Source organism: Narcine bancroftii, chromosome 6 (genome assembly GCF_036971445.1).
Source record: "Narcine bancroftii isolate sNarBan1 chromosome 6, sNarBan1.hap1, whole genome shotgun sequence".
In the NCBI taxonomy this organism is placed as follows: Eukaryota; Metazoa; Chordata; class Chondrichthyes; order Torpediniformes; family Narcinidae; genus Narcine; species Narcine bancroftii.
Window position 1 is genome coordinate 139,851,687 of NC_091474.1, and position 72,089 is coordinate 139,923,775.

The 72,089-nt window shown below is 43.0% G+C and overlaps 1 long non-coding RNA gene across 4 annotated transcripts; it reads right to left on the bottom strand.

Moving 5' to 3' along the window:
• Window positions 1-12,104: 12,104 nt before the first annotated feature.
• On the bottom strand, window positions 12,105-48,914 carry LOC138736527 (uncharacterized). Of its 4 annotated transcripts, none has more exons than XR_011340348.1 (7): window positions 48,642-48,914; window positions 42,412-42,727; window positions 26,508-26,615; window positions 17,842-17,878; window positions 16,677-16,803; window positions 12,843-13,118; window positions 12,105-12,363 (listed from the first exon to the last, which is right to left on the bottom strand). It is a non-coding gene; the product is annotated as an uncharacterized lncRNA (long non-coding RNA). The 4 variants fall into 4 exon arrangements; XR_011340346.1 differs by lacking the exon at window positions 48,642-48,914 and adding an exon at window positions 48,330-48,551; XR_011340349.1 differs by lacking the exons at window positions 42,412-42,727; window positions 48,642-48,914 and adding an exon at window positions 39,317-39,486.
• Window positions 48,915-72,089: the final 23,175 nt, after the last annotated feature.

The window sequence follows — 72,089 nt, forward strand, 5'->3', positions numbered from 1 at the left end:
CCCAGTGTCTGCAAAGGTTTTTTCTATGGGAACTGTTTTCCCCCTACCATTTGAAATGAACAGGAGGTATAAATTAATAGGATGTAAATTTGGCAGCACAAACTCGTGGGCCAAAATGACCTTTTGCTGTGCTGTATTTCTGAATTTAGAATTTAAATTTAAAATTTAAAGACCTAGGAAGTAACGTGGTCTCATGAACCCTACAAAATGTCAACAATCTCTTCCCTAATCCCACACCCCAATGAATCTCCTTGACCTGCTGAGATGTTTTCTTCGTGCAGGTGCCTGCTTTTAGACAGGAGGGCAAAGGAGGATTGACCTCCTCGGTATCTAAAAGTTGCAAAGTGATCAAGGGTTAGAGTTTCACAAATGAAATAGAAAATTTAAAGATGCACAAGCAAGCAAAACACAGATTTGTTTCTCTGGGAATCAAATCCAAAAGAAGTTGTATTCAACTATTATAAAGCATGAACAGACGACATAAGAAAACATTGTTCCTGTGTGTTAGGTAAAACATCATGAGATGGGAATGTATAGGGCTGTAACAAGATGTGAATGCATCCTTGTACTTACAAGATAAGAGAGACATTGATGGATTGAGAGGCAGGAAGCTAGCAGGGAAAGGATAGCAACAGTTTTAGTCATTGGACAAGTAATGATATGATGATGTTCTAAGCACGTATCCAAGGGTATAAAAAATCACCATTTTGCTGATAACGGCAGAATGCATTCTCCGACTAACATGGTTAGTCGCAAGTGTTACAATCCGGTAATAAAGAACAAAGAACCCTGATTTCGACTCAGTCTGGTGTTTGTCTCACTCATTCATGAACAAAGCAGACCTAACATGTGTCAGGTCTCTATGAAAGCATCATGGGTAGAGAAATATTGAACAAAAGGTAAAAGATATATGCAAACCAAAAGGCTGGAACAGGCTGATACTCTAGGAAAGTGAAGGCATGTTTTCATTCTAGTGATTAAGTTGCTGCTGTAATATCAAAAGCTGTCCACAATCCTCCACCTGTTCACCCTTGTTCTGGCTTTTGTATCCAATGTCCTCAGATTTAGAACCAATGGTTCATTTTAAATGGATATTTCTATTAGTACTGCCTCTTCAATTTTGAAACCTTTGTAGTTGGATCCCAAACTCCCTCTAATCATGTATTAGTCCAGCTTGTCCGTGCTGCACACTATGTCTTATTGCCTTAGACACACATGAGACCCAGTCCTGCTAACCCTCTTCCCATTCATGTAATTACTCACATTTTTCCTAAAGGAAGCTACCTCTATCATTTTGTCTGGCAGCACATTCCATTTGTCCACTGTCCTCTAGTTCGTCTTCCTTCTAAATCCCAGCTCTTACCTCACAGTTATACCCTCCTGCCTTTAATTTCTCTATTCTGGGAAATGGACTGTCACTATTCATCTTATGTATGCCCCTGAAGAGTTTATGGACCTCAGTAAGATCCCCTTTCAATTTCATACAGTCAAAGAAAAACAGAGCTGTTTTTTTCCAGTTTCTCATGATAACTTCTCCAATCCTAGCCACAACTTTGTAAACCTCCTCTGTACTCTTCCCAACTTTATAATATCCTTCCTATTGCTAGGCAACCAAAACTGCATGCAATACTCCCTCCAAGTGTGGCCTCACCAACATCTTGTATGACTTCAACATGACGTCCAAACAATTGTATTTAATGCCCCGACCAGTGAAAGCAAGTGTCCCAAACACTCTCTCATTGTCTGCACTGCCATCTTTAAAGAGCTATGTACCTGCACCCCTATTGTAATTCCATTCTACTTTAAAACCCTCAAAGCAAACATTAGTTTTTTTTAAACCAAGAACTTACTTTCATTGAAAAAATATTATCTATTGGTTTAAAGATTAAATCAGGTTGAAAATGTAAAAAAGTAGCTTTTTAATTTTTGTAAATAGGAATTCTTCAATAACAGCAAGGCCTCAACTGCAGCTTACTGTCTGTACATTGGATTGAAATCTATCCCCTGTTTCAAAAAAAATACATACCCTCCTTAAGGAAATACTAGTACAAAGTTCTACACACAGAAACCTCAAAGAAACTTCCTGAACCGGCGAGGAAAATTTTTTTTTTGAATCATGGGATATTTTCCAAATTTGGAAAGGCAGAAATGACTTCTTCCAGATTATTCTTTCTGCAGTCAGATACAGAAAAATACCCTTTTCTGGATTCTGCCTGCTAACACTGAAAAACAATTAGCATGCCAAGTAGAATGACATATTCCATTTTCTGTGCCAACAGGGTTGTGGCGAGACTGAATGAAGAAGCCATTGTTATAATTTTCTTTCTATGAGTTAATGACTTGGACTTGGCATTGGAGTCCATAATTTTCAAATTTGTAAATTATATAAACTGCAGAAGATGATAATAAACTTCAGGGGGATTTGGAGAGGCTGTTCAAATGAGCAGATAATTAGCTATTGAATTTTAATGGCGAGAAACGCGAGAAGTCATATTTCGGAAGGCTGAACATGTAGAGCAAGATAAAGCAGTGGGAACATTTCTAAAAGTAGTGCAAGAGCATAAATATCTGGGGATTTAGACATGTTCCATGGAAAATGGCAAAGGAAGTCAAGAAAGTGGTTAGAAAAGTGGCGATGTTATGGTGAATATTGATGAAAATAATTCTCTATTATTTCTGATTCTGAGCACTGCACTTCATTTTAAGATGTGAAAGCTTTAGATATGATGCAAAGAAAATTTACAAAATTATTCCATGGAATGGGGTTATTCTCCTTGGGCGATTGCATGGGATCCGACGGAAGTATTTCAAATATTGAAAGGTATAGACAGGGTGGGAAGGGAGGAATTACTGGTACATCCATTGATGGAGGATTCAATAATTATGGGGCTTTGAATCAAAGAAAGGAACTAAAAGAGAAATAAGGAAAAAAAAATGCACAGGTCTTGAATGAACCATGACATATAAATGGAAACTGGAAACTGAAAGGAAGGTAATATTAGTCTACGGAGGGAGCAAGGGAGATGGGGAGCTGCTGGACTGTTCTGTGTGGAAGCCCTTTAACAATTGAACACTGAGGTTAATCCATGAACAGCATAATTTATGATTTTTGTGCTCCAATGTAAATAGGAATACTTCTGTAACAGCAAGGCCTCAGCTGCAGTTTACTATCTGTACACTATCCCTGTATCAAAAAATACATACCCTCCTTGAGGAAATACTCGTACAAAAGTGCCACATTCAGAATCCTCAAAGAAACTTTCTGCACAGGCGAGGAAGGCTTTTGTAAAACATGGGATATTTTCCATTTTGGAAAAGCAGTAATTACTTCTTCTGGATTATTTGAATATATATCTATATACATATATATTCCGAGCTCATCTTAATTGTTGCATTGGAAAGTTCTGTTAGCACAGTGGTTAGCGTGCTGCTATTATAGCATCAACAACCTGGGTTCGAATCCTGCACTGTCTGTAAGGAGTTTGAACATTCTCCCCATGTCTGCACTGGTTTTCCCCGAGTTCTCTGGTTTCTTCCAACCCTCAGAACCTACAGGGCTGTAGGTTAATTTGGGTGTAATTGGGAGGCATGGGTTTAAATGGCTGGAATTGGCTTCTACCATAATAACATTTTTTAAATGTAAATCATGAAAAGAACCTAGAATCCTTTTGGCTTGTTTTGATGAGGTACAAAGTTATTCAACTTTTACCCTGGTCATAAAGTTCCCAGATACAATCATGTTGCAAGCATATGACCCACAAAACTATCTCAGATACAACATATTAGAATGGAAACTCCATGTGATCTTATCAAGTCCTCCATCACGCCCTTGTAACCTCATCAAACAAGTTACCTTATTGTTGCAGCTTAGTTATTTGGCCAGAATAATATTTATCAAAATGATTGCCAAGAGCAACATTGTTGCTGATCAAAGTGCATTTCAGGTTCATCTTCAGATGGACTGAAGCTACAGGAATGATATGATGTTCACCATTCACATTTCTTCAGGACAGGCCCAATGGTGCCCACCCTGGTGACACAAGACTAAGCTCAGCTTGTTTTGACTCCTTCCCCCTCTCTAGCATGCTTCAGTGGGTTGAGAAGTGAAATCCAGGTGCCTTAGTGACATGTGCCCAGTTTGGGCCAGTTGTCATTTTTCCAGGGTATCTGGAGTACTGCATCCACCAAAGCACTACCTTCACCATCCCCAAATGTATCTCTTATGTCTGGTTTTCCAATATCAGACTGAGGAGGTGAGACAGGTTGTCTATTGCCTCCAGATCATTGCTATAACTGAGTGTCCAAATTGCAGTCCAGGACTCCATACGTTTCCAGCCAGATTTGGCCTGACAATCCATCGGTAAGAGTTGACATAGATGGAGGTGATGGCTTTGTCTGATCTCTTAGCTTCATTAGTTAAGCAATTGATCATCAATCATGTTCTGCAAGGGTCTCAGCATTCAGATGGACTCCAACTATACTTGAGTCACTTTCCGCCCTGATCTGCTCAGACCTCCTTAATCCTCGCACCCCTATCATATGACAGTCTGCATTTTCACCTCCAAGCAGTTAATTTAGTAATGTATAAAGTGCTCAGTGTAGCCATACCAGAATTCATAAATAATCCTCATTGGCTCAAATACATTCATCCTTGGGATGTGATATTTAAGCACAGGTCCTTCTTCACCCCCAGACTTGTGGAAAGCCAAGGGAGTTTTTCCTATTTAATCCCAGACAATAAAACAAAGAATCTTGGCATTGCGTATTGCTATCTGTGGAGCCATGCTGCAGAGAGATTGGCTCTTGCATTTCCCTGCATTGCACTTGTTATTATGCTTTGGCCATACTTTGCTGAATGTAAACCATTATGGAATATCCTAAATTATGAAAACTGCCACAGAAATGCAAGTTTTTCTTCTTTAATTACTCTTCCCCTTATACAAAATGTAGTTTTATGAGATGAATCACGAAGGTCTGCAGGCCGCTGTGATTGTAGTAAAAGAGCAAAAAGGCAGCAGGTACCGCAGCATCCATAGAAGATAAATATATATTACTGACTTTTCCAGCCTGAGCCTTTCCTCAAAGAATGAGTTAAAAGAATGGGAGAGAGAGGAGTACAGACCAACAGACAAAAGGTGTTAAAGGGATATGATAAGAGAACAGGAGAGAGAGGAAAGGTGAGAATTGATTAGGGCAGGGGGGTTGTTTTTGGATCTGTGAAAGAAGGCAGAGGGAAAAGGGAAGGAAGTTGGGGGAGAGAGAGAGAGAGAGAGAGCACTAGAGGAAAGGAGATATAGTGGTGGAATGGGGGAGATATCTAATGGAAACTGGAGTCAACATTATTGCCATCCGGTTGGATGGTTCCCAGAATCAGAATTTATTGTCATGAACTAGTCATGAAATTTGATGTTTCCAGACCCATTCCCAGATGGAATATGAGGTGTTGTTCCTCCAATTAGCAGGTGGTCTCAGTCTGGCAATGCATGAGACCATAGTCAGACATGTCAACAAGGGAAATGGGAAAGGGAATTGAAGTGAGTGGCCATGCTACTACAACAGACAGGGTGCTCAATAAAGCAATCTCCCAGTCTGCATCCTATGTAGAGGAGACCACAACAGGAGCACCAGATGCAGTAGAGGAACCCCTGCAGATTCATAGTGAAGCATTACTTCACTTGGAAGTACTGTTTGGGGCCCCAAATGGTGGTGAGGAAGGAGGTGTAGGTGCACATGGAGCATCTCCTGCAGTCATAGGGGAAGTTGCCAATTGGTGAGGAGGAATGGATGAGGGAGTCAGAGAGGGAGCAGTCCCTGCAAAAGGCAGAGAGGGGATTATATGTCTGGTGGTGGGATTGCATAGGTGGTGAAAATGGCGGAGGAGGATGTGTTAGATGCAGAGGCTGGTAGGGTGGGAGGCGAGGACAAGGAAAATCCTATCCTTGTTGCATGTAGGAGAGGAAGGACCAGGGCTGATGTAGGGGTAATGGAGGATATGCGAGTGAAGGCTGAGTTGATGGTAGTAGGGAAACCAACATTGTTTGAAGAAAGAGGAAATTTCTGATGATCTGGCATGTAAGTCCTCATCATGGGGGCAGATATAACAGGGACAGAGGAATTGAGAGAATAGAATGGAATCCTTACAGGGGACAGGGTGTGAAGAGATACATTTGAGGTGGCTGTGAGAGTTGGAGGGTTTGTAGAAGATGTCTGTCAAGAGTTTGTCTCTCAAGGTGGAGACAGAGAGATCAAGAAAAGAGAGAGCATTGCTAGAGATGGACCAAGTGAATTTGAGGTCCAGGGCAAAAATTGGTAGCAAATTGGATTATATCAAGGAGCTCCTCGTGGATACATGAGGCAGCACCAAAGTAGTCGTCGATGTAGCAGAGGAAGAATTGAGGGCTCTTGCCTGTGCAGGCTTGTAGTATGGATTGAATTGTTCGGAGGATGTTTGCTATTGACTGGAATGATTTGTTAGATCCATTGCAAACATTAAAATAATTTGTAAGATGGAAATACTTGCTTTAATTAGTTATGTCTGTGGATTGGTTCAATGCCCTTTTGTGATTTTCCTATGTTCGTGCATGGGTAATAGAAAATAATGGCATGGTTCCAGTCAAATAGATAAAAATGTGCCATTACACTGGCTATGGCAGTTAATAGATTGATTAGTAATATGTGAATGACCATCTATAGAAATAAATGCAAAGAATTGGAAAAGCGAGACAAAGGGACAATGTTGAGGCAAATTAAGTAATTTAAAACATCAGACAGAAAATCATTACTTCAGCCAAAAGTCGGCACTATTGTTAGCTTGTACACATGTGTACAAAAGCTTGTACATATTAATCTCAGGTTTCTTCTCGCAATCTCAAGGCCCAATATGGATTCGCTGGCCACTTACACAGTGCCAATCTGCAAATAGCCCACTAATTCTTATTCTGTTTCTCATAACCTCTCCAGTGTGGTGTATAAACTTTCCTTTGGATGGAACTTCACAGAATGCTTTTCAAATATCCAAATACATTAAAAAAAAACAGAAGTTCACTTTTCTTAATCAGAGAAGGTTAAGAAACAAAACAGTTGTGTTTACATAAGACTTTTCATGACTTCAGCATATCCCAAAGTACTTTGGAAGTGCCTTTGATGTTAACGTAGAAAATACAATGAATCAATTAAACGCAGCATGGTTCAGAATACCATAACTAAATTAGATATAATTTCTTTGTCCCACAGAACAATTCATACACTTGATAGTGTGACAATTATTTAGACTGCCTTCTTTATCAACAGCGGCATAGTATTATTATGGTTAACCAAAAGAACACAGGATGCTCTTGAAAACATCGATAAAAGATCATTGGGAGCTCTCTTCCTACCATAAAGGACATCTATAACACTCGATGCAGGCGAAAGGCAATAAACATTGTGAAGGACTCCACACACCCCTCACGTAAACTGTTCTCCCTTCTGCCATCTGGTAGGAGGTACTGCAGCATCGGGCCCTTACGTCCAGATTGGACAACATTTTATCCCCACCTCCCACCCAGGACATCGGACTCCTGAATTCCCAAAACATATGTGCGTAGAGTACCTTGGTACCAGAGTCTCTTACTGTATATGTCTTAATATTTTATGCATTTAACTTCTAATCTAACTTATATTTATGTAAATTTGCTCCATTGTCCTGCAAAAACACTATCTCATCTTTACTATGGGATCATGGTATGAAAGATAAATAAAGATGAATTGACTTGAAAATTCACCAAAATTGGATTTTCATTTTAGCAAATAAAAATCCATACTCAGTAAACTTAATTATTATGTAATAAATTTTATGGTATGATGCAATACTCAAGAAATATTTCTAGTTCATACAAAAAGAGCATGTAGGGAGTCTCATGGAGTAAAATACATGCACAAGACAAAAGAGATACATTAAAACAAATATTTAATGTTAACCAGAGTCTAACCAGGTTCTGAAATTTAAATTTGCTTGTAAAGTCAGACCAATTTAAAAGATTAAGCAACATGCCATGGCGCTAACAAAATCTGATTCACATCTGCTTGGTATAAACCAGCTTGCTATCATGTTACCAGCATTAAGCTATAGTTTCCAATAAAACAATTCACATCTACTTCCAAGTTAAAGAAGACGAAGGTAAAGCATCCAACCAGGCAGATTGAAAGGCAAACTGCCAAATGTTGAAAGTTCAAATTACACTTTGTGCATCATCAGCTAATTACCAGTGGTGTTCTTTCTCGACCCTGTCTGGATTTGAGTGGATTAGATCCGCTATCATCTCAAATCTCATCTGTTTGATCCTAATACTGGCTTGGAATGTTTTAACTCTTGGGTCTGCTTGTTGTCTCACTAGTGTGCTTTCCGCTGAATTGGCTGATATGTTGAAAAACACACTCACCTCCAAGGAGCAAACTTGGCTCAGTTAAATGCATGAATAAAACGGGAACCAACCTCTGAAAGACTGTTTCCACTCTCCTGCTTTAGATGACCCCTGCAGTCTCTACGTACAAAAGGACGAACCTGCTCTGAAAGGACAATCTGCTGGAAGACTTCAGTGAGTCAAGTAACATCAGTGGGAGAAGTGTCAGGCCAGAACCCTTCATCAAGGCACCCATTCTTTCTCAGCTATTGATTGCTGCTCAACCTGCTGAGTCCCTTTCACACATGGTTCTTGCTCCAGATTCCAGCATCTTCTGTGTGTCTCCAGTGAAATAAGTCACTGGCAAGTTCCCATTTCTTTAGCAGCTGACTTTGCGGTAACATGGATGGAATGACAATAGACGTTGTCAATGTCAATAGGTGTGAGGGCAGGGTGGCATTTTTTTATGACATGACAAAAGTGACAAGGTTCTTCCTTACCCTGCTCTCTCCACTCATGGGTGGTGGTGCAGATTGCGGAACATCCTGTCTTTATCTTCTAATAAGGCCAGGATGGTACCACATCCATTCCTTTCCACTGCACGGCAGGTGATAGGTCTTCTTTCAATCCTGAAGCCTTCAGAGTGCAGACAATTGGCATGTAGGCATAGATATAGACACTGTAACAACAGAAGTATGATCTGGTGCACATTGAGGCACATCCACATCCCTTTGGCTACATCATTCCGAGAGTCCCAAGTCAGTACCATCCTCACTCGAGTTGGCAGCATTACTCATCCACCACTGGCTTTAGTTGAAGATGTTTGCTGCTGCCTCAGCCAGACATCCCAAACTGCAACCATGTGTGGATGTACATGGCAATCAAAAGCCAGTCACTAAAGGTCATGAGGCCAGTGTGAGACCCATCTCAGACTTGTTTTGTCCCTCCTCATGGAAAAGATCTGCCCTCCAATGTTACCATCAGTAGGATAGCTTATCTTTGCACTAAGCCATCAAAGCCTGTTAGTTGGCACTCATTGAGTATTACCTTATGATGACATGACCTCACGTCAACATAGGGAGAAGAATGGTAATGCAAACCATGCTCATGCTGAAACAAGATGGATGCCTGGAGTAGCTTCTTCATAACTGCCTAGTCACTGCATGTATTTACAAACAAGGGCGTAGAGGTAATGAAACTTGGTTTTCATGGCCTCTGGACCTGATTCAATCTTCAGTTTGATCAACAAATCCAGTCACTATCAGATACTTTTCCTAGCCAGAATCATGAGACATTTGCTATCTTAAGGCCAGTTGTAACTTCACAATCACTGAGATCCAAAGTCAGATAACCTACTCAAGGCTACTACTACCTTGTTCACTTCTCTTGCAGAATTGCTCATGTGATATTTAATTTGTTTTAATGTAGAGATACAGCATGGTAACAGGCCCTTCCAGCCCATGTGCCTGACCATTCAAATACACCCATGCGACCAATTAACTGACAAACACCATACGTCTTTGGAATGTGGGAGGAAACTGGAGAACCCAGAGGAAAGTCACACAGATATTGGGAAAATGTACAAACTCCTTACCGACAGCGCCGGTTTTGAACCTGGGTCGCTCGTGCTATAATAGCCTTGTGCGAACTGCTACACCAACCCTGCTGCCGTAAACTACCGTGATAATACTGCGATCCATAATACACAGTAAATACTCTGTATTTGTGATGCCATTAACAGAGATTATTATACATAATATTATGATCTATTACCTTTCTGATCTTGAAACATTCTGATGTGAATGAAGGAAGAAAGGGCAAGGAATTTAGTCTAATTACATAATGTGTATTGGTATAGGTTCAACACATTTACTCATAATATAGAAGTGTATATAACTCAAGGGACCACAGTAGAAATGAATAACAGTTATTTGAAAATGTGCAACTTGTCTCCTAGAGATTAGCAAAGCAAAATTCAGAAATATTTACATAGGTCACCAGATTCTGGGGAAGAGAGAACATTACCACTCAAAGACGTCTGAACTGTTTTGTTGTTTCAAGCGTGGCATGCTTATATTCAGGCTTATTGCTGATGGTCTTTGGTGGGATACTTAAGCTGCATTTAGTTTTCTGAAATTCTCATGGTATCATGCTTTACATGAAGAGCCATCAATTCATCTCCCTGTTTACAAATGTGATTGAATCCATTTTCTTATAGGGATAAATATCTGTGCACTCCTCAAATAGCAAGACTTTAGGTGCAGTTTTGAAACAGCAGATAGATACCATAATAACTCTGCAGATGAGTAAGTTTGGTTTCCAAACGTTCCATTGAAAATAAATATTTCAAGATTTTCTAAAGGAAAAGAGCAATTATGCAGAAAAAAATTTGCTTTCATAACCATCAAGATCATATGGTCAATTATTTTGGGTTCCAAGAGCCAATGACATTCTGCAATAATTATAATTGCATTGATCTGTACATTGGATAATTTAATTATAAAATATTTCTTAAATAGCACAATAAATTTAAAATGTAAATTGTATTGTTTATATCATGTACCAAAATACAAAATCAGGGACTTGACATACACTGCTTGGATTTATCGCTTATTAGCTGTGTTTAACACCAGCTGCAACTCTCTGTGGGCCTGGACAGGTTTAAGTTTCTGACAGGAAGTTTGAACTCAATGGGTGCAGGCTTGAAACAACAGAAATGTGTCAGATTATCATGAAAGGTTTGCAGACACAATTCCCATGTTTTAAAAGACAACAGATGGTCAGCATTGGAGGTCCGACAATGTCCATCACTCGAATGCAAGCGTAGATAGATGGAATTTCAAATTGAAAACAGGTACTTTGGGGAAATAAATAGAGGTGAGAAAAAGAAGCAATGGCTGTCAGTGTTTGTTCACCTGGGGTTCCATTGCTCAATACTTTAGTGTCCTATAAAGGATGAGACTGTCATCTCTACATGTAGAGTTTGCACAGGAACAAAAGGATTGCATGGGGAAAAGGTGGTAATATCCACACATAGTTTACATTAAGTGATGTATGCATCGATATTTTTAATAGAATTTTGCCAATACATGATTGCAAACATGTTTGTGACCACCTAGTGGCAGTGTGGAACAAAGATTTGAAATTCTGTCCAGATTTCTTTTGGAACAAAACAATGCCCTGCGTGCCTGATTAGTCAGGCTTGTCAGTATCGATTTAACTTTTAAAATTTGTTTCCCAAGAAATTGCTAGAAGAAGCATGACAGTGAAGGTAACAGGGCTTCTGGGATTCTGATGAACAATCGGACAATATGTCTTGATGAAGGGTCTTGGCCCAAACTGACCATTTTCGAACCCCGGATGCTGCTGAAGTCCTCCAACACCTCAAAATTCTAGAAGCTGTGGTCTTTGTGTTTCTCTTCTGGACAATATCTCCTTAACCAAGGAGAGTAAATGAGGAGCATTAACAGCAAGACCATGAGGAAGTGTGAAATAGAGTGAGTCAAGTGTGAAGATAGAAATAAAGAAAGGAAAAGGAAATTGCTGGAAGAGAAAAACAATGAAGAAAAATAAAATAAAATCAAAATGCTAAATTTTGTTTTTGAAGTTTTCAACAATGAATCATAATTTGAAGGAACAAAAGTTCCATCATATCAATTGTTCATTAATGAGACCCAAATGGTTCACTAACAATCACCAATTACCAGGTTGACAAAAAGCTACTTTTATTCTACGTGATTGGTTGATGTCCTGTGAAGAGGCACGTTTAGTGTAGCAGTTTGCATTGTGCGATTACAGCACCCGCAACCCAGGTTCGAATCCAGCGCTGTCTGTAAGGAGTTTGTACATCATCCTGGCGTCTATGTGAGTTTCCCCAGATCATCCGGCTTTCTCCCACCCTCCAAAATGTACGGGGCTCTTGGTTAATTTGGATGTAATTTGGCAGAACATGCTTAACAGGCCAAAATTGGCTTCTACCGTGCTGTAAATAAAATGTTAAAAATTTAAATTAAAAAAAACATCAGTGGATCAAAATGAGGAAATGCTGCAACTCACGCAAATCACAATCAGATTAGAGAGGAAGGTGAAAATAAGTCTGTGGAATTTGACCATCCTACCCTCATTTATGCCCTCCAAGCAACAAACGGTTGATTTGCACACTGACACAAGTTCGTCAGGCACAGTTAATTGTTTTCAGGAAACTAAAGGCTCTTCCCCCACCCCCAACCCCCCGAAATAGTAACTGCTTTAAGGCAAGTTCATTTTTTAACTTTTAAGTTAGCTTTTACCTCTTTTTTTTGAATGGAGGGTATCTTTCTTTGATCTGCTTATCTCTTCTTCCGTTGGGCAATTAAGATTGCCCCTCTTTCTAGTCTCCCCCAGGGGCTCGCTCTGCATTTCTTCCCACATACCCATCATTAAGGGTGGAAGCTCTTATCTGATCCATCTCCCTGCACTTACTTCAAGTTGATAAGCCAAAAGGCTGATGAATACCAAGGACTTCCCACAGCGGAGTTATCATTGATAAAAATGAGGTGATGTATCCTGTTTTTGACAGAGCCGTACAAGAATCTAGGCTCCATTCATCTTGAGGAGCCTTATTACATTGAAGATCAGAGTGGGTCTTGATCCTGCGATTTATCAAACGGGCGTCACTCAGAGATATGGCCCGTGATCAAGTTTTGAGACAGTTTTAGAGATCACGGATGTTTTGGTTATCATCTTCTGGAATTATTCCTGTGGATTGGAAGGGGACAAACGTGACTGCACTATTTAAGTTAAGTTAATCAATGTCAATGGCAATAATGAACACACCAAAGTTAATAATAAGATTGAGCAGACTCTGTGTGATTCTGTTGGGAGTTCCGTGAGAATGTCACCGACAGAGTAATATGAAGGAGAGACCAATAGATGTGATGTGATTCCATTTCCTGATGGCTTTTGCTAATATCCTGCACAGGTTAACAAGGTTAGGGCACATAGAATTAGAGATAAGGGACTGATGTGAATTGAGAGTTGGATTGTTGGACAGAAAGCAAAGAGTATGAATATTTGACAGGCTGTGATTAATTGTGCATTGCAGGCATTGGTACTTTGATCCCCACTATTCATGAACTCATGATTTACCTGTAATTTGAAGTTAGCTGATCATGCTAAACTAATTGGGATGGTGAGTACTGAGGAAAACAGAACAGGGCTTCGTGGGCACGTGGGCAAAAACACGGAAGGAGGAAAAGTGGATGGTCATCCATTTTGGTACTCAACACAAAAAATGGTGAGAGATTGGGTCGTGATATTTAAAGGGGCCTGGGTCCACTTGCACACAAGTTAATGAAGACCAACATGCAAGTGCAGCAAACGATTAGATGGGCAAAGAGTATACTTTGTTTTATTGTGAGAAAAGTCCATTACAGGAGTCGGAAAGGCTTATTACAATTGAATAGGGGCTTAGTGCAACTGCACCTGGAGAACTGGATAGAATGTTGGTCTCCATACCTGAGGAAGAATGTACTTAGCATAGAGGAAGCACAGTTCATTGTTGAGGATGTTACCCCTGACTAAGGAGACGAAGAGTAACAGTGTGAAAATAAGGGTTACTCATTTAAAGAGAGATTCCTTCACTTGGAGAGTGGTGAGGCTTAGGAATTATCCACTAAGGTAACTGCAGGAGGTGCATAATTGTGTCCATTCACAACAGAGATTGATAGATTGGTGGGTGTTGAGGGAATAAAGGGATGTGGGGATGATGCCTGAAAAAGGTTTTGAATTGGAAGATTAGTCATGATTGCAAAGACCTCCCCTCCAGCACTGAATTTTTTTGTTTCATTCAAAGACATACCAAAGTTTCAAAAGCGACAGGGGCCCATGAGGTTAATTGGTAACATGGGTATATTTAGGCTGTGTGGACTCATTGTCCAGAAGGGCCTTTCACTCTGTTGTAGCTCTAAATTAAAAATTAAGGGTTCTGAGAGCTCCTGTTTGGCTAATGTATGTGTTTCATTCCATTCTCCCTCTCCCTTTTCCTGGTGCAGGGCTGCAAGGACTTAGAACTGCTGTTACTCCCTTCCTCCGGTACCACCTCCCGGACAAGGTGAGTCCCTAAACCTCATCTTGAAACCTGGCATCTCTGTTTCTGAGCAAGTGTTAGTGAAAGGTGGGGGTGCTGGATATCATCACATGGGCAGGAAAAACAGTCACCACCCCACCCCCCCCCCCCCCCCCCCACCTCCAGCTCTGCACATGAATGCATGAGTGCATGAGGAAGACGTCAGGCAACAGAGGATCCCAGGGCACTAGGTCTGAGCCAATGCGCAGTGAATTCCATACAATCAATACACTTTACTTCCTTGTGCTGAATAACCACGTAATCACATAGCACAGATTAGGTTATTTCCGTTGCCAATTCCTCTGGACTCAATCTAACCTTTGGCAGTTGCAATGCTAAATCTTTAGTGGATGTTTAACTGCTTCCAGGAATGAGGTGTTAGTGAAATTGGCCATTATTGATCATGAGGTTTGAAACTCCTCGTAGGCACTGAATATAATTGTGTCATTTCCTTGTGCTGAAATAAACATACAGCCTTCTGAACGATTTCTTTTGTTCACGCAGAAGCAATTCAAGCCCGTGGATGTTGCTGAGGCTGGAGATCTACAATGATGAGTAGGGTCTGTGTGGGCTGAGGTTAGTTCCTTTGAAAGAAACAAGACTGAGGGAAAGGTTAATTGATGTGCATAACATTATGAGAGGTCTAGACAGAGAAAACAGCAAAGATCTGTTTCCCTTCATAGGGCTGCCAGTAACTGGAGGATGGAGATCTGAGAATATATGTTTTAATTTTCCGATGGTGGGAGTTTAGAATTCCCTGCCGCAAGTGTGGTGGAGGTCGAAGCCTTGCCCACGTTTGCGCAGTACCTGGATTAGTACTTGAAGCCATTGACCGTGGAGTGGGCAAATTGGATGAGATGAGATAAAATCATGAAATCATTCTCAGACACACAAGTAAAATGCTGCTGCTAAGCAGCCACTTTGTAAAAAGAACAACCTCAATCAATAGTATGCATTAAATTACTCTGCCACAGAAAGATGTAGGAAGTATAAAGAAAAGTCAGTTACACCTAGTGCAAGAACAATAGTTCAGTAAAAGAAGTAGTGCAATGGTGAGACAGGTCTTTTTATATCCAAAAGTAGTTTATGGTTAGGTTAGGAGGAGGTGGGGGTTCAAGAGCCTGAGAGTGATGCGGGGGGGAGGGGGGGGAACAGTTCTTGAACATTGAGTCTTCTGAACCTTCCACCCAAAGATGAGAAGAGGTTGTCACTGGGATGATGGGGGTCCCTTGTTAGCTCCCTTCTTGAGTCACTGCCTTGCATAGATGTCATCAAGGAATGGGAGGTCAGAGCTTGCAATAGAGTTGGCTATTTTGGCTACTTTCTGCAAACTTCTGCAAGCATGGCACTCAAATAACCAAACCACACTGGAATGCAGGCAGTCAGTAAATTTTCTGACAACATGCGGAATCTCCTCAGAAGGTAGTGGCATTTGTGTGCCTCATTTACAGTTGCCTTGATGTACTGGCTCCAGGCGAGCTCTTCCGATATATGGACTTCCAAGAACTTGAAGATATTGATCCTCCCCACCACTGTCCCATCAATGCAGATGGGTGCGTAATCCTCAGCCTCTCTTTCCTAAAATCCACAATAAGCTCCTTGGTCTTGTTGATGTTGAGAGCAAAACTGTTTTCCTAGTACCGCTCAACCAGTTTCTTGATCTTCATCTTGAATTCTATCTCATCAATTCCCATTTCTCAGCCAACAATGGTGTTATTGTCAGAGAATGCATAGAATATATTGGAGCCAAACTTGATGACACAATCATGAGTAAACGATGAATCGAGCACGAAGCCCTGTGACTCCTGCGTTGACGGTGATGATGCTGATCCACATGATTGGGGTTGGCGGATGATGAAGTCTAGGATCCAGTTACAATGTGTGAGCAGAGTCCCAGATCTTTTAGTTTGATCATAACCTTTGCTGGTAAGATGGTGTTGATGCCAAGCTGTTGTCAAAAAGCAACAGGCTGCCGTAGGTGTCCTTGTGATCTAATGCGTAGAGGAGGGTAATGCAAGATGGCACTTGCCATTGACCTGTTGTGGCTATAGGCAAACTGAAGTGGATCCCGGTCCTTCCTGAGACAGAAGTTGATCTGCTTCATAATCAATGTCTCAAAGCACTTAATCGCAGTAGATGACAATGCCCAAAGCCAATAATTGTTGAGTCACCCTGCTCTTGGGATTTACCTGAAGTCCACTTTTGTTCAAGACGGACATCTTAGCCCAGATAATCTTCTGTATTGAGAATTTCTTGATTTCATGATTCCAGTGTATGGTATGGCATCCATGATGGCCAGCATTTTTAAAATGTATTCTGTGGGTGGGAAACACAATTTTTTAAACAGAAAAAATGTAGCAGCTGAGAATAACTGCTCATCATCAGAATTTCTGACATATTTTGTGCAAAAAGAATGTTGATTGATGTATGTTGTCATGGTCTCTGCAGGAGCCCGTCCCATTCCTTCCCACATTTCCTTAGACTTCCCTTCTCCGTCTTTCCTTAATTTACCTTCTTTGCCTGCTATTAAACGGAACACCGTTTCTCCTCCCTACCTACCCCACCCTGTCACCCGGCAGACTTCATCCTTCACTTTTCTCTGGCTTCCTTTTTGCGCACTTTCCAGTGCTTCCCAAACCAAATTCCTTAACTGCCAACTTTGATGCTTTCACTCACACTTGTGTCTGCCCCAACAAATGAAATATCTCCAGAGATCAACCAGTAATTATATGAACTAGGGTACATTTTATTGCAAAAGGCAGCAATACATTTATTCTTAAATAATTTTGTCAGTATAATTAATTGCCACTGGTAATCTCTTGTTTCAATTATCATAAGTAGATGGAATGGTGTTAGTAGATAAGTATAAAAGAATAACAACTGCAGGGAGAACGGAGGAATATACATGTGGTGGAAGACGGTACTGTGAACATGTCCTTACTGGGCCGGGCAGGCTGGCCTGCCTTCATTACCCATAGCCTCTCCATATTTGATCGTACCTCAATACATTTTCATATAAATGTCTGTTTATTCCACGTGGTTTCAATAAAGGGGCAGCCTGGTTGGTGGAGGGGTGGCCTGGTTGGTGGAGGGGCGGCAGGGTTGCTGTAGCATTTAGCTTAACACCTTTAAGGCACCAGCAATCAGGACCAGGGCTCATATCCTGCAGGAGGTTGTGCATTCTCCCTGTGTCCGTGTGGATTTTCCCGAGAGGCTCTGGTTTCCTCCCACCATTCGAAACATACTGGGGGTGTAAATTGGGTGGCACGGACTTGTGGGCCAAAATGGCCTGTAACTGTGCTGTACGTCTAAATTTTAATTTAAATGTTTGTTTTTCATCTTTAATGTACATACCAGTGAAAATCAGACATGTCAAAGATACTGCACTGAACTGGAAGAAAAAAAATTTAAACAATCATATAAACTGCAAAATGATCATATTCAAAATTATGACAGATATACTATTTTATCTCCTTACTCTTTTGGTGAAGGCTTCAATCCACTGAAAACAAATTACATTTCAAATTATTGTGCATTCCACACTGTAATTTTGAGGTATCCATCGCTTTAAGTGGTTAAACCATTTATTTTTAATTCTTTGTTTAGGCTGTTTGACATTTTCATGTTTCATACTGTTCAGAAAAAAGACTGAAGTAAATATTACAAACCACAACGGATGTTGCCTCAATGTGCAAATTAAAGAGACAGATAGAAACAAATTTTAAGTGGGTTTATAAGCCATTTGGTTTTAAAATATGAAACTAAAGCAACGCCCAGGAATTCAATGGGAAACTTTACAGCTGAAAACATGTAAATTTATGATTCATACTTATTTTAAACGCAGTCTTCTCAAGTTATTGGATGATACAGAAAGAAACTCATTGTTCTACCATGTTCATGCTGACTATGGTACTTATCTGTACTTGTCTCATTGAATCTGGTTTGCTGATGTCCAATTTATTTTCTCCGACTTCATGACACATGACTTTCATGGGAGGGGAGTAAGAGTGAAAGAGCGACAGAGAGATTTCAGTGAGATAAGAGCTCGAGAATAAGTTGAAGAGAAGGGTGGAGGCTGGGAAAAAGGGTTGTGGTGAGAGAGCTGAGGGGAGGGAGAGTGGCAGATGTTGTCGTGGGTGGTGGATGACAGGCAGGAAGGTGGGAGAAGAGGGTAAGGTGAAAAGTAGCTGGGCTGGGAGGGACAAGTGGTCAGTGAGAACATGAGGTGTGATTACAGAATCCAGAGGGAGAATGGGAAATAGAACAAGAGCCTTTGTCTTACTCAAGCTGTTGAAATATACATTTCAGTTTGAGATTTGTACTATTTCTCTCTCTCTCTCTCTCTCTCTCTCTCTCTCTCCATCCCTGTTCTCCTCCTCTCTCTCCATTTTTTTTGTTGTTTTTAAAATACATTTTAGCAAAAATAAGCTTTGCCTATACAATTCTTTCAGATTTGATGCATGATTTGGGGGTAAATTTCCTATTACAGATAATTCATCATCAGGTTTCTGTATTGCAGCTTTTATTGATGTAAAGTCAAGTCTGAATAGTTCCATTGTGGCTCAGATGCTGCCAGTATAGAGAGCTCCAAGTGTCCAGGTTCAGTAATGACATAAACAAGTTTGGAGGGTAAATTTCAAATAAGGGTATTTATGCCCCACAGCAAAACCCAGGCAGTCCCCAAGTATTGACGGGGTTCCATTGCTGAGAACTGTTTGCAATGTGAACTATTGGACGTGAGCATTTCACAGAGAGTGTGGGAGAGAATCAGGGAAACAGCTGTAATGGGTGAGTGACCAGGTGGGTATGTGGAAAAATCTGTTAGAGCAAGTGAGTGAGGTAGATACAATTGAATGTTTAGCTCAGGTCTACATGGACAATTTGGGCTGAAAGGAGAGCAGCCTCACTGATTCAGTGAGTCTGACCATCGCTCCCAGCCTGCTCTGCTCAACCCAGCCCCTGATTATTCCATCTGGTAGAACAGTGGTTCTCAACCTTTTTCTTTCCACTCACATACCACTTTAAGTAATCCCTTTGCCGTCAGTGCTCTGTGATTAACAAGGGATTGCTTAAGGTGGTATGTGGGTGGAAAGAAAAAAATTGTAAATCACTGTTTTAATCGTACCAAATTGACTCATCGTGTGCACTGTTTCATAACTCCACAGGAAATGGGCCAATGACAATTTTTCTCAAGCAAAATATTTCAGTAACAATTGGGTCTGGAGTAGTAATTCTCAACCTTCCATTCTCACCCACATACCACCTTAAGCAATCCATTGCTAATTACAGAGCACCGATGGCATAGGGAATACTTAAAGTGGGATGTGAATGAAAATAAAAAGGTTGAGAATCACTGTGATAGAAGGTAGCTGCAGCCTTGCGCAGCTGTCTATCTCAATCCATCCCTCCAGAGCCCCCAGTGCTTACTCACATGTGGAGCACAACCTAGGAAAGACCAGTATGGATAGGATCAGTGAGCCAGCAAAAATTTAGTAAATGGAACTTGAGGAGAGCCCATGTCCCTCTAATGCAGGGGTTCCCAACCTGGGGTACATGTACCCCCAGTGGTACATTTGCATTTTTCAGGGGGTACATTGGGTCTGAGAGAATAACCACTACTGTACAATACATGCTGTTGTAATCTGCAGTCAGATTGGACAATGTCGTTTTATTTTTATCCTTAATTTTAGGGGAACACGGGAACCTATAAAAATGCCCAAGGGGTACATAGGAACAAAAAGGTTGGGAACCCCTGGTCTAAACATTTCCAGTCCACAATCCTGTCTAAATATTTTTTAAACATTGCAATTATGTCTGTCTCTTGCACTTCTACTGGTGGTTTGCGTGAAATATCCACCACTCTGCACGAAGAAGGTGCAACAATACAGAAACCTTATGATGAATGAACTGTAATAGGAAATTTATCCCCAAATCATGCGTTAAACCTGAAACATTTTTAAATCTTTTTAACTTTAAATCAATACCCTCTAATTTTAGGCTCCACTACCCTTGTAAAAAAGATAATGACTATTTACCTCACCTCTGCCACTTATAATTTTACAGATCTCCATAATGATCTCCTCCACCACAGACTCCTATGTTCCAGGGGAAAGAGTTCCAGCCTCTCCTAATCACTCAAGACAACCACTCCCAGCAGCATTCTCATCAACCTTTTTGCATCCTATCCAGCTGAATGACATCATTCCTACAACTGGTTAAGCAGAACTGTGTGCAATCCTCAAAACATACTAAGAAAGCCACCACAAACAAATTCTGCTCTATCAGTGGTCTCTTCAATCTCTTGCATAGATATAACATGCTGATTATCAGCTCCACAATGACGACTTCCTTCACATGTGAAGAATTGTTCTGGAACATCCTGTTGCTTATTACAAGGAACTAGGAAGGCAAATCTTGCCTCTTCCTTAAAAATGACTAAACTGTGAAGCTTAGTCCTAAAACATAATCCCTTCTCACTCTCGCCACAGACTCTGCTCTCCTTACTGGCGAGTATTTCCATCTGTTTCTGTTTTCTTTCTTTCCCTTCACATTGTTGTCAAAACAGCAAGATATTTTAAACAGGGGCACATGTCAAATGGCAGGGAGACTTTTTCAGGCCCATGTTTATATTGACAGGAGTTTCCATTTTGACACTATGGTTTTCTTTAAACCCAATATCAAACTGCAATACTCAAATGTGGCGGAGAAACTCAGCAAATCACACAGCATCCACACACAACGTAAAAGGCAACTTCAAAATGTCTTGTGCCATCAATTTCCTATATATACACAAACAAGGTAACTTTGATTAGAGGGAGGGGGTAGATTAAACATAGTTTTTAGGTTTTTTCTTTTATAATTGTTTATTATCACATTTAACTTGGCAGAAATGGGTTTAACTTGGTTATTATAGATCAATTTTAATCATTAGTTTCTTATGTTGATCAATGAACTACCGGTGTAGTTTCATCAATTTTTTCCCTTTTTTTATGCTTACAAGATGATTTGTTATGTGCTTCCCTTTAAAAAAATTTGTATGTAAGTTTACGTTAAACTCAATGAAAATATTTTTAAAAATATTTTCAGGCTCAGGCCTGAAACATTGGTCGCCTTTTACTCTCTATGGATGCGTGACTTGCTGAGTTTCTCCATGACTCTTGTCTATCGCACTTGACCCCAGCATCTGCCGATTTTCTTGTTTAACACCACAATCAAAATGATTTTTAATCTAAAATAACAATCATACATTTTAGCTTTTCACTTTGCATGGTGGCCCTTGATCATGCAGATTGTTATCTTAAAGGAAATGTATTGTTCCAAATATTTTCATGCACAGGTTAATTGTGTTGCCAGTGAATCACCAGACCTAAGACCTCTCCATTTCATGCTTCGCTTCCTTCAGCATGCTTCAATTACAGAGATTCCTGAAACCTTGAATAATGTTTAATTAAATGAATGCAGTTGCACTGGGAAGAGTATTGTACTAATTAGAACCCCATTCTGAAAAGACTGTGTGTGTGTGTGTGTGTGTGTGTGTGTGTGTGTGTGTGTGTGTGTGTGTGTGTGTGTGTGTGTGTGTGTGTGTGTGTGTGTGTGTGTGTGTGTGTGTGTGTGGCATAAAACATTCCTCATTCTTCTACTAATGTGTGAAAACTATCAAATGTCAGTAATGATATTCACTTTCTTTATGCATGCCAACTCTAAGTAGAGAATAATCTGTTAAGTAGTGTAACAATTACAGTTACTGCTGTTACAATGAAAGTGAGAACAAGCCCCTTGTGCTTACCCTTTCCCTAACAAACCAAAAGAGCCATCATTAACAAATTCACTGCATCCTCTGCTATTTCTGTGATGAATTTAGTCAAACTGAAACCTTGACCTCGATCTCCAAACTAACTCTGCACACAGGGCTGATCCAACAGAAGAATGGCTCATCTCTATCTTTTTTGTTCCACCTGAGAGTGAAATTGCATTTAGCAATATTCATAATTATCTGTTATTTCTGGCTTTATAGAAATACAACTGCTAACTGGTGGGAGGATATATCGAAACTGCGGCTGTAAAAGGAAACTAAAATATGTTTGACACGTCAAGCCTGAATACTTCATTGTGTCAAATCATAAAACATGGCAAAAGCTGATTTATAATGCTCTTGCCTATTGTCCATATATACATTTCCAACATATAAATAAGTCCTAATCGTGTTATATGGCGAGCTCTCCACTGGCCACCGTGACAGAGGTGCACCAAAGAAAAGGTACAAGGACTACCTAAAGAAATCTCTTGGTGCCTGCCACATTGACCACCGCCAGTGGGCTGATATCGCCTCAAACCGTGCATCTTGGCGCCTCACAGTTTGGCGGGCAGCAACCTCCTTTGAAGAAGACCGCAGAGCCTACCTCACTGACAAAAGGCAAAGGAGGAAAAACCCAACACCCAACCCCAACCAACCAATTTTCCCCTGCAACCGCTGCAATCGTGTCTGCCTGTCCCGCATCGGACTTGTCAGCCACAAACGAGCCTGCAGCTGACGTGGACTTTTTACCCCCTCCATAAATCTTCGTCCGCGAAGCCAAGCCAAAGATATAATCCCCTCTCCCTGTGGACATCAGCACTTCCATATCCAATCCAGTGGGCATTCTTCATGCCCAGATCCAATAGCCACCTTCTGGTATTCAATGCTACCAGCCTTATCACTGGTCTACACATCTCTTGGAATGTGAAAGAGTTAAATGCTATGTTTTTTGATATAATTTAGTGTTGTGTTAACTTCCCTGCACAGCAGACCAATTAACAGCACTGCCAGGATGTTGTCATGGATCAGATAAAAGGTAATAGGTGAAGTTGAAATGCATTTATGGTTAGCGGTGCCGAGGTACAGTGAAAAGATTTGTTTTGCGTGCTATCCAGCAAATCAACATGCACATAGGGATAGCAAATAAAACCCAGTGCAGAGAGCAGTGGTTACAAAGAGAGATCAATTAGAACAGAGCATGGGAAACAGTAGTTTACTAATGTGATACCAAAACTAATATCTTACTGATGGATTAAAACCACGGTGATTTGCCCTGTCAAAAAATGCTCTTCAATTTCTGCAAGGGCAAAAGGATATAAATGGATGTTTCCCTTCTGCTTAGCACAAACCGCCCCCACCACCGTCCTTATTCAGTGACTTATTCATGACCCACTCTCAGCAAATCCTTTCTCATCACTGACTGCAAATGAAGGCAAGATCTTTCATGGTCTCCACACCAAAGAATCCTCATAATCTTATTCCCAATTAGGCAGCTACAGTTCTCCAACTCCTGGTCCTTGAAGTAATTTAATTCAAGCTTATTAAATACCATTCAGTGATTTTTGGCATGATTTCTGTCCTCCTGTGGCTGTTTTGATCTTGGCAGAACTCATTCAAAGGAAGTAATCAGCAGGAAACATCCGAGGCTTTTCTTTCAGTATTATTCCCCACTCTCCTAATGATGGCGATGCTCTGTCCTAGTTATGTATCACAGGAGAAAATGGTATTTTTCTCACGTGAGACAAAGAGCATCGGCAAGCTCTCTGATTGCAGCTCGTCCCAGAGAAAGAAGGAAAACTGGCAGTCTTGTGAAGCTGGAAGTGCGGCAGGTGACGTGCAAACACCAGGGTTTATCCAAGAGGGGTGCACGTATCGCCTTTTGTCCTGATGACAGAAGGATACATATTAGCAGGGAGGCTGGAGAGAAGCCCTGGCTATTTCACAGTACATTACTGTGGGATCTTTTGTTGCACGTAGGAGGCAGTGGCTTACTTGTGACAGTGCAGCACCTTGTCTGTACAGCTCTGGGGAAATCAACATGATATTTGTACTCAGAGAAAACTAGGTCTCAGCTGGAAATGAAATTCCTATTTAAACATAATATTCAGATGCAGCAGGAAAGTGGATACTGATACATTTCTTTTTTGCTGGGAGCCATGATAGTTTGTTTTATGAGCACTGCTGCCAGTCAACCCATACATAGTACAGCAGTAAAAACACAGTGCAGACAGCAGCGTTGCAAAGCAAGATCAGTTCGTACAGAGCAAAGGCAACAACATTTTATTAGTGTGTGAAGTTCACTCAGGAGTCTAATAATGTCAGGAAAGAAACCGTCCTTGAATCTGGTGGGGCATAGTCTCACACGTGAATTTTCTTTATGATGGGAGGAGGGTGAAGAGAACGAACCTGGGGAGGGATGGATCTAATCATATGCTGGCTGCTTTGCTGAGGCAGACGAAAGCATAGATGGAGTCAATAGAGGGGAGGTGTGTTTGGCGATGGTCTGGACTGCGCTCACAACTCTTGGCTGATTTTTATTCACGGGCAAAGCAGTCCCCATACCATGCAGTTGGGCATCCTGGCAGAATAGTTTCAATGGTACAGCTGGAGCTGTTATTCAGTGACACAGGGGACATGCCGAACTTCTGAGAATTTGGACACGCTGGTGCACGTCCTTGGCCACTGCATCGGCATGCTTGGACATGCATAGATCATAAGGGATAATCTACCATCTCCATTTCAGCCCCATTGATGCAGACAGGAGAGTGAGTGCCATCCTTCTTCTGGTAGTGTATGACCAAATCCAGGACTGAGAGATCCTAGCTCCAAGCCACTCCTCTCTCGATCTCCCTTTTACATTCTGACGTTGTTTGAGATCCAAGCTACAATGGTGATGTCATCCATAACTGAGTCAGAGTGGTGTTTGGATGTACATTTGTAGGTGGTAGAGTCAGAGGCTGAGTACACAAGCTTGAGGGGCATATGTTGAGGGTGATCGTGATGTCACCAATCCTCATAGATTGTGGCCAGCAGGATAGGAAAGCATGGATTCAGTTGCAGAGAGAGTTGCTAAGGCCAAGAATTTGGAGTTTGTGTATGAGACTATTAGGCACTGTTGTGTTAAAGGCAGAGTTGTGGTCAATGACTAGTAGGCTGGCATAGATTATTTTATTATCCTGGGGTTCCAGTGTTGAGTGGAGGGCCAGGGAGATGGCATCTGCTGTGGACCTGATGCATTGGCAGAGGAATTGATCTGGGTTGAAGCTGGCTAGAAGGCTGAAGTTAGCTTGAGCCATGACCAGCCTCTTGAAGTACTTCATGAGGTTGGATGTTAGAGCCACCAGCCGGTAGTCATTTAGACATCTCACTGCATTCTTCCTTGATACTGGGATGATAGTCGCTTTCTTGAAGTAGGTGGGTGCTTCAGCCTGTAGAAGGCAGAGGTCGAAGATGTCTATGAATATTCCTGCCAAATGATTCTACACAGGCTTGGACATAGCTGGAGCATCCATCTGGGCCCTCACTTTGCAGGGGTGCACTCTGAGGAAGGCTGAGGTGACCATGGGGAAGGTGTGCCTGAGATTGAAGACATGAATTCCACTGTCTTGGGGGCCTTCAGTATGAAGCAAGATTAGAATGCATTGAGCTAATTGGGGAGGGCTTCTCTGCTGCTTGCAATTCTACCTGGTTTGCTCCATAGCCTGTGATGGTGTACAATCCCTGCCACAAGTGCCTGGTGTCTGTGAGGTTTAACTAGCACTCAAGCTGGTTTGGCACTGCATCTGTGGCAACAAAAAAGTGGAGCGTCCAAGCTGAGAATTAACAGCAATGCTCTTAAATTTCCAGTGTTGAAACAATGCCAGGGAAAGCAGGAGACAGCCAGTCCTGTGGGTTTTACATCTTTGAGTGTGGGAGAGAAAAAGATTAATTGTGGTTTCTCAAAGACAATGTTTCTCTCATTCTCTGCAGGTAAGAAAATATATCTATGCCCTGCAGCACAGTTAAAATGTAAATAAAGCTGTGTATATAACATGATGTTAGCAGTACAAGATTACAAGACTTTAAAAAAACATTTTTCATAAAAATGTATTGCATTTCTTTGTTCAGTCCATACTTTCGGAGAGTAAACTGTGCATTGTGTTCGCACATTCTGTGTACCAGGCACCATTGCCATTCATGTTGCGCCTTTGAACAATACAAACTGAGTGTTATAAAAGGTTGTTACCTTCAAAGTCTAGTGGCAGAAGAACCTTCGCTACAAAGCCTTTGTGTTGACTGCATCGAGATTCAGTGCATTGCTCAGCATACACGTCTTGTCTCTTTGTAGAATCCTCTAAAGGGCAAAGGAAAGGATTTTGTGCAACCTGAATCAGCATTTCAAGCTTCCTTTATTGTCATCGATTAATACACAAAGTTGCATTTAGCATAGACTTCAATGCAACACAGCGATATTGCAGAGGAGAGTGTGCAACATTGCCTCACTCCGGACTTGATGGGGAAGCTATTGGCATCCATCCATTGATTTGAACTGCACGACCCATGCCTGGGTCGAGCAGTTTGATCCAATTAGATTCAAAATATGCCCTTTCGTCCACGTCATCCATGCAGACCATGTTGCCTACCTGTGTTAGTCCTATTTCAAGATTATTTTATTGTCATGTCATAAAGCAGATGTAATATTACACTAATTTGGCAGTGTTTAGCCCATATCCCTACCAATCCTCCCTGTCTGTGTGTCATTGAAAGTGGGCATGCAGGTGCAGCAGGCGGGGTGGAAGGCGAATGGTATGTTGGCATTCACTGCAAGAGGATTTGAGTCCAGGAATAGGGAGATCCTGCTGCAGCTGCACAGGGCCTTGGTGAGACCACACCTGGAGTACTGCATGCAGTTTTGGTTGCCTTACTTGAAGAGGGACATCCTCGCCATGGATGGGGTGCAGAGAAGGTTCACTAGACTGATACCAGGGTTGGAAGGAAGGTTGGATAGACTAGGCTTGTATTCTCTGGAATTTAGAAGATTTAAGGGGGATCTTATAGAAATATATAAAATTCTTAAGGTTTAGACAGACTAAATGCAGGAAGGTTGTTTCCAATGCTGGGAAAAACTAGAACCAGGGGTCACCGTTTAAGGATAAGGGAGAAGATTTTTTAGGACTGAGATGAGGAAAAATTTCTTCTTTCAGAGATTGGTAGATCTGTGGAATTTTTGCCACAGGAAGTAGCTGAGGCCGGTTCCTTGTCAATGTTTAAGAGTAGGTTAGATTTGGTCTTTGTGGCTAAGGGGATCAGTGGGTATGGGGAGAAGGTAGGAACTGGGTACTGATCAGCCATGATCACATTGTATGGCAGTGTAGGTTTGAAAGGCCTATTTTCTATGTTTTCTATTTTGTCTATGTTTTACTTTCAACATTGTACCCATCTCTCTCCTTCCTCTGACATCTCGTTCTATATCCCCACCACAGTCTTTGTGTACAAGTTGGCATTTAGGTCCATTTTAAGTCACTTTAAACCAGTGCCATCTAGTTTTAGACTCTCCTAAACCCTGAGAAAATAAGCGTGACTATTCATCTTATTTCTGTCCTCCATGATTCTATAAACCTGTACGAGGCCACTGCTTAGCCTCCTTTGCTCCGAAGAAAGAAGTCTTAGCTTAGCTAGTCTCTCTTTGTAACTCAAGTCTTCCAGTTCTGATGACATTCTCATTAATTTTTTTTGTACCCATTCCAGCTTAATAACACCCTTTCCATAGCAGGGCAAACAGAACTGCCCACATTTCCTGAATTCCTCTCCAAAGCTCTTTGCAGGGGGAAACCTCTATATCTGCAGGAGAGTAAAGGGGACAGCGCTACACCTGACCAGCTGTCAATCAGTCGACCTGAATGGTTCAAGCCCCACCGGGTCGGGTATCAATCACCCTCCAGAATATAAGCCTGCGCTGGCCTCCAAAGTCTCTCAGAGTTACTGCAGCTACAGCCAGCCTGGCTCTGTGGAAGTCTTTGTGGATTAAAGCCTGTTGTACAGTATTTACCTTGTGTGTGTCTGATTCTGACTAACAGCGCTCCACAATTTAATCCACAAAGATTTTTTTCCCCCCACAGCTGCCATGGAAAAACTTCTGAACGCAGGAAGCCTTGAGGTCGACCCACGCCACCCAAAAGTTCAGACACGCTTAGAGATCTGGCAGCACACAGTAGAAGCAATCACCAAGGCGCACGCAGGTGGCATCCTGGACTCAGATCGGAAAAAGCTGGTCCTATTCCGGTCAAAGCTGAGTCCCCATGCTTTCCAGGCAACCAAAGGCTGCTCCACGTACAAGGACGCAATGAACACTCTTGAGACCTTGTTCAAGCCCCTCCATGAATGCGGTCTTTGCAAGGTATCTCCTCAATACCCAAGCCCAGCAACCCGGAGAGGTGGCTGAGTCTTACCTGGGACACCTGCGAGAGGTGGCCCAGCTGTGTCTGGCTGAACCTGGGGATAGGCACAGAAGAGGTTGAGAGGCTGATCTTGGACACCTTCATTGGAGGGCTACATTCGAGGGCCATCCGGCAGAAGCTGCTGGAAGATAGCATCTATGCCCTGACCAAGACTGTGGAAGTGGTCTGAACCTTGGAAGATGCAGCCCTGCATATCGAAGCCTTTGATTCCAGGTTCCCCCAGGCTCCCTCATGGCTGCCTCACACTGCAGCTGCAGCCCTAGACTGAGCTGGGAAGGATAACATTGCTGTGGTGGGTGCCCAGCGCCCCTGTAAGTACTGTGGGTCCTGGTGTGGGTCAGAGTGATGATCACGCCAAAACTGTCCAGCTAGGAACCAGTACTCTTCCCAATGTAGCAAGAAAGGCCATTTTGTGACATCACTTCTGGCTCGTGGTGTGATGTCACTTCCGGCTGATGAAATGACGTAACTTCCGCCAGCCGCGATGACATCACTTCCCCTGATTCAATGAACATGGCTGGGGAAGGAGGCCAGCCATGCAGCGGGCTCCATGTGCCATCAGCATCTTGGGATGGGCAAAGGCTGACACGGAGGGCCCCCAACGACCACGGGGAAGACGTGGTCAACACGGGCGATGATCAGGCAGCCAAACTGACGCTCCCCATGCCTCCGGATGTCATCAGTTCCTGCATGCCGCACCCCACGACCGACAACGACATGGTCAACACGGGCGATGACCAGGCCGTCCTACCGACACTCCCCATGCCTCCAGATGCCGTAAATCGCCACACAGAGCTGGAGAGTGATGACTCCGACCCTGAGATGGTCCTGGCTGCCACTACTCCAATCAGGGACATTCCTCACAACCTCGGGCACACTATGATGGACATGCAAGTCAAAGAGCAGGTTACAAAATGCCTGTTTGACAGTGGCAGCACAGAGAGCTTCATTCACCTGAGCATGGCCAACTCCCTGAGATTAAAAATCCACCCCACCACTTTCTCGATCACCCTCGCCACCAAGAATAAGATTATAGGTACCCTCGGGCGCTGCTTGGCCAATATAACTGTGGGAGGGGGAGATATACATGGGGTTCAGGCTCCTGGTCATGCCCAAACTCTGCGCCCCAGTCCTCCTGGGCCTAGACTTCCAGTGCCACCTGCAGAGTGTCACCCTTGCCTTCGAGGGGCCTCAACCTCCACTCACATTACACAGCACACCAACCTACCAGCCCAGGCCAACCTGCGGATTCTCCACACTACACATCACCCCTCCACCACCCTCTTTGTACATCTTACGCTAGGCTGCAAGCCGATCGCCGCCAGAAATAGGTACTATTGAGCCGCAGACAGAGACTTTATCAAGGCGGAGGCGCGGTGACTCCTGGCGGAAGGTGTCATAGAGCCCAGTAACAGCCCTTGGAGAGCCCAAGTCCTGGTGGTCAAAGGGGGAAGTAAGCCGAGGATGGTTGTGGATTACAGCCAGACCATAAACCAGTACACCCAACTGGACGCCTACCCCCTGCCGAGGATAGCCAACATGGTCAATGAGATAGCCCGCTACTGGGTTTTCTCCACGATTGACCTGAAGTTGGCATATCACCAAATTCCCATCCACCCAAAGGACAAGCCCTACACCGCCTTCGAGGCAGACGGGCACCTGTAGCAGTTCTGCCAAGTTCCCTTTGGAGTCATGAACGGGGTCTCCATCTTCCAGCGGGAGATGGATCGCATGGTAGACCGGCACAAGCTAAAGGCGACGTTCCCGTATCTGGATAACGTCACTTTCTACGGCTGTGATCAGCAGGACCACGATGCCAACCTGGAGAATTTCCTCCAGATGGCTGAGGAGCTGAACCTCACTTACAACAAGGAGAAGTGTGTGTTCAGTAACACCTGCCTCGACATCCTGGGTTACATTGAGGCCCATGGGGTCATCGGCCCAGATCCAGAAAGGATGTGCCCATTAATGGAGCTACCTCTTCCCCCCAAGCTAAAGGCCCTCTGCGGGTGCCTTGGCCTATTCTCCTATTACTCGCAGTGGGTTCCTCGCTTCTTGGACAAGGTCCGCCCACTGACCCAAGCTACAACTTTTCCCCTCAACCCGAAGCGCAGGCAGCCTTCATGCGCATCAGGCAGGATATTGCAGGGGAGGAGTCACGTGATGGAGTAGTGGCCGGACGGAGAACTCCAGCCCTCTCCAGAAAAGTCGGGAAAAACAAGAGAAAATACAAAGGCACAGAAATAAAAGTTAAAAAAAAGTGAGTATAAAGGTGGAAAGAAGATGGAGACAAAAGAAGAAAAATCAAAATCAACGGTAAGAAGAGAGGAAGAGAAGACAACGGAGGAAAAAGGTGAAGGCCTTACCTGTCCGAAGAGGCCCGCTGTGGAGAGAGGAGCCCGCTACCTCAGGTCGGTAGAAAAAGAACTACAACAATGGCTCACAGAGCCGAGTAAAAGTGCGCAATCGCGCATGAAAAAAAACACACCGACGGGAGGGGGGACCAGCTGGGGAGTCGATCTCCACAGCCGGCAACGACAGCTGCAGAACACCTGCAGCAAGAAGAGACCACAGAAGACAATGGAAACAAGAAATAAGAGAAGGAAAGGGCAACAAAGAAACAACAGATGGCCAACCCAGAAGAAGAAGAAGAGGAAGAATACAGTGAAATAGATGAAGGGAAAGGCAAGGTAAAGGATATACTTTCTCTTGTTAGAGGATACATGGAGTCATTTAAAGAATGGCAAACACAGGAATTCAATGATTTAAGAAGAATAAACAACACAGAAGAGAAAGTGAATAAAATAGATATGACCTTAACAGAAATGGGGAAAAAAATGGACAAGATGGAAGAACGGGCAGTAGCAGCAGAAATGGAGGTAGAAGACTTAAAAAAGAAATTGGAGGAATCTAATAAAAAAACTAAAGAGACACAAGAACTACTAGCTCAAAAAATAGATATAATGGAAAATTATAACAGAAGAAATAACATAAAGATAGTGGGCCTTAAGGAAGATGAAGAAGGCAAGAATATGAGGGAGTTTATAAAAGAGTGGATCCCTAAGACCCTAGGATGTCCAGAACTACAGCAAGAAATGGAAATAGAAAGGGCACATAGAGCATTGGCCTCTAAACCACAACCACAACAAAAACCAAGATCTATTGTAGTAAAATTCCTAAGATATACTACAAGAGAAAAGGTACTGGAGAAGACAATGGAAAAAGTAAGAGAGGGCAACAAACCACTGGAGTATAAAGGGCAAAAAATCTTCATTTATCCAGACATAAGTTTTGAACTCCTAAAGAAGAGAAAAGAGTTCAATACAGCAAAGGCGATTTTATGGAAGAAATGGTATAAATTTATACTGAAGCATCCTGCGGTATTGAAAATATTTATTCCAGGACAACAAAACAGACTGTTCTCGGATCCAGAAGAAGCACGAAAATTTGCAGAACAATTACAAAAATAGACTGAGGGATGAAGACGGGTAATGAGAGTAAAAATGATCACGATTGATATGTATGTGGGTAAAGACAAAAATAGACTGAGGGATGAAGACGGGTAAGGAGGGTAAAAATGACCACGATTGATATGTATGCGGGTAAAGAGGTATAAGAGTGAATAGAGACAATGGGCATACGTGAAAGTATCTGTAATTAGAGGAAAACATAGATAGTATAGACAAGAATTAATAAGGGAAGGTAATGGAATAGAGAGAATAAGGAGGGAATTAAAAGAGTGACCTTTGCGACATATGAAAAGTGAAATCTTTTCTGGGGGGGGCTGGGTGGGGGAAAAGAGCGGTCACTGCAAAATCAGTTGACGCTTGCGAGTGGATTCGCAAATCCAAATGGAGAGGGGAGATGTGGTTGTCCGACAAGGGATAAAGGACAACTCAGGAGGGGAAGGGGAGATTGGGGATAAAGAAGATAGAAATAGGAGAATAAGGAAAATGTTGGAAGTTGTAGGAATGTTGTCTTGTAAAGAGTGGAAAATAAGAAAACAGAAATGGAAAAGGAGGAAAGGTAATGATGGAAAAACGGAAAGAGAAGATAAACAAAATATAAAATGGCTAAGCTGAACTATATGACTTTAAATATTAATGGAATACATAACCAAATTAAAAGGAAGAAACTACTAAATTTACTGAAAAAGGAAAAAATAGATATAGCATTTGTCCAAGAAACACACTTAACTGAATTGGAGCACAAGAAATTAAAGAGAGATTGGGTAGGACATGTAACAGCAGCATCGTATAATTCAAAAGCAAGAGGAGTGGCTATATTAATTAGCAAAAATATGCCATTTAAAATAGAAGAGGAAATAATAGATCCAGCAGGGAGATATGTTATGATAAAATGTCAGATATATTCGGAGCTTTGGAATCTACTTAATATATATTCACCTAACGAAGAAGATCAAAAGTTTATGCAAGATATCTTTTTGAAGGTAGCTAATACGCAAGGGAACATACTAGTAGGAGGGGATTTCAATCTGAATTTGGATCCAAATATGGATAAAACGGGGAAAAAAATTAACAGGAAGAACAAAGTAACCAAATTTATAATTAAATCAATGCAAGAAATGAAACTTGTGGACATATGGAGGAAACAAAACCCAAAAGAAAAGGAATACTCATACTACTCGACTAGACATAAAACATACTCAAGAATAGACCTATTTTTGTTATCAGCTAGTATGCAGGATAGAGTAAGAAAAACAGAATATAAAGCGAGAATGCTATCGGACCATTCACCCTTAATACTGACAGTAAAGCTAGAGGACATCCCTCCAAAAATGTATAGATGGAGATTAAACCCCATGCTACTTAAAAGACAGGATTTTAGAGAATTTATTGAAAAACAATTAAAAATGTATTTTGAAGTAAATACGGAATCAGTGGAAGATAAGTTTATACTATGGGACGCAATGAAAGCATTCATTAGAGGGCAAATAATAAGTTATGCAACCAAGATGAAGAAGGACTATAATCAGGAAACAGAGCAGTTGGAAAGGGAAATAGTAAACATAGAAAAAAAATTAGCAATAAAGGAAGATACAACCAAAAGAAGAGAATTGGCGGATAAAAAAATAAAATATGAAACATTACAAACATATAAGGTGGAGAAGAATATAATGAAGACAAAACAGAAATATTATGAACTAGGTGAAAAAACACACAGAATCTTAGCATGGCAGCTTAAGACAGAGCAAACTAAGAAAATGGTATTGGCAACAAGGAAAAAAGACAAACAAATTACATATAATCCAAAAGAAATTAAGGAAAACTTCAGAGAATTCTATGAACAATTATACCGAACTGAAAACGAAGGGAAAGAAGGGAAAATAGATGAATTTTTGACTAAAATTGAACTACCAAAACTACAAATAGAGGAACAAAATAAATTAACAGAACCATTTGGAACAGTAGAAATACAAGAGTTAATAAAAAAAATTACCAAATAATAAGACACCAGGAGAGGATGGACTCCCAATAGAATTCTACAAAACATTTAAAGACCTATTAATACCGCCCCTCCTGGATGTAATCAACCAGATTGATGAGACACAAAACTTACCAGATTCATGTAAAACAGCAATAATTACAGTGATACTAAAACAAGGGAAAGATCCACTCTCACCAGTGTCATATAGACCAATATCTTTACTAAACACAGATTATAAGATAATAGCTAAACTATTAGCAAACAGATTAGCAGAGCAGGTACCGAAAATGGTAAATTTAGACCAAACTGGATTTATCAAAAAAAGACGCACAACAGACAATATTTGTAAATTTATTAACTTAATTCATGCAGTAGAAGGAAATAAAGCACCTGCAGTAGCAGTTGCTTTAGACGCAGAGAAGGCCTTCGACAGAGTAGAATGGAATTATTTGTTCAAAGTATTGCAAAAATTCAGTTTACCGGAGAAGTATATTAATTGGATTAAAGTATTATATAAGGGACCGTTAGCGAAAGTGACAGTAAATGGACATGTATCAAAGCAATTTAACTTAAGCAGGTCAACGCGGCAGGGATGCCCACTATCACCATTATTGTTTGCGCTAGCTATAGAACTACTAGCAGAATTGATAAGAATAGATAATAATATAAAAGGAATAAAAATAAAAGACAGGGAATATAAAATCAGTCTATTTGCGGATGATGTGATTGTGTACTTAACAGAACCAGAACTATCAATAAAAGAACTATATAAGAAATTGAAGGAATATGGAGAAGTGTCGGGATACAAGATAAACGTAAATAAAAGTGAAGCAATGCCTATGAATAACACGGATTTCTCAAAATTTAAGAAGGAATCCCCATTCAGATGGCAAATGCAGGCAATAAGATACCTAGGTGTACAAATAAACAAAAATCTAGGCCAATTATATAAACTCAATTACAATCCACTAATGAAAAAATTACAGGACGATTTAGAGCATTGGAAAGAGCTACCACTAACACTGATAGGAATGATAAACTGTATTAAAATGAACATTTTTCCAAGGATACTATACTTATTTCAGGCATTGCCAATACAACTGACAGAAAAATTCTTCAAAGAGTTAAAGAAAATAATAAGGAAATTTTTATGGAGAGGGGGGAAACCGAGGATAGCACTAGATAAATTAACAGAATGGTATAAACAAGGAGGCTTACAATTGCCAAACTTCAAAAATTATTATAGAGCCGCACAATTAAGGTACCTATCAGATTTTATCAAACAAGGGAAAAACCAGACTGGACGAGATTAGAATTAGATAAAATAGGGGAAAAGATACCTGAATACATATTATATAAATGGGACGAAAAATTGGTACAACATAGAACTTCTCCAGTATTACACCATCTCCTCAATATATGGAAGAAGATTCATGTAGAAAGAAATAAAACAAATTATCAATTACCAAAACTAATATTGACGCAAAATAAGCTACTCCCTTTTAAGCTACTTCCTTTAGAAAATGGGAAAAAAAAGGGATTAAAAGAATAGAAAATTGTTTTTCAGGAAGTAGATTCTTATCCTTTGAACAAATGAGAGATAAGTACAATATAACTGGAGATACAGCGCTGGCATATTACCAACTGAGATCCTACTTGAAAGATAAATTAGGAAGCAATTTGAGTTTACCAGAGGGAAGTAACCTTGAATATGTGATTACAGATACAATGTTAATCAAAAGATTTATAACAAATATGTATATTAAACTGCAAGAAAAGGAGAATGAGGAAACAAATGGTAAAACTAAACAAAAATGGGAACAAGATTTAAATATAAAGATAAAAAAGGAAACATGGGAGAAATTATGTTCTGGAACGATGAGAACTACAATAAATACGAGGCTGCGTATGATACAATATAATTGGTTACACAGACTATACATTACACTGCAAAAGTTAAATGAATGGGACCCAACAGTATCTGATAGATGTTTTCGATGTAAAAAAGAAAGGGGAACAACAATTCATGCAATCTGGGCATGTGAGAGAGTAGAAAAATTTTGGGATGATCTCAATCAGATATTAAATAAAATAACAGAAAACAATATACTAAAGAATCCAGAGATCTTTCTCCTAAGTAACATAAAAAATAAAGAATTTGGAATTGACTTGGAAGATGCACAAAAAAGATTTGTTAAGATAGCCCTAGCCGTAGCAAAAAAATGTATTATGTCAACCTGGAAATTGGAAGATAATTTGAAAATACAACAATGGTATATAGAAATGAATAAATATATTCCATTAGAAAAAATAACATATAGTTTAAGAAATAATATAGAAATATTCGAACAAGTATGGGAGTCTTACATTAAATACAATAGCGAAAACCTACCGGGAACAAACATTACCTAAGTTGATGGAAGAAGAAGAAAAGAAAAGAATGGACTCAGTAGAATTTCTGGTGTATTTTTGTTGAATGACAACATTGTCTGACTGGCTTAATGCAACCTAGATTGTATACCTAAAATGGATGAGAGGGGGGTGGGTGGGGGGGGGGGGTGGCTTGGGAGGAGGGAGGGGGGGGGGGGGAGAAAAAGTCACTGTATATGTGTGAAAAAGAAAAAGTGTATATCATGGCTAACGTGATTTATGGTGTGAAAAATAAAAAATTTAATTAATATACAAAAAAAAAGGCAGGACATTGCAGATGCCACAATGCAGGCCGTGGATGAGGATACCCTCTTCCAGGTGGAGAGCGATGCCTCCAAGGTTGCCCTCGCCGCTACCCTGAACCAAGGGGGGGGGGGGGGGGGCGCCTGGTCACCTTCTTTTCCAGGACCCTCCACGACTCTGAGCTAGGGCATTCCGCCATTGAAAAGGAGGCCCAGGCGATTGTGGAAGCAGTGCGCCACTGGCGCCACTATATGGCCGGCAGGAGATTCATCCTCCTCACTGACCAGCCGGCCATGGTGTTTATGTTTAACACTACCCACAAGAGCAAGATCAAGAACGACAAGATCCTGCACTGGAGAGTCGAGCTGGCAACCTACAGCTACGAATCCTGTACCGCCCCGGAAAGTTTAACGACTCCCCCGATGCCTTCTCTCGGACCTGCGCGTCTATGCACGATGACAGGCTGCAGGCACTGCATGAGTCCCTCTGCCATACAGGTGTCACCAGGTTGTACCACTTCATTAAGTCCCGGAACCTGCCGTATACCATCAGGGACATGACCGAGGCCTGCCAGGTCTGCGCAGAGTATAAACTCCGCTTCTTCTGCCTGCCCCAGGCCCATGTCGTAAAGGCCACTCGACCCTTCGAGCGTCTTGGCATGGATTTTAAAGGGCTCCTGCCTTCCACGAACCGAAACGTCTACTTCTTCACGGTAGTGGACAAGTACTCATGCTTCCCTTTCGCTATCCCTTGCCCAGACACCTCCATGGCCACTGTCATCAGGGCCCTGGAGCAGATCTTCAGCATGTTTGGCTACCCCGCTTTCATCCACAGCAACCTGGGGTCTAGTTTCATAAGTAACAAGCTGCACCAGTACCTGACAGCGAGGGGCATCGCGACCAGTCACACGACTAGTTATAACCCGAGAGACAATGGGCAAGTGGAACGCGTAAGCGGGGTGGTCTGGAAGGCAGTCCTCCTGGGCCTCAAGTCAAAAGGGTGGGCTGTTGAGTACTGACAGGATGCCCTGCCCGAGACGCTCCATGCTATTCAGTCGCTTCTGTGTACGCCTACCAACGAGACCCCTCATGAACGCCTGTTCTCATTCCCCAGGAAGTCGGCGACTGGAATGTCCCTCCCAGCATGACTTGCGTCCCCAGGACCAGTGCTCCTGGATAAGTATGTTTGGGCACACAAGGTCGAACCCCTGGTCGAGCAGGTTTTCCTCCTACACGTGAACCACAACTACGCCTATGTTAGGTTCAGCTGTGGCAGGGAGGACACCATCTCAAGCATAGACCTGGCACCAGCAGGAGCACCCATCATTCTACAGCATCCTTCAGCCCAGGTCAATGTCGACCAGGCATACATCCCCGTCCACAGGCAGCTATGGGGCGCACAGGACCTCCTCGATCACCAGGGGCCCACTTCAGCCATGGGGGATGAACCTGCCCCCCCACCCATCCAATATGACTCTCACACGTTGACCCTGGCCCCCTTGGCCACTCCTCCATGAAGCACCACACCAGTCACTCAGACCCCTGCCGCCAGCCCTCCCACTTCCCCTCCGACCGGCGACCAGGAGCCAGTCCTATGATGGTCACAGGGACTCTGGCGGCCTCCAGATCATCTCAATCTGTAAATAGTGGGTACGATTCGTTGTTACTCCCCCCCGGGACAAATTTTAAAGAAGGGGGTGAATGTGGTGGAACACCACTGGCCTACTGCAGGGGGAAACCTCTGTACCCGCAGGAGAGTAAAGGGGACAGGACTACACCTGGCCGGCTGTCAATCAGTCAACCTGAATGGATCAAGCCCCACCCAGTCGAGTGTCAATCACCCTCCGGGATATAAGCCTGCGCCGGCCTCTGAAGTCTCTCAGAGTTATTGCAGTTACAACCAGCCTGAGTCTGTGGAAGTCTTTGTGGATTGAAGCCTGTTGTAGTCTTTACCTTGTGTGTGTCTGATTCTGTTTAACAGCGCACCACACTCTTTTTTGGAGAGCATTTCCATCATGTATGAGCATAGAATTCTGTCAAAGACCTCTTCAACTCCAAGCTGACCAGGCAAGTGTCAACCCCCTCCATCCTGCAAGTAGCCAATGTTGTCCTAGAGCAGCGCAAGGCTATCAAAGATTTTTCTGCTGGGCACATCACATGTTTCAGCTGGTGAGTGAGGGGTACTTTCCCCAAAGCAGACTTGATCCAATTGATGAAGATCTCGAACAGCAACCACATGCCTTGTAACCAACCACCCTGCTTCCCCCTTCCACCCTTTCTTTAACCAACAATGCAGTCAACAAACTGAAAAGGCAAGTTCGGGAAGCTTGGGAAAATTGCAAACAAATTGAGCCAAACTGCTCGCTGTAAATGAACTAGAGCAACACCCTTAAGTGAAGGTAGAATTTTTGCAATTCTGCAAGGACCTGATTGAGGTGACCCCCAGTAGAACGAGGCTTTCCATAGATGTTACTCACTGCTTTCAAGGCCCCTCAAGGATTGCAATAATGGATCATCTTTGCCTGTGCAAACTCTGGAGATACTGTTGCTGGTCCAGTTATTTGGGATCTTCCACAATTACAACTTCACATTGTTTTGAACTGTATTTCCTGTGGTAACCAAGAGTGGAAATTAATCATCTTTGATCCCAACGGGCTGACAGAGAATGTGGCTGGGAGATAATTCAAGGCCACCTCCTTGGGCAGAATGAACAAATCTGCAATATTTGTAACTGATCAAGTTACACGCTCCGCACACCCACATAAGACAAATTCAAATCTTATTTGGAACATAACCCATTTGCTGAGTATTTTGAAATGCAACAGAAAACCATTTCCAAATTAATGCCAGAAACATTGTACTTTTAGAATTATAATCTCCAGACTCCCTTTATGAAATATGCACTTTCACTGCAATTCTATCTTCTTGAGGACAGAATTGGGGGAATAAAGTCATGAGAAAAATCAAAATCAGAATTGTTGAGGCAGTCATCCTTGCATGAGACTTGGTAGACTACGTGTCTGCCTGACATTTCATCAAAACAATGGAAGGTAAATCTGAACTTGTTATTTTAGGAAGAGCTTAACCCAAAGGACTTGGACCCAGCAATGAGGCAAGGGCAGGACCTTTTATTTCACAGATGAATACAGATATTATTATACAGATATTATACATAATATTATATTATGCTTCTCCTGCCTGGATCAAAACCACAAAAGGCATGGGCTTGATTTTTACTGAGAACACAGATCCTCGGTATCAGCATTCCCTCCCTCTAAATGTGCCATGAGCTTGGGGATTTTGTACCTGAGGCACAAAGACAGATTCCCAGATGATTACAGCTGTACTCCAGCATTTTGACAAACAAGTTGATGCTGGGCTCCACGTGGAGACTCGCAGCACAGCCCAAAGCTACAGTGACAGCCCACCACTTAGAGTTATGCAGTCATTGAACACAGAACAGGCCTTTCAACCCAACTCATCCATGCCAACCAAGTTGCCATTCTGGGCTGGACCCATTTCTCCGCATTTGGCTCGTATCCTTCCAAACCCTTCCAATCTATATCTGTCCAAATATCCTTTGAATGTCAAAATGATATGCATTTCTACAATTCAGATACAGACTGCCTTCTGAATAAAAAAGTTACCCCTCATGTCCTTCTTAAACATTTCCACTTCCACATTAACATGCCCTCTTGGTCTGGAATCATTCACCCTGAGAAAAAGACTGCCCGCTTTCACATTATCCATGCTCCTTGTGATATTATAGACCTCTGTAGGATCACTCCCTGTCTCACATGCTCTAACAGCCTATCCAATGTCTCACTGAAGCCCAAGCCCTCCATTCCCAGCAATATCCTTGTGAATCACCTCTGCACCCTTTACGACTAAGTGGTATCCTTCTTACAGCTAGGGTACCAGAACTGTTCACTACACCATGTGGTCTTAGCAAAGCCTTGGTCAAGATGACAATGCTAACAATGCCACTGGTGTGGACCAGCGGGGAGTGAGGGAACGGAGATGCTGCGGGATCCAGCCACCCAGTCGACTGCCGTTGGCTTCACCTGGGCTTTGGACAGGCAATTGAGGGAACCAACAGGGGTTTTTAATCTGAAATCCCACAACCACGGATCTGTGCGCAAGATGGCAGCAACCACGAAGGCCTGCAGACTCTGGGGAAGCAGAGTACTGAAGAAAGGAACCAGAGGACGGGAAGATCACGCACATTCTGAGAGGGAGAAGTAGCGGAGATGACCCACGGGGACAGTGACGACTGTGGTGGACCAGTGAGAGGGCTTGGTGGGCTGACGGACCAGTGAATGTGGAAGACCGCTGATGATTCAAGGCGAGGAATCCAGGAGGCTCGCGTCAGGCTACGGACTACAGGAGACTAGTTCGAACTGGCAGGAGGGATACCAGGTATCAGAACCGGGATGTGACGAGGAGGTGCTGAGGGTGGTGAAGGGTTCTTGACCATGTCAGAGATTTGGATCTGGAGCTTGGGTCGCCAATGGTTTAGACTAGACTCTGTGTGGCTGCGGAGGGTGCAGAAGTGTTGAAGGCGAATCTATGGACACTCGGTGACTCGGGGGGGGGGGGGCGGGGGAACTCTCTTTAACCTCTCTCTCTCTCTCTAACTTTAAAAACCGTAAGAGGCACTTAGGCGATTGCCTGCTGGTGCAAGCAAAAAGAAATGTCATGTAATATGACACTGTTTTATTACTATGGTAATAAATTGAATCTTGAATCATGAGGTCAGAAAATTTGTATTCAATAGCCTGCCCAATGTCCATCTGAATTTATATTTTCATGGACCTGTGCACTAATACCTTGAGGCCTCTCTCTTATCACTTAAGGTGAGCAATGGGTGCTATATTTACTCTTCAGGGTCATTGGAGAGGCATGCAAATAACAGATCCCTAAGTTAATTAAATCTGCAATTTAAATATTATGGTGATCTACACCCTGCTTTTCTTCATTTGAGTAGTACCTGTATTGGATCAAAACAAAGTCTACAGTTGCCTTGCCATATCCCCACTGACCTCTGGGTAATGAACCTTAAACTACTCTCCTCATACAGTAGGAGCAATTACTGCTTCCTCCTCTTCCCCTCTTTGAGATCAACAATGGATTATTTCTACGACCTAGGTTGTAAAGTAACAGATGAAGCCAATGCGGGAACTGCAGTCTCATGGACCAGATTGGGGAGATGGTTGGGGAAGTTTATGAGGTGATTTACTCCTTTGCTTTTGATGTAGTACTTCTGATACCTGGACACCATCCTGAATGCTCCTTCTCCCCCAAGCAAGTAGTCTTAGGAGTCAGCTGAGAGTATTGCACTCGTTTACAAGGGGGCTTTTTCTACATGCTTGTATCTTTTGCTCTGTCCACAAGGCAATGACTTCCCCTGACAGATTTGGAATACCTGATTGATTCTCATGTCAAGCAGACGAATGATGTGGGCTCCACAATGGTACTGGGTAGCAGTAATTAGGGTTTTCATGCTGATGACAGGCAACACTGACGTTGATATGCTTATACTTTCAGTGAGCCTGGAGGCTTTGCATCTCACCTGCAGAAAATTTCCCCTGGGAGTGGAACTAATCTTTAGAATTAATGGAGAACTGTTCACTCCACAGTGACCACTGAACCAAGTTCATGCCAGTGGTCGGGTTGTTTTTTGCAGATAAAGTTTGCTAAGATCTAAACCATCATCAACGATATCACTGAAATCAAACAAGATAAGGAGCCTTGCACTCAACATGCACCAGACAAAAGTTCGTACGATCCTGCCCCAGACAGCGTGAGGGTAAAGTCGCAGCTGACGAACAACCAGGTCTGCTGCTATTTCAATCTTCAATCTTCCCAAATTCCAAGCATGTGTTGACCTGGTAGGAAAGAGTGTGAAGGTACAATTCAAAGACAATGATCTAACACAAAAAAAAAATCACTTTTATGCACCTTCAACATTGCTTCCCTCCAGCCTAATTGTACTCTTGCAGCCCTGGTCAATTCATAAAACTCAATTATTCTAATATCTAACATAAAATCCTCCTAACTTCCACAAATGTGTTTGACAATCTGAAGCAATGCAATACAGAACCCTCTCACTACCTTTAATAGTGCAGGAATGTGAAATGGTAACATTAGTGTTGGCCGAATGCTTCAATCCACAGCCTGCTAACTGTTTATTTACGTTCAGTAGTCAGCTCTACAGAAAATGACAGACACTCAAACTGTTTTCTGTAACAATGAGACAACCAGCAGAAAGTCCGAAAAGAAATCCAACTCATGCTGCTGTGATCAGGCAAGCAGAATAAAACTTACTGAAGGCAAATTCAGTATTAACTTCAAAAGGGAATTGAATAAATGTTTGAGTGAAACACAAAAGTCTGCAGATGCTGTGATTGTAGTAAAAACACTGAAATGCTGGAGGAACTCAATGTCCATTAAAAGCAAAGATATCTCGCCAACGTTTCAGGCTGAGCCCTTACTTCAAGGAATAAGCAGAATGAGTCCATATCAGGAAATCTCAGCGTTCAGACAATGATGGATGGGGGAGGGGTCCAGATCAACAAAGGGTGTTAATTGAATATGATAAGGAAGAGGTGAGAATTGATCATTTCTGTGCAAAAAGAGACAGGAGAGGGAGAGATAGAACTGGGGGAAGGTGACAGGGGAAGAAGTGAGGGGTGGAGAAGCATTTTTTTAACAGAAGCCAGAGAAGTTGCTATTAATGCCAGCCAGCTGGAGGGTCTCCAGTTGGAAGATGAGGTGTTGTTCCTCTAATTTGAGAGTGGTCTCTGTATGGCAGTGTATGAGACCATGGAGGGACATGTTGGCAAGAGAATGGGATGGAGAATTGAAATGGGTGGCCACTGGGAGATCCACACTATTGCAACAGACAGAGCTAAGGTGCTCAACAAAGCAACCTCCCAATCTACACCCAGTATCTCCGATGTAGAGGGAACCACAACAGGAGCACTGGATGCAGTAGATGATCCCTACAGAAATGTTGCTTTAATTGGAAGGACTGTTTGGGCCCCCGAATGGTGGTGAGGGAGGAGGAGTGGGCACCTGGTGGTAAGGAGAAAGCCATGTTGTTTGAAAAAGGAGGACATTTTTGATAATTGTGTGGCGCTGTTGGTCAGAAGCAAACACACAAAACCAATAGGCTTTATTCGACGTAAAACTCCATAGAGCCAGCTGTGAGATTGTACTGCTGTGAGCTCTGAGAGTGACTTTGAAGGGCCGACTCAGGCTTATATCCCGGAGGGTGATCGACACCCGACCGGGTGAGACTTGGTCCATTCAGGTTGGCTGATTGACAGCTGGCCAGGTGTTGTCTTGTCTCCATCTCTTCTGCAGGTTGCCCCCTGCAGTAGGCCAGTGGTGTACCACCACATTCACACATTCACCCCTTCCTTTAAAATTGACCTGGGGTGTGGGGGGTTGCAGTAAAGCCCCAAACATGTTGTGGTGGGTGCTCCTGCAGGTGCCAGGTCCCTCGTTGAGACAGTGTCCTCCCTGCCGCACCCGAACCTAACATAAGCATAGTTGTGGCTTGCGTGTAGGAGAAATACTTGCTCGACCAGGGGTTCAGATTTGTGCGCCTGCATGTGTCTACACAGGAGCACTGGTCCCGGGGATGCGAGCCATGTCGGGAGGGACATTCCCGTCACCAATCTCCTGGGGAACGAAAACAGGCATTTATAAGGGGTCACGTTGGTAGCCGTGCACAGAAGTGACCGAATGGCATGGAACGGCTTAGGAAGAGTGTCCTGCCAGTATTCTATGGACCACCCTTTTGACTTAAGAGCCTTCCAGATCATCCTGTTCTCGCCTTCCACTTGCCCATTACCTCTTGGGTTGTAACTAGTCGTGCAACTAGTCGCGATGCCCCTTGATGTCAGGTACCGGCGTAGTTCCTCACTCGTGAAGCTAGAGCCTCCCGGTCGCTGTGGATAAATGCGGGGTAGCCAAACATGGTGCCCTGATGACGGTGGCCATGGAGATGTCTGGGCAAGGGATGTCAAAAGAGAAGCGGGAGTACTCGTCTATGACCGTGCGATTTGTGGAAGGCAGGGGCCCTTTGAAATCCATGCAGAGGCGCTCGAAGGGCCGAGTGGCCTTCACGACATGAGCCTGAGATAGGCGGAAAAAGTGAGTTTGCATTCCACGCAGACCCGGTATGCCTCGGGCATGGCCCTGACGTCCCTGATGGTGTACGGGAGGTTCCGGGACTTGATAAAATAGTATAAACGGGTGACGCCCAGGTGGCAGAGGGACTCATGCAGTGCCTGCAACTGGTCATCGAGGAGTGATGTGCAGGTCTGGGAGAGGGCGTCAGGGGAGTCATTAAACTTCCCAGGACAATACTGGATGTCAGAGCAAGATCTTTGTCATTCTTATTCCTGCCCCTGTGTGTGGTGTTGAACATGAGCGCCACTGCCTGCTGGTTGGTGAGGAGGATGAACCTCCTGCCGGCCAGGTAGTGGCGCCAATGACGGACTACTTCCACAATCGCCTGGGCTTCCTTTTCAATGGTGGAGTGCCCTAGCTCGGAGCCATGGAGGGTCCTGGAAAAGAAGGCGACCAGGCCCCCCCACCCCCACCCCCTTGGTTGAGGGTAATGGCAAGGGCTACATTGGAGCCATCACTCTCCACCTGGAAGGGGGAGTCCTCGTCCATGGCATGCATCGTTGCATCTGCGATGTTCTGCCTGATATGTATGAATGCCACCTGCGCCTCGGGGGGAGCGGAAATGTTGTGGCCTGGGCCAGTGGGCGGACCTTGTCTGAGAAGCGGGGAACCCACTGGGAGTAATAAGAGAATAAGCCAAGGCACCTGCGGATAATTTTGGGTGTGGGGGAGGAGGGGCACCTCTGTTCTGAATCTGGGCCGATGACACCATATTCCACGATGTACCCCGGGATGGCGAGGTGGCTGGTGCTGAACACACACTTCTCTTTGTTGTCAGGTTCAGCTCTTTCTCCGTCTGGAGAAATTTCTCCAGGTTGGCATCGTGGTCCCGCTGGTCATGGCCGCAGATGGTGACATTATCCAGCTATGGGAAAGTCGCCTTCAGCTTGTGCCAGTCTACCATTCGATCCATCTCCCGCTGGAAGATGGAGACCCCATTCGTGACCCCAAACAGAACTCGGCGGAACTAGTACAGGTGCCCATCCGCCTCGAAGGCAGTGTAGGGCTTGTCCCGCAGGTGGATGGGGAGTTGGTGTTAGGCCGACTTCAGGTCAATTGTGGAGAAGTCCTGGTAACGGGCTATCTCGTTGACCATGTTGGCTATCCTCGGCAGGGGGGAGGCATCCAGCTGGGAGTACCGGTTGATTGTCTGGCTGTAGTCCATGACCATCCTCGGCTTGCTTCCCCTTTTGACCACTAGGACTTGGGCTCTCCAAGGGCTGTTGCTGGGCTCTATGATACCTTCCGCCAGAATTCGCCGCACCTCCGCTCTGATGAAGTACTTACAGGAGCGCTGGGCGCCCGCAGAAGCAAACTTTTCTTCCCCAGCTTGATCCACGGCCACAGCAGCCGAATGTGCTGACCACACGGAGGCCTGAGAAAGTCTGGAATCGAAGGCTTCGGTGTGCAGGGCTGCTGCCAGGGTTCGGACTACCTCCACTGTTTTGGCCAGTGAGTAAATATTTTCTTCCAGCAGCTTCTGCCTGATGGCCTTCAAAAGTAGGCATCCCTGATCAGCTTCTCGACCTCCCATTCACTTACCCTGGGTTCAGCCAGACAAGGTCAGGCCAACTCACGAAGGGCTCCCAGGTAAGACTCGGCTGCCTCCCCGGGTAGTTGGGCTTGGATATTCAGGAGGTACCTTGCAAAGACCACATTCGTGAAAGGTTTATACATGGCCTCGAGGTGGTTCATCGCTTCCAAGTACCCAGTACAGTCTTTGAGAGCCTGGAAGGCTCAGGGACCCAGCTTGGATTGGAGTAAGACGAGTCTCTTTCGATCGGAGTCCAGGATGTCGTCGTCATGAGCCTCGATGATCGCTTCGACTGTTTGTTCCAGATCTCGAAGCATGCTTGTGCTTGTGTTTCCCGGTGGCGTGGGTTGATTTCGAGGCACCTGCTGCTCAGGAGCTTTTCCATAGCAACTTGTAAAATTTACGTCGAATAAATTGTGGTGTGCTGTCAGTCAGAAACAAACACACAAAACCAAAAGACTGTTCAACAAGCTTTACTCGACGTAAAACTCCACAGAGCCAGCTGTGAGATTGTTCTGCTGTAAGCCCTGAGAGTGACTTCGAAGGGCTGGCTCAGGCTTATATCCCAGAGGGTGATTTACACTCAGTCGGGTGGGGCTAGGTCCATTCTGGTCAGTTGATTGACAGCCAGCCTGGTGTTGACTTGTCCCCATGCTCTTCTGCAGGTTCAGAGGTTGCCCCCTGCAGTAGGCCAGTGGTGTACCACCACAATAATATGGCATGGAAGTCCTCATCCTAGGTACAGATGCGACAGAAATGGAGGAATTAAGAGAATGGAATGGAATCCATAGAGGGGACAGGGTGGGAAGAGGTGTAGTTGAGGTAGCTGTGGGAGTTGTTGGGTTTATTGAAGATAATCTGTTGAGAATTTGTCTCTCAACATGGAGACAGAGAGATCGAGGAAAGGGAGAATGTTGCTGGAGATGGACCAAATGAATTTAAGGTCGGAGTGGAATTTGGCAGCAAAGTGGATGAAGTCAACAACCTCATCATGGGTACATGAGGAAGCACCAAAGAAGTCATCGATGCAGTGGAGGAAGAGTTGAGGGGCCTTGCCTGTGTAAGCTTGTAGCATGGATTGCTCTACGTAGTCAACAAAAAAACAGGCATAGCTGGGGCCCATGCGGGTACTCATGGCTACCCCTGGAGAAAGTGGGATAAGTCAAAGGAGAAATGATTGAGAATGAGGACAAGTTCTGCCAGCCAGAGGAGGGTGGTGGTGGAGGGGAACTGGTTGGGTCGCTTGTCCAGAAAGAAACAAAGGGCTTTGAGGCCTTCAGTGTCATTGATGTGGCGAGGATAAATGTTTGAAAATGATTTGTGGGTCTTTGTGGATAAGGCAGAGGAGTGAGATTAATTAGATCTCATTTTTTGGATATTACTCCCTTTCCCCCACCCTCCTTCAGACACTAGGCCTCTATTTTACTATAGCTATCGATCTTTATTATCTCCTTGATCAATTATTCAATCTTCCTAGTTCCATTCAAAACCAGCTTGTTTTTCTTTATCTGTGAAACACCACCAGATATTTGTTACTATATAAATTTAAATTGTTTTCTCATTATTAACAATTTCCTGAATAACACAGAAAATAAATGATCTCTTCCTGATTGCCTACAAGTTGCAATAAAACAACAGAAGCCGAGAGCTCCCATGGTATTCTACTGGCATTGAACAAGGACAGAATCAATCCTGGCCTTGCCTTCCCTCTTTAATTGTCCGTAGGATTTTAAATCCAGGCCTTCAACATTTACCATTAATTCCATGCGCTTTGTATCTTCTTTAAAATGCCTCAGGAACAGGATGACATCATGTATTCCTCTGTAAATCCAACTCAGTTGGCAATATTAAATAGCCCACAGCCTCTGGGGATTACTGCCCGAACATTACAAGCATTGCTCACATTAGATGAACAAAGATAACATTCTTTAGTGGGACTAACTCCAGAGCTTAAGAAACACGGCTACCAGAGAAGAGTCAACTATCAACTGGTTTTATTTTAAACAATCGCGCACCTCACAAAGGGGAGTGATGTCAGCGGGTGGGTTGTCGATAAAATTATCTACCTTGTCAGCAGAATCTTCATCTAGTGATGCGACTATATGCCAGAATTTGGTGGCTTAATTTGTTATGTTCCTACTGTGAAACAAGGTCTCAGCCTGCTGGAACCATGGACGTGGTCTGTGAGACCAGAAGGTGGCAGTTTCATAGCCACCGCGTGCAGCGCAGTAGTGGCATCCATTCTGCAGGCTTTCTCACTATGTTTCACTGTTTGGGCTCAAAAGACGTTCGTCGGGGTCACCAATTTAGTGGGACTAACTGCAGAGCTCAAGAAACAACAGTTACCAAAGAAGAGGGGAGTGATGTCAGCACACCTCACAAAGGGGAGCGAAGTCAGCACGCCTCATAAAGGGGAGCGATGTCAGCACGCCTCATAAAGGGGAGCGATGTCAGCACACCTCATAAAGGGGAGCGATGTCAGCACGCCTCATAAAGGGGAGCGATGTCAGCACGCCTCATAAAGGGGAGTGATGTCAGCACGCCTCATAAAGGGGAGCGATGTCAGCACGCCTCATAAAGGGGAGCAATGTCAGCACGCCTCATAAAGGGGAGTGATGTCAGCACACCTCACAAAGGGGAGCAATGTCAGCTGTCAGCACGCCTCACAAAGGGGAGTGATGTCAGCACACCTCACAAAGGGGAGCAATGTCAGCACGCCTCACAAAGGGGAGCAATGTCAGCACGCCTCACAAAGGGGAGCGATGTCAGCACGCCTCATAAAGGGGAGCGATGTCAGCATGCCTCATAAAGGGGAGCAATGTCAGCACACCTCATAAAGGGGAGTGATGTCAGCACACCTCACAAAGGGGAGCAATGTCAGCACGCCTCACAAAGGGGAGCAATGTCAGCACGCCTCACAAAGGGGAGCGATGTCAGCACACTTCACAAAAGGGAGTGATGTCAGCACGCTTCATAAAGGGGAGTGATGTCAGTACGCCTCATAAAAGGGAGTGATGTCAGCGCACCTCATAAAGGGGAGCAATGTCAGCATGCTGAAGAGTCAATGTCTCTCTAGCAACATGCCAGCAGGAAAGCAATGCTCTCCATCAACCCACATGGGTCTGTAAACACTGGCTTCTCCTGGGCAAAGAAGGGGAGTCTGCACCATTCTGTGCCGGCCGCTCAGTGCGGTGATTCTGCCTGTCCAGCTGTGCAGCTGCTTCTGACCGCCACAATTCCATAAAAATCTTGTCATTGGGACACAAACAACTGCAGATGCTGGAATGTGGAGTAAAAACAAACTGCTGGAATTCAGCAGGTCAGGCAGTAGCATCTGAGGAGGGAAAGAGATGATCAGTGTTTTGGGTCGAGACCCTTCAATCAGTAGTTTGTTCCATAAAATATTGGCCAATTGATCTTTTGGCTTACTCATTCAAACTTAAGTTTACAAGACCAATGCACAGCTATATACTTTTCCCTGCACTTCATTCTATTCACTGGACTATTCTCATTGTCACGTGTATTAGATTATGTGATTTACAGGAAAACTATCATCATAGTACAGTACATAGTACATTGTACAGAGGTACAAGGACTGCCTAAAGAAATCTCTTGGTGCCTGCCACATTGACCACTGCCAGTGGGCTGATATCGCCTCAAACCGTGCATCTTGGCGCCTCACAGTTCGGCGGGCAGCAACTTACTTTGAAGAAGACCGCAGAGCCCACCTCACTGACAAAAGACAAAGGAGGAAAAACCCAACACCCAACCCCAACCCACCAATTTTCCCTTGCAACCGTGTCTGCCTGTCCCGCATCGGACTTGTCAGCCACAAACGAGCCTGCAGCTGACGTGGACATTACCCCTCCATAAATCTTCGTCCGCAAAGCCAAGCCAAAGAGAAAAGAAGATCACCATAGTCCAATTACAGCACATGAGGATGCTTCTTTAATATTCCAACTTACAGTCAATAATGTGTGCAGTATTTCCAGTCTGAGGCTGCAGAGAGCATTCTTGGATGAATGGTAAGCTGGGATGTGAAGACATTAGTGTTTTTTCTCCTTGTGGCCATGGTGGTTGCCACAATCAATTTCAAGATACCTTGATGCATGTAATTCATAAGAACATAGAAATAGGAGCAGAAGTAGTCCATCTGTCCCCTGGAGCCTCCTCCGCCATTCAATGTGATCATGGCTGAGCTGATGATAGGCTCATCTCCACCTCCTTGCCTTTTCTCCATATTCTTAATTCCCTTACTATGTAGAACTCTATTCAACCTTGTCTTAATGATATTGGCCAGTGGCACTTACATCAACAGTGATGAAGTGCTTTGAAAGCCTGATGCTGAAGCATATCCGCTCCTGTCTGATGGTGACATGGATATGCTCCAGTTCTCCTATTGTGGCAACAGGTTTACGACAGATGCCATCTCATTAGTTCTACACAAAGCCCTGGAACACCCAAACAGAAAAGATGCATTCATCAGGATGTTCTTTATCAACTCCAGTTTGGCATTTTATATCATCCCTTCAAAACTGATGAGCAAACACCAAGTCATGGATGCAATGTCCCATTGAATAATTGGATTATTGATTTCCTCACACCCAGACTATATTCAGTGAGGATTGGTAAGAAGATCCCTTCCACAATCTCCAACAGTATCAGAGCATCACGGGGCTGCGTTCTTAGCCCCTGCTCTACTCATTTTACACTTTCGACTATGTGGTTTGGTATGACAATAACACCATCTACAAGTTCGCTGATGGTTGCATAATGAAAGGTGATGAGTCAGCATGCAGGAGGGAGATTGAAAACTTGGCTGAATGGTTCACCATCAACAACCTTGCACTCAATGTCACCAAAACTACAGTGTTGACTGTTGCCTTCAGGAAAGGAAAGTCAGAGGTGTACAATCCAGTGATCATTGAGGGGGACCAGAGGTGGAGAGGGTGAGCAAATTTAAATTCTTGTCATTCACTATCTTGTAGGATCTTTCCTGGACCAAACACATTAATGGCATTGTGAAGAAAGCACGTCTGCACCTCTACATCCTCAGGAGGCTTGGTATGACACCAAAAACGGAGGTGGTGGAAAGTGTGTTGACTGGCTGCATCACAGTTTGGCATGGGGACACCAATAAACCTGAGTGTAAAGCCCTGCAAAGATAGTGGACACAGCACATGACACCATCAAGAATATTTACAGGAAAAACTGCTTTTGAGGAGCAATAGCAATCATCAAGGATCCACATCACCAATACACACACTGTTCTCATTATAATCATCAGGAAAGAGATTTAAGTGCCACAAAACTCACACCACCAGGTTCAGGAACAGCAGCTACCCCTCCACCATCAGACTCCTCAACGACAAACTCAATCGGGGACTCATTTAAGGACTCTTACTTGTGTACTTTATTGATTTTCTTTTTGTTCTCTCAGTATTGCACAGTTTGTTTACATTTATTATCTGTTGTGACAGATTATGTATATAGAGATGATTTAAAGAAGATAAATTGTGGCAGGTTTTTTTTAGTGTAGGTCACATACAAACACTTCAGAACAGATCTCATTTAAAATACTGGAGGCTCTGCACAAGCCAGACAGTCTGGATCTGAGTGCCCTTGCAAAAGCTTTGGGGAGTTCCTATGGAGACTTCACTAATGGATTGTTGTTTCAAAAAGCAACGGATAAAAGAACTCAGAGGATTAGGTTCGGAGCTGCAGGCTGTCTGAGTGGGGTTTGCGGTTCTAAGAGGGTCATGTGGTTTTGCAAGCAGAGTGAAGTGCCAGTTGAAGAAGTAGACAAAGACGATGTGGTCGAACAATAATCATGGCTTTTATTAGCAGAAACTCATGGTACAATAATGAAAGACAATAGATGCAAATACAGTTATATCCAAGGGGAGTGTCTTTAACAGTAGAGATAATGCACAGCCAATGTTAGTACAGCAAGGCTCACCAGAGACAGGCAGCTTGACAGACATTCACCACACAGAGGGAGTCAAACAGAGAAAGAGAGAGAATTCAATTCTGCAGTATAACAGTCAGCAGGAGCAGCTGGGACTGGAACAGGACAAGCTGGAAAGCTTGTGGAAAACCCCCATTTGGAAGACGGGTTGTGAGTGCTTAGTTCAGCCTGGTCAAAGCCCTTGTGGTCCATACAAGAGGAGAGGACTGGCTGCCTAATGTTTCACTTGAAATAAGAGAAACAAAAAGGAACTCTGTGATGACCTGAAAGAAAGAGGTTATCATCTGGAAAACCCTGATGGGGCAAGTTTCTTTGGCAAGATACTGACATGGCTGATTAGAAGGGATCAATTTGTGTCCAACGAACAACAAATCTCTCTCTGAAAACCAACAAGAACCTTCCTGAGCGGTAACCATTTACCTTTCAAGCACCAAAGCCTGGTGAACTTCATAAATGTTAAATTCTGTGCACCATATAAGAATTGCGTGCAACCAGTAAACATGGAGTAATGAGAAGTGAGATTGGACTGTGAATTAAAGAACTTTTCTGAACTTACATACACATTACCTGCACATGCACTTCGAATTAAAAGGGAGTTAAGTTACGTTAAGTAAGTTAATAGTAATAAGTTAGAGTTTGATCCTGTTTTCATGTTTAAAGATAATTAAAAGGAACTTTTGTTTAAGTAACCATTTGTCTTGGTGAATACCTGTTTCTTCTGGGTTTTGGGGTCCTCTGGGCTGGTAACACTGTTGACAGTTTTTTATTTGTTTACATGTTAATAAGTTTTTTGCACTTCCAAAAAGCAGTAATTTTGTTTCACCCACAGAAAAATAGCCTAAGGATGATATGTTATGTAGTCTGACAATAAATCTGAAATATATTTACTGAGGTCGCCTCCGCTGCTTCATTGGGCAGCCAATTCCACAGATTCACCACCCTCTGGGAAAAGAAGTTCCTCTTCATCCCTGTCCTAAATTTATTACCCTGAATCTTGAGGCTATGTCCGCTAGTTATGGTCTCCCCTTCCAATGGAAACAACTCAATCTTATCTGTGACTCGTAATTTTATATTTCTGTAAGATCCCCTTCCATTCTTCTAAATTCCAATGAGTACACTTCCAGACGACTCAATCTCTCCTCATAGGCCAATCCCTTCATCCCTGGAATCAATCTATGAAGGTCCTCTGGACTGCCTCCAAAGCCAGTACATCTTTCCTCAAGTTCGGAGACCAGAACTGCATGCAGTACTTCAGATGCAGTCTCAACAGTATCTTGTACAGTTGCAGCATAACCTCCCTGCCCTTAAATTCAATCCCACTAGCAATAAAGGCCAATATTCCCTTTACTGCACCTTCAAGTCAACCTTTTGCAATTCATGCCCAAGCTCTCCCAAGTCCTTCGGCACGTCAGCAAGTTATAATCGCTTTCCATTTAAATAACATTCTCATCTACAGTTCTTCTTTCCAAAGTGGATAACCTCATATTTGCCAACATTGTACTCCATCTGCCAGACCCTTGCTTATCTACATCTCTCTGCACATTCTCCATATCCTCTGCACAATTTGTTTTTCCACTCAGTTTAGTTTCATCAGCAAATTTCGGCACACTACACTCTGTCCCCTCTTCTAGATCATTTATGTATACTGTGAACAGTAGCAGGCCCAGCACTGACCCCTGCGGTATCCCGTTCACCACTGATTTGCAACCAGAAAAACACCCTGCACCCCCATTCTCTGCTTTCTATTAGTTAACCAATCCTCCATCCATACTAATACATCTCACCCCAATTCCATGCATCCTTATCTTCTCTATAAGACTTTTATCCGGCACCTTCTCAAATGCCTTCTGGAAATCCAGGTAAACAATATCTACCTGCTCCCATTTATTTACCAGACTCATTATATCCTCTAGGAACTCCAGTAATTTTGTCAAACAGGACCAGACTTTGCTGAATCCATGTTGCATCTTCCTGATGGATCTATTTTACTCCAGATGCCTTGCTATATCTTCTTTAATGATATCTTCAAGCATTTTTCTAACTACAGATATCAAACTAACTGGCCTGTTGCTCCCTGTCTTTTGCCTACATCATTTTTGAATAGTGGCATGATGTCCATCATCTTCCAATCCATCGGAACCTGCCCAGAGTCCAGAGAATTTTGATAAATTAGCACTAAAGCCTTGACTATAACTTCTGCCACTTGTTTCAGTACCCTGTGATGCATTCCATCAAGACCAGGGGATTTATCTATCTTTAGACCCTCAGGTTTTCTGAGTAAGACCCCTTTAATGATAGCTATTACATCCAGGTCCTCACCTCTCAGCACATCTATAATATTTGTCTTTGGCACGTACAATGTGTCCTCCACCATGAATACCGACATAAAATAGTCATTCAAAGCCTCAGCCATTTCTTTATTACCCAATATCAATTCTCCCTTCTCATCTTCCAAGTCTCTGGCCTTCAATTTTGCCACACTTTTGCACTTCATATAATTTTAAAAACTTTTACTGTCCTAATTTTGTTCCAATCTTTTCTCATAGACTACCTTGCCTTTCTTTATTGCTTGCTTCATGATTCTTTGTTGCTTCTTAAACATTTCCCAATCTTCTGGTTTCCCACTGCTCTTAGTGACTTTGAACACACGAGCTTTTAGTTTGATGGCTTCCTTGATCTTTTAGTTTTCCATGGCTGGCTACCCCCACTCTTACTGTCCTTGGTTTGGACAGGAATATGCTTTTGATGAGCACCATGAAAAATCTCTTACACTGTTTTCCACTGTTCCTCATCCGTCCCTCCATATACCCTGCGTTCCCAATCTACCCTGGCCAACTCCTCCCCCATCTCCTTGTAGTTTCCCTTGGTTAGGCATAATACAGTAGTTTTAGTCCGAACTATTGTACTCTCCATTTGTATGATAAACTTAATCATACTGTGATCAGTCTTTCCAAGAGGATCCCTAAATATGATCACTAGTTTTACCTGTCTCATTGCACAGGACCAGATCCAAGATAGCATGTTCCCTTGTAGGTGCAGTAACATACTGTTCAAGAAGACCATTATGTGTGAATTCCCACAGTGTGAATCTTAAATCTTTAGCCTTAATACATGGATTTTCATTCAAAAATTCCCTTTATCTTCTCTAAAAAAAATCCATAAAAGTTTGAACACTGCTGTGAACTGTATCTATCTTTAATACCAAATCTCTTTTTAAATTTACTTTGGTCTTCCCAACTTCTCCATTCTGCCATAAATATAGTCATACAACATCAAAACAGGATCTTTGGTCTAACTTGCCCACACCAACCAAAATGTCCCACCCAAACTTCCCACATGACTGTGATTGACCATTATCCCTCCAAACCTGTTGTATTCGTGTATCTGTCCAATATTTTTCTTAAATGTTGCAACAATATCTGCTTCACCACCTCCACTGGCAGCCCGTTCCATTCCATATCTGTAAAAATAATAGGGTAAATTTCTCTGGATACTTTCCAGTCTTAAAGCTGATAGAATTAGATACGAGGTCTAAGTAACATGCTGCAAAGGTTTACTTTAATTTTCCTGCTCTTGCATTCTTTATCCCAGTGGTTTTCAAACTGTCTCCCTAAACTCACATTCCATGTTAAGTAATCCCTCTGCCATAGGTGCACTGATTAGTAAGGGATTGTTTAAGGTGGTATGTGAGTGGAAATAAGAAGTTTGAACACCACTGTTTTAATCGTAGCTAATTTACTCGTTATGTGCACGGTTTCATAACTCCAAAGGAAATGGGCCAATGACCATTTTTCTCAAGCAAAATATTTCAGTAACAATGGGGTCTAGAGCAGTGATTCTCAACCTTCCCTTCCCACTCACATACCACCTTAAGCAATCCCTTCCCAATCACAGAGCACTTATGGCACAGAGATTGCTTAAAGTGGAATGTGAGTTTAGGGGGGCAGTTTGAAAACCAGTACATTATCCCTACTTAGAATGCCTTGTTTATTTTTGTTTGCTAGTACACCCTCCGTGATAACCCACCGGAGAAAGATACTGTATCTTCAAGGAATGTTTTAACATGCAATTATTGCACAATAGAAGAAGAATGGCTTGCATTTACATGATTCCCTTTATGACATCCCAAATATGAAGTTTGATGAGTGTTGTAATGCGAAAAAAAAGGCACCCAACTTGCGTGCAACATTCAGTGAAGTGATCTTTGGCTTGGCTTCGCGGACGAAGATTTATGGAGGGGTAATGTCCACGTCAGCTGCAGGCTCGTTTGTGGCTGACAAGTCAAATGTGGGACAGGCAGACACGGTTGCAGCGGTTGCAAGGGAAAATTGGTTGGTTGGGGTTGGGTGTTGGGTTTTTCCTCCTTTGTCTTTTGTCAGTGAGGTGGGCTCTGCGGTGTTCTTCAAAGTAAGTTGCTGCCCGCCGAACTGTGAGGCGCCAAGATGCACGGTTTGAGGTGATATCAGCCCACTGGCGGTAGTCAATGTGGCAGGCACCAAGACCTTTTTTTAGGCAGTCCTTGTACCTCTTCTTTGGTGCACCTCTGTCTTGGTGGCCAGTGGAGAGCTCGCCATGTAACACAATCTTGGGAAGGCGATGGTCCTCCATTCTGGAGATGTGACCTACCCAGCGCAGTTGGATCTACAGCAGCGAGGATTCGATGCTGTTGGCCTCTGCCATCTCGAGTATTTCGATGTTGGAGATGAAGTCGCTCCAATGAATGTTGAGGATGGAGCAGAGACAACGCTGGTGGAAGCGTTCTAGGAGCCGTAGGTGATGCCGGTAGAGGACACATGATTCGGAGCCGAACAGGAGTGTGGGTATGACAACGGCTCTGTATACGCTAATCTTTGTGAGGTTTTTCAGTTGGTTGTTTTTCCAGACTCTTTTGTGTAGTCTTCCAAAGGCGCTATTTGCCTTGGCGAGTTTGTTGTCTATCTCGTTGTCGATCCTTGCATCCGATGAAATGGTGCAGCCGAGATAGGTAAACTGGTTGACCGTTTTGAGTTTTGTGTGCCCGATGGAGATGTGGGGGGGGGCTGGTAGTCATGGTGGGGAGCTGCCTGATGGAGGACCTAAGTTTTCTTCAGGCTGACTTCCAGGCCAAACATTTTGGCAGTTTCCGCAAAACAGGACGTCAAGCGCTGAAGAGCTGGCTCTGAATGGGCAACTAACGTGGCATCGTCTGCAAAGAGTAGTTCACGGACAAGTTGCTCTTGTGTCTTGGTGTGAGCTTGCAGGCGCCTCAGATTGAAGAAACTGCCATCCGTGAGGTACCGGATGTAAACAGCGTCTTCATTGTTGAGGTCTTTGATGGCTTGTTTCAGCATCATGCTGAAGAAGATTGAAAAGAGGGTTGGTGCGAGAACGCAACCTTGCTTCACGCCATTGTTAATGGAGAAGGGTTCAGAGAGCTCATTGCTGTATCTGACCCGATAAGTGATAATGACTTGATGAAACATTGAATTGCTATTAATTGATGACAAATATTTGGTAGTGCCACAAGAGATGCTTTTTTTTTGTTTGAAATTTTGCCACAAGAACAATTATGTTGATTGCAGAAACGGATTGGATATAATTTAAAATCACAATCAAAAGACAGTGCATCTCCAATGCAGCCCACTCTGGCAGCCTACATTTTTATTCACTTATACTCAGGACTGGAATGTAAACCTTCTGAGCAAGAGTAAAGAATCAGAAGTCAACTGACAGCAAGTAAAGCTGAACTAAGTATTTTTTGACAAACCAAGTATTTTTTTGACTTACCAATTGCCAAGGGGCTTCATGCAAATTATAATTTAAAAGGCTCAAGAATTTACTTAAAATTAATCATATAGCTAAATCCCCTTCTCTATAGTCTCGTGATTGTATAGATTGGCTAGCCTTTTCATCTATTCGGATTTAATTGACGTAACCTTTAGTGCACAATATATAATAACACATTTGTAAAACTTGTTCAAACTAGATGCCCACCAATACAACAAATCAACAAAATATACATTGCTTTGTTTGATCATTTTATAACATATTATGTATGCGACAACATGTACTTCCACAGAAAAACAAGAACATGTAAGGATTACATACTACTGGCATATGCACACTCAGTATTGCTTCAGGAGCTGGCCAAGGCTGATCTATTGGTTTATCTGTTGTAATTGATCTGGTCCAAGCATCTATAAGAGAGTTGACTGATTGAGTATTCTGAGGAACTAAACTTGAACGTTAGTCAGCTGTCTTTCATTGTTTCCTGTAAGAATAGGGCTAAAATATAAGGTTCCAAACTCTGGCCATGGTATTCAGGCATTCTTTATCACAATCATTTGAATAAATTCAAAGATTAAACTCATTGCAAATTTGTCAATAGCTAAACAACATTATAAAATTATAAGCTCGAGGGACTCGATAGTTCAGGCTGCATTCATGGAGAGAAATGGTTTCTCATTGTTTTCTCATCTCAAGTAATAGTTTATTTTATCAATATAACTGGCTCTCTAAACTGACTTTCATTTACTCCTGAAATAAGCCTATCAACAGCTCTGCTGGAGTCACCACCATTGAAAGTACAGGAAAAGTCAAGGAAACTAACGGTGTCAGTCTTCTTTCAAATTATTAGTCATACAGTAGAAACACATGAAGATTGAAAAGTGCATGTGAAAAAATATTACTGAGAATGGAATGCACAATTTTATTTCTAAAAAAAATCAAATTCAGATTTGTAAAAATCAATAAATTCATCATTGAATTTATTTATCTAAGCATTCATGGTCTCCCCTCAATCTACCAATCCTGCTGTAATTAAGTGTTTTTTTTAAAGAAGGAAGGAATACACTAAGTCTGAATCTAGAATGAATGAAGAGAAGCTGGAAGGACTCAGAGGTCAAACAGCATCCATGGAGAGAAATGATCAGTTGTAGCAGCAGCTACACAGATTTGGAAGAACGAGACCAGCACTCCAGTTGTATTTTCTAACTTCCCACGTTGTGTCTTACAAGGCTTACAACCCTTGTGTTGTGACCCATTTAGTTATTTGCATTATTTTATAACAATTATTAATTATTTTAAATTAATTATGACCACATCAATACAATTCTGAACAATTAGAATAGATATAACTTGGAACATAGGTATAAATATGTGAGCCACATTTGTATTCAGAGAAGTCAATCTTTATCTTCAATTTTCTACATTTTTGAAGTATTATATGTGACTGTTTAGACAGTTTTGCTTTATACGTCAATAAATCTACTAACACAGTTACTAACACAGTACAGGTACTAATTATGATTGAAACTATCAGATAACATTTTTCAGTGGCCTACGGATTCACATTGTTCATCTGCACATGTCAGCATCTTTCTAAGCATTCTAACAATTTTCAGATGAGACCATATCCCTTTCAGAACTTTATCATGATCATTTGTGAATACAACTTTTAACCGTGGCTTTAATTGTAAAGTTAAGCCAGAGAAGAAAGCAAACAAAATGCAGGATGGAACTGGCACGCACACAATTCAAAACATGAAACTAAACATATCATCTTCTTTAGAACATTAATTAATTATATTTAAAGGAATGGTTTAACATTTGGATACTAACATTTATTGGTAAACATAATCAATGCCCCAGGTGTTGGTAAATGATGCTGGTTCCAAAAGGAAAGCAACATTTCAGCTGTTTAACTCACTGGGGCTCTGACCCATCTATCTATGTGAATATCCTGAACTTACAATACGGTAATGGCATTATTAGTGCAGTGGTTAGCATGATGTTATTACAGTGCCAGCAACCCAGGTTCGAATCCGTCATTGTCTTGAAGGAATTTGTACGTTCTCCCTGTGTCTACGTGGGTTTTCTCCGGGTGCTCCAGCTTCCTCCCACCCTTAATAAAAAGTACGGGGTATATACGTTAATTGGTGCATTTGGGTGGCACAGGCTGGAAGGGCCTGCTGTCTGTCTAAACTTTAAAAAATAATATCAGTCAATTAACTCCCTCACTGCTCATCAAGTTTATTGTAACAGATACTAAGGTGTAATGAGCAGTTTTGCAAGCTGTCCAGCTCATGAAATGATGAAAAGTTATTGTCATATATCAGAAAAAAATTATAATAAATATGAAAGGATAGATACATAAATATTCATAGTTGCAGTTAGTGGAAGAAAAGTGATGTTTCAATAATGCAGACAGATCTTTTGGTGGTCCCAATGTAGATTATGATTTGAGTTGGGATAGTACGGGGAGGTTCAACTGATGGGAGTTCGAAAAAAAATCTAGAGGTGCTGGGCATTAAGATTCTGTACCTTCCACCTGACGGGAGCAGGGAGAAGAGGCTGCGACCAGGGTGATGGTTTTTTTTTTAATGATGTTGGCTGCCCTCTTGAGGGAACATCTCACAGTCAACTCACACATGGTACAGCAAGTAAAGCACAGTACCAAATGTGAATAAAAGAGAGAGATCTGTTGGTACAGACCCAAGACAATATTATTTTACTTGTATAAGGTTCATTCAGGGGTGTGATAATGGTGGAAAAGAAACTGTCCTTGAATAAGGTCATGTGTGATCTCAAAGTTGCAAAGATGAGAGTTGGGAGAAGAGGGGATGACAGTATGGAATGAGTCTTTTCATATGTTGGCTGCTTTTACAAGGCAGTGGGAAGTGTAGATGGATTCAATAGAAGGGACAGGGGTTTGTGTTGGATTGAATTGCTCACAATCCTCTGCAGTTTGTCACAGCCTTGGGTGGAGTAGTTCTAGAACAACACATTGACACACCCTGACAGGATACTTCCAATTGTGAACCTGCAGAAGTTGTAGATGGACATGGGCAGCATGCCAAATTTCCTCAGGCTTTAGGGAAAGAAGAGATACTGGGGCAGGACGAATCACTCGAGATGCTTACTCCTAGGAACTTAAAACTGCCTACTATGGTATCTTCACCTCAGTAATGTGGACACAAGCAGGGAGTAAGCTCTGCCCTCTTCCAAAAGTCTACTACCAACTCCTTATTTTTGCTGACACTGAGGCAGAGGTTGGTGTCTTAACACCAAGCTGCGTTTCTATATCACCCTTCTATATTCTGAATCAGGTGGGTATGTGTGCCTGACAGTAAAATGGTGTCCTGTCTAAAGGGAGCATAGAATGCATCGATCTCATTAAGGAGGGATACGCTATGGCTTACCGCCCTTCATCACATTATAGCTTGTTATTGTTGCCTGACCTAAAGTACCTGGCCTTCATTAGGTTCATCTGGGACTCATCTGGTTTGATACCTCCTCTGTTAGCCTTGTGGAGGTCATACCTGGACACCACTGATATTCCTCAATGGATAATAGATTCTCAGCTTTTGATTAGAACTGGTGTAAGATCCAGAACCCTTAATTTTAATGTAAAATGTATTGCCTACAGATTCAATGAGCTGAAGGATCAGACTGATTGATGATCCAACAAGAAGTTGAAATTTGCAAAGTCAAGAGATGTCATGGTTCTAAATAAGCCCATGTGTGTGGTGGAGAGATTGCTCAAATGTCCACCTCTCAGCCGTTAAGCTGTCCATGACATGAGACAGACTGTGGTTGTAGAACAACCAACATGTTGTACAACATCTACAACATGTTGTAGATCAGAACAGTTACTAAGAAAGAAATTGATTTAATATTACTACTGACCATCACGATTCGGCAAACCCCAAGACTGACACTACCAAAATGAAGGGAAGAAAGTAAAGGATGGGGTAGTCCTTGGAATGCAGTATCTGCCCTTTGTTGAATTTGTAGGGATAAATAATATAAAACCTTGAAATGAAAACAATCTTCACACTTACAGCTCCTATATGACTGATCATTACTACCCTTTCTTTTCCCCTTCTTCAATCATCAATCTTAGCTTTTGATGTAGCATTATCAGAAGATAATCCTCACACCACAAAACCCTTACTTTGCCTTGCCTCTAATTCCTAAACAGATTTCTAATTATTTTGCCACTCTTTAAAATAATGCAATCAACACTTGGCTATCTTATCTGCCCAATTTCCTCCATCTCTCCAAAGAGTTGAAGTCCCACACTCTGCAATTATTTGTAATTAGCCTGTGTTGTGAAGACTTTTTCAAGCCCAGAGGGCACCCTTGTAGTGTACACTCGGCAATGATTTACACTCATTCTACAGAACTGGCTTGTGGTTTTCTTCATCCTGATTTTATTTTTACTTGTTTTCTCAACCTCTGAGGATTTGTGTACAGTACAACTATCGACAGGTCTTTTTTTGTTCCTCCATTCCTTTAAAATGTATTGGGCCATTTTTATCAAATTCTTAACTCTTTCCAGCACATGCTATAAAATGAACCACCAAATAAAAAGCTGTTTGGTTAAAAGGAAAGTTTTCAAAACAGCCATAAAAAGGAGAGAGAAGTGGAGAAGCGAAGTTAAGGGATGGAGTGGGGAAGGAGACATGTTTCAAGATCTAAAGGCTGAGGCAGGTGAAAGCATGGCTGGCAACGTCAAGGGTCAGTATCGAAATGCACATAAGCTATGAAGGTAATGGACATTTTGAGTTCTGCGAGATATTGCAGGGATAGAGGGAAAGCATCTCTCAGTCTGACGGAGATTTATATCTCGGCTCAGTCCTAGTTTTAATTTAATTGGTCTTGTCTGGGACAAATGTTCAAGAACAACGGTGAACAATTTGTTTCCTGGCCTCTACAATGACCCGAGATGCTGTGAAAGCATATCACCCGCCCAGTAATGATTCACTTGCAGAATCAATTTTTATGTCCATTTTTTTAAAGCTCTATACAGGAAACACGCAGGTATGGTTAATCTGTAAACTAATGGAATAGAATATGATGTAAGTTATCTTTCCAGATATGACAGCATGGATTCTTAATCAACTCACCTGATTTTTGGCAAATTTCTCCTTTGGCAAAGTTTTTCTCTTAAAAATAACCATCGGCTTTAATTTAGTGCCATTGGCCATACTTGGAGGGGTGACCACCTCGGAACACCAGGTGCTGTTGGTTTCTGTGAGGGGCACTGGACAAAGTGACGACTCTCTTTCTGCCTTATGATAGACCAAAGTCAAATAATTTCATGCATGTTACATTCTAAATGTAGTATTATGTGACAATAATGGAACCTTTACCTTTATATGCCCTAACTCACTGGATTCACATGGTAAAAGTGTTAAGTAGGGGAATATGTAGAAGGACCATCCTTGATGAGGGCTTCTGACCCGAAACATGAACGGTTCTTTCTCTCCCACTGATAAGCTCAATCTCGTGTTCCTCCAACAGACAATTTGTTGCGCATTACACATAGTAGCTTTCACACACAAACTCCAGTCTTTTCAAAGCTCTTCACATCCAATTATGTGCTTTAGAAGACTGTTGACTGCCGTAACCTCTGGAATCACAAATCCAGTCAAGTGTACAGAAGCTACAGCAGGATCCAAATGAAAATTGACTGCTTTCAATAATGCAAGACACATGGGTGAGAAAGAGTACGTGGGCATTGATGGTTCAACAGGAGACACAGTGAGGGGAGAACTTCAAACCCACACTTTAAATTCCCCACCTACCAAGGAAGTGTAATCAAGTGTACTTTTTTTCTGGCAAGGAAGCTGCACGAGTTAAAAGGAAAACAAATATCTTTCTCTGCTGCAGAGGAAATAGGCAATCTTCTGATGCTGTAAAATCATTACTCCCAATGAAATTTGGAAATCAGGCTTTATTCAATTAAGGACACCCAATGAGTGCAAGTAAATCTGTCCTTCAGATCCAGCTGCAGTTCGTGGGATCTTGCTGTATATCATTTCTGTTTGCAATTCCCTCTCCTATGAACCTTACTATAGTTCTAAACTACTTAAAACATTTCCAAGTGCTTGAGAAATGCTGAGGTTGTGCTTACTGTGAGTTTCTGGTCAAAGGTAAAATAACTCGCAGTCCTAATACCTTCCGTCACAGATGCTGAAATCAATACCCACTGTTCTCCTGAAAAATATCAGCCATCATCAACTCAGAACTGATGTTTATAATCTCCCTGCAGTCTTCAAGTCTGTGAAATCGCCTCCTGGCAAAACAAAATCATCGATTTATCCCAATTTCTCTTTCACGTTTCAAAATTCTTTGGCCAATACCCCTGAGCATAAAGCCTTGCAAAAGGTAATGACACAGCTCTGGACATCACTGGCAAAACTTCCCCACCATTGAGAATATCGACAGGGAATGCTGCCATTGGAGAGCAGCAGCATTCATCAAGAATCCACACCACCCAGTAAAGAGCTATAGGTGTCACAAGACTTGCACCACTGGGTTCAGGAACAGCTGCTCCCCCTCCCCCCCCCCTCAACATCATCATCATCAGACTCCTTAACAACACATTCAATCAGAGATTAATTTAAGGACTCTTACTGGTGCACATTATTGATTTTTTTCTCTGTGTGTTATGGAGGGTTGTTGTGAGTGAGGAAATAGGTTGGGTAGGTCTCAAAGGCAAGGACTCTGGACACAGTTTTGATAGTGAAGGATTTTATTTACAGAAGGCAAGTGTGGTAAATGGTAACAGATGCAGCGTGCACACACACACACACACACACTTTACAGCATCTGTGGGAAAGTAAAGTGGCATTGAATAACGAATGTGGGAAAAATAGTGTGGGAACAAAATACACACTCACACACATAGTGAACTGGTACATACAATGATCAAGGAAAAATCACTCTGATGCCCCATTACCCCTTGACTCAGTGGAGGCACGGCTCTATGCTGCAAGGGACACTAATTAAATGCTCCCAACCTTTTTAACAGTGCACATCTGACCAACAGTTTCTCCAGTCCCATTCCATATTTCATGGCCCAAAGTGAAGCAGAGGAGTCCCAAGCTGACAAAGAGCAAGAACAAAGAACACATGGTACTTTTATAGTGCTGGGTGGTGCATCCTAGGTCGTTAGCAGGGACAAATGGCTCGGTGTCAGGAGGGTTAATCTATTTACAACAGCCAATGGCCCAAGGCCAAGTACAGGAGAGTCCAGTCCAGGTAATTTACATGGAGCCATTGGCAAGGTGTGCACTAATGGGTGGGGTGGAACCAAACCTTGATCAGCAGCTGGTGTATCCTCCAACTAGGTAGGGAGCAGAGCCGTCACATGACAGCCACAAGCCTTCCCAATACAATTGCATAGTTTGTTTACATTTCTTTATTGTTTACATGTGTATGTATCTTCTTGAGTACAGTTCCCCCCCCCCCACTAATAAGTAGTAATTCTGCCTTACCCACAGGAGAAAGAATCTATGGGTTGTATGTGATGTCATGCATGTTCTCTGTCAATAAATCTGAAATCTGAATCTCTTCCTTCTTTGCTGAAGTTCATGTTAGTAGAGAAATACAAAGGGGAAATGCATTGTAAATCACATTGTTCACTCCTAGCCTGTGAGCCTTAGCTGTTTGCATAAGGTATTTAATTTAAATGTTGTTCATTCTCTTTCACAGACTTTTCCTTACCTTTTTAAACAAACCAATCAAATTTAAAGATTTTAAAACATAAATGTTGTGCCCAGTGAACAGGTCAAGTTGTGTCCAACTTGGTGGTACTGTTCTATAATTCTATGTCACTTGCATTTGATTTATCTGATGAGCCTTGCCTCTTACGCAAATGTTGAATCTGGAAATCTGAACTAAATGTAGTTAAGTGCTGGAAACGCTCAGCAGATCATGTGGAATCCAAGGAGTGAGAAGTAGAGTTAATGGTTTAGTTAATTCCTTTCCTCATCAACCTGAAACATGAAAAGTTTTTATTTTTTCTTTGCTGCATTTGCTACAAGGGCTGTTGACCACTTTTCATATTTATGTTTTTAGTTACCTCTTATGCACTGTGTAATTAATTAAAACATTTTTAAAAGTAACACCTCACATACTTGAAACTATTAAAGGTATTTTACAGCCAAATTATGAATTTTCACTTTTTACTTTAGTTCTACATTACACACATCAGACACTTCCCTGTTTGTCCTCATGCAGTGTTCATCAAAGCCCAGTTTATTTTAAGAAACTGCATCTCATATTCCACCCTTTGTAACATATTGTCATCTTTGGTGTCAATGCCAAATTCAACATTTTCAAGTAACTTTCTTGCTCTGTACCAAAACCACTCAGTACAGTACTGCCACAGGTTATGCATCTGCAACTTTAACTTGATTTCTCTACAGACACTGGCTGATCTGCTGAGCATTTCGCATATTAGCAACATCTCTGTTTTGCATTTCCAGACATCACATATCCCTTTATTGCTCTCATTTATGTATTAACCAGACAGCTTCATGGACATTGAACACACTTCAGTAGCGCACAAAAGTGCCACGTATTACTAAAGCTTCTGATAAAGGCCTCAGGCCCGAAACATTGGTTACCTTTTACACTCTATAGATGCTGCAGCAGTTCTCCAGCAATTCTGGGTATTGCACTCACCCCCCCCCCCCCCCCCCCCCCCACAGCATCAGGAGATTTTCTCATTCATCGCACTTCTGTGACACCGACTTCACCCTATCAGATATGGGCCGAGGGAGAGGGAGGAATGGAAGGAAATCAATAAGAGTAAGGAAATAGTGTTTGGAAAATTAATGGTCATATCCTCAGAGCCTGATCATTTACATGCTAGATTACCAAAGGAAGTGACTCTGGAAATAATGGATCATTGGTGGCCTGTTTCCAAAATTTTTTAAACACCGGATCATTCTCTGTAGATTGGAGGGCAGCAAATGTGACCATAAATGTAAATGTAAGGTAGGAAGAGAAAAACAGAGCAGCAAGCCAAATGTCTGCAGCAGGGAAAATAAAAGGATGCCTGTTGACATTGTGCAGGGTAATCTTGGGGTACAGTATGAGACCGTGTGTTGGTCAAGTGTGATGTAATATGGCAGATGAAGCTAACTGTGATAAATACATTTTGGAAATACTAATAAGGCTAGAAAAGTTAAAGTCCAGGAGAAAATTACAGTTATAAAGATCCTTGAAGGTAGTATAATGGCAGATTAACTACCACCCAGCTCCTTAGGTTGAGTTTTAGGAAGGCCCCCCAGGGTCAGCAGCATGCCCCAACTCACCCCTTCCAACCCCCCCCCCCCTCTCTCTCTCCTCTCTCTCTCTCTCTCTCTCTCTCTCTCTCTCTCTCATTTGGAGTTGTGCATGCCACAGCTCATTGACTGGTTTAGTGGAATTTTTCCAGAATCTGTAAACTTAAGGACAAACGGTGCGGTATGGCAGTAAATTTAACTTTGGAAGAAAATAGGGAGGGCTGGGGGCTGGGGGGGATAACTTTTACTCGGTTGTAGTCCCAACACTTTTGTGTTTTAAATGGAAGATTCAGCTATTTAAATTGAAGCTTACACCCACTGACATTGTGTGGATGTGGGTCACATCAGTTTCAATCTTTAAAGCAGTTCTATGTTTTACCAGTCTTTTGAGTTACTATTCTGATTTTGCTGTTCATTTTGAAGAGAATGGGTGAATTAATTCTGAATGCACATTCCCCCCTCTCCTCCCCTCACCCTCTCATTGACGCCATTGTTCTCTGAGGACATTGTCCGATCAATGAGGCCTCTCCAGCTTTTTCCAGCCAGCTGGGCTGCCACTGTTTTCCCATCCCTGCCTGCCCATCAGCCGCTCCACTTGGATGCCTGCCCATCAGCCGCTCCACTATGATGAGCCAAGAACCTCTGACCCTGGACAGCTTGGCCCCCTTCCCACCATCTGGCTGCCAGTGAAAGCGCAGAGGATCCTCAACACAAACCGTGGCACAGGGAAGACCATTTGGCCTGCTGTATTTGTGCTGTCTGAAGACCACGTTCTCACTTCGAGTTTATCTAACTCAGTGGTTCTCAACGTTTTCCCACTCACATACCATCTTAAATAATTCCTTACTAACCATAGAGCACCTATTATCCTGTGTCATAGAATAGATCTCTCTTGTTAGTAAGGGATTATTTAAGGTGGCATGCGAGTGAAAAAAATAAAGGTTGAGAACCAATGATCTAAATACATGACACGGAGAAAGATTCTGCATCCACCAGCTCATCCAGAAGCCAACAGTGGTTCACCTTCCAACACAGTTGTCTTATTCATGTTGCTTACACTGTCAACGACCCAGGTGATAATAGCCCAGTGTGGAGAGTGGTGGATGAGGAGGGGAAGGGTTTGGCTGGTAGTGGGGAGGCTTTCTGCCGGTAGTGGTTTGTAAATGCATGCATGATGAGTCGAGCTCTGCAGCAGGAGGCAGACGCCGCAGACCTCAGGCTTTTTGCAAACATGCCACATGAGCATTGATTGAGTGACTAAAGAAGTATGACTACACTAATATGTATAATATTGTACTTAGTACATAACATGTGTAATAAAATGTCATGAAGTTATAAGAATCTATTATAACAGACCTTTTATTCCATATAATAGAACCATTAAACCATAGTACGAATACCACAGCTAACAGCAAAATAAAGGCCATGATAGAACCATAGATAGAACCATTAGGGCAGACCAGCAGTGGTCAGTGGACGTTGTACAACAAAAAGCCACACACAATTTGACTTGAAATACCCCCACCTTTCAACCATTCAGCAACCATTGCAATTTGCAAACTCTGGGTACAATAAAATTTCCAGAAACTGTTCTGTCGTTCATAATTTAAACAACATGAATAAAATGATTAAAGTGATCTGGCAGTCTGGCAGCAAGTCCAATTGGATCATTTGTCACCATTTTTTCTGTGAGTGAGGCTGGCACTATATGAATGATGAGGCGAGCTCTGCAGCAGGAGGCAGATGTCACAGTCCTCAGGTTCAGATGTGCACGTCTTTTTCAAACGTGCAGCATGAGAATTGATTGACAGGTAGCATTGGGACAGGCGGAGCCCGAGAACCCATGCTGATTAGGTGAACGCAGCTTCCATGACCGTGAGGCTTGAGCCTCGATTGAGCAACTAGAGGAAAAGTACGACTACGCTAATCTGTATAATAATGTTGTACTTAGTATGACCTAAAATGCATAATCAAATATTATGAAGATAAGTTACATGATCTAATGATATGGTTGTATGTACAGGCTGGCCCGCCCTCCTGATGACATCCTCACCTAGACTCCTTCCTAGACTCCTCTCATGTGACCCAGGCCATAAAGGTCTTCCCCTCTTCCACTCCTCATTTCCCTAGCCTTGACCCAGGCCAGCAATCTCTAATGCAATAAAGCCTATCATTCCCCTCAGTCTTTGTCTGTATTATTGGGGCAACTGGAAGTGCCCAACAAATGAATAAATTATAACAGACCTTTTATTCCATATTATTACACTAGATTTTGAAGATGTCCGGTAATGGAGAAGTTGCTGCCCCCGAATGGCTAGAAGTAGACCCCAAAGTCCCGGGTGCACCTGAACTCTTCGAACAGTGGGTGAACTGCTTAAATAAGTTCCTCGCCGCCGCCACTGAAATGGTCAATTCCTACAAAAAGAAATTGAAAATCCTATAGGTGCGGGTCAGCCAGAGGGCCTACCAGGCCATCCAGAGCAGCACGACCTACGGTGAGGCCATGGCTGAACTACAGATGCTGTACAAGCCAAGGGTGAAATAAGTTTACTCCCGTTACTTGCTGGCATCCAGAAAACAACAGCCTGGTGAATCTGCTGAGGAGTTCATCCGATCCTTGGTCACACTGGGAAAAGACTGTCTGGGGAACCCCACAGCCACGATATCGTTGACCCAGTGCTTGGAAGACCTGATCGGGGATGCCTGTGTGTCAGGATTGAGGTCAGATAATATCTGAAAGTGTCTCCTCGAAGAGGATCAACTCCCACTAAAAAGGGCGATCAACCTGGTCAGGACTCTAGACTTGGCCCAGCACCACACGGTGTCGATCGCGGGCAGAAGCGGGCCTACTGAGTACGTTCTGCCACGAAGGCCACCGTCCTGGGACTCAGCATTGGGGGTTACCGACCCGATCACTGCTGCGGTGACGCCAGCATCGCCATGATTCAACTTCTGCGGGCAGGCCAGGCATTCGAGATGCCTCTGCCCCACGAAAGGAGCCACTGCTCGGTCTGTGGGAAGAAGGGCCATTACCAGAAGGTTGGCAGGTCCAGAATTCTGTCCAGGAGCAGTGCAGCATATGTTCCCAAGGAGCTTCCGGTGCCGACTGCATATGCGAAATGGGGGCGGGGGGGCGCCATCTTACCCGCTCCCAACCTCTACTCTGCGGACTATCCCTACGATGATATCACTTCCACCCGCCATGACTCCTCTTCCTCCTTCTTCTCCAATGAGGGCAGCATGGTCAACATGGTGGTCACCATCTTGGTTAGGCCTCCCCATCGACGACGACGAGATGCCGGTATTGGCATCAATCACCCTGGATCAAGCCAGCCCCCACTCAATCACGAACTCCATGATCCGTATCGAGGTGAATGGGCACAAGATGAACTGCCTCTTTGACAGCGGCAGTATTGAAAACTTTATCTATCCCGACGTGGCCTGTAGACTCTCCGTTCCCATCAGGCCAATGACCGGATCGGTATAGATAGCGGTGAAGGACCAACAAACTTGTATCCAGAGGTACTGTGTAGCATCTCTAATGGTGGGGGGTAATGTGACAATGACTTTGTATTGTTGGTAATTCCCCAGCTCTGCGCGCTGATCCTCCTGGGCCTTGACTTCCAGAGTCAGTTCAGGAGTGTGACAATGGCTTTCAGGGCCCCCAACTGCCGCTGACTTTTCACAACCCCCAACTCTCGGACCCCACTCCCCAACCAGGCACCCAATCTCTGGCACCATCCTGCAGTCTCACCACCTTGCGAGTGGCCCCTCCGTCATTATTCGCGAACCTCACCCCGGACTGCAAACCGACGTCACCAAGGGTAGGCGCTATAGCACACAGGATATGAGTTCATCCGGACTGAGTTTAAGCAACTCCTGGCGGAGGGGATCATAATCCCTAGCACCAGTCCCTGGAGCGCGCAGGTCCTCATGGTCAGAGGGGTGGGCAAGCCCCGGATGGTGATCGACTATAGCCAAACCATCAACTGCTTCACCTAGTTGGATGTGTACTCGCTACCCTGGATAGCCGACTTGGTCAATAAGGTCACGCAATACAGAGTTTTTTTGACCATTGACCTCAAGTCGGCTTACCATCAACTCTCCCTCCGTCCAAGCGATCGAATCTACACGGGATTTGAGGCCGACAGAAAACTATTTCACTTCCTGCGGGTGCCTTTTGGTGTGACTAACAGTGTCCCTGCTTTTCAGAGGGTTATGGACCGGATGGTGAGGGAGCACATGCTGATGGCAACGTTCCCATACCTCAATAATGTCACCATCTGCGGCCACGACCAGAAGGACTATGACACTAACCTCACTAAGTTCTTGCGTACGGCCAAATCCCTCAACATGACATACAAGGACAAGTGCGTGTTTAATACAGATCGCCTGGCCCTTCCTGGTGTGTCATGCCACATGGTGTCATTGCTCCGGACCCTGACCGTATGCGACCACTCATGGAGCTCCCAGTTCCAAACATT